General features: G+C 38.1%; 3 protein-coding genes across 3 annotated transcripts; 1 reads left to right on the forward strand and 2 right to left on the reverse strand.

Annotated features, from left to right (window-relative positions):
* Positions 1-3,730: 3,730 nt before the first annotated feature.
* Positions 3,731-4,836, forward strand: LOC145055503 (uncharacterized). Its single transcript, XM_079003853.1, has 2 exons — positions 3,731-3,952; positions 4,051-4,836. Exon 2 carries the CDS (start codon positions 4,061-4,063, stop codon positions 4,550-4,552), a length of 492 nt encoding a protein of 163 aa, XP_078859979.1. The 5' UTR covers positions 3,731-3,952; positions 4,051-4,060; the 3' UTR covers positions 4,553-4,836.
* A 452-nt stretch (positions 4,837-5,288) lies between these two features.
* LOC145055502 (putative transcription factor At5g28040) lies at positions 5,289-6,812 on the reverse strand. The gene has a single exon (XM_079003852.1). The coding sequence runs from the start codon at positions 6,687-6,689 to the stop codon at positions 5,490-5,492; it is 1,200 nt and encodes a 399-aa protein (XP_078859978.1). The 5' UTR covers positions 6,690-6,812; the 3' UTR covers positions 5,289-5,489.
* A 315-nt stretch (positions 6,813-7,127) lies between these two features.
* On the reverse strand, positions 7,128-9,888 carry TMKL1 (transmembrane kinase-like 1). Its single transcript, XM_079003855.1, has 2 exons — positions 8,394-9,888; positions 7,128-8,076 (listed from the first exon to the last, which is right to left on the reverse strand). The coding sequence occupies exons 1-2, from the start codon at positions 9,763-9,765 to the stop codon at positions 7,436-7,438; spliced, it is 2,013 nt and encodes a 670-aa protein (XP_078859981.1). The 5' UTR covers positions 9,766-9,888; the 3' UTR covers positions 7,128-7,435.
* Positions 9,889-72,089: the final 62,201 nt, after the last annotated feature.

The following is a 72,089-nucleotide window of genomic DNA, read 5'->3' on the forward strand; positions in this document are numbered from 1 at the left end:
CCCTTCAAGTTGTTCAATGATGTGGCTTATGGCTCTAAAGTGGGGAACATTTGGAAGATGCGTAGGGTCCATACACAAGTGATTCTGACCATGTTGACTAATGTACCAAGTTCTATGGTATCTTTCTTTTTCCTTTTTAGCTTAGCTCATCCCGAGTTCATTTTAGTCTTGTTCTTACTTGAGGACAAGTAAGGTCTAAGCTTGGGTGATTTGATAGTTTATTTTTTTCCTTTTTTTATAGTTTCTTTTAGTTTTTTAGCCCTTTTTATCATTCTATATTCTATCTCATTCTATATCTTGGATCATATCAGGTACTTTCTATTTTGCGTGAGGTGTTTTGCAGGCTTTTGGAGTCTCAATGCGGTTATATTTTAGCTTGGAGATAGGCTTAGTGGGCTTGAGAAGAGTTATTGGGCTTTATGGATCCATCAAAGAAGAATTAGGCTTAAAATGTTGAAGACCTGGATGAAGTGGGCTTATGAAGACTCTTGTTATTAGGCTTGGGCTATCCATTTGAAGCTTGAAGATGAATGGTTAAATTTGAATCAAGTGAGGTGTGTAGGGGACCAAAGGAATCTTGAGTAGTGGAGAAAAAGAGCCAATAGTGTTTCAACCCCATTTGTGAGGGTGGGGCCTTAATCGCGCAAACTTGCGAGGGTACCCGTGCAACTGCACACTTTGGGGAATTTTGGTCATTTTGCTCATCATTTACCTTGAGGGGGGGGGGGGGGGGGTAGGCTTAGCAGCCACACTTCGATTTTTCCACCATTGGAGCACCTTGTAGGTGTTTTTGGAGTTTTAGAGCTAAATTCTTCCCATCCTTCTAGTAATTGCTAGTTTCTTGATGCAAAAACACTTTGGTGATTGTTTTCTTGTTGCCATGAGTGGCTAATCTCTTTATTTTTGTTGACTTGGACTAAAACCCTTGGATATTTATGGGTTTTGAAGGATTCATGTTTGATTGTCATTTATCTTATGTTATTGATCCTTAGTTCATAATTCTTATGCTTGTTTAATACTTTGATCATGAGCTTGGTATTTGAATGAGCAATTGGTGGTTTATTTCTTTGATTTAACATTGAATCATTGAATTTGCATAGAACAATGGCTTTATGATGGTAGAAATCATGTCTAGCTTATGGATCATGACTCATTTATGGATGTGTAAGCATTGACATCCTCTAGGAACTGAGGATTCCTTCATTCTTAATCCTAATCAATTTTCTTGGGTTCAATTACTTCAAAATTGAACCATTGATTTTGATTAAGAAGGTGTATTGTGGGCTTCCCCAACCTCCATACTACATTTGAGGAATCTTGGCATATCATGCTTCATGATTGTTATAACCAATTTGAGTTGAATGAATGTTATTGAATTCTAATGTTAAACACACAAATGTTCATTGTGTTGAATTGCCTTGGTTGACCAATTCTCTCCAATATTTGAGCATCTCGTCATCTTCCTTAATTGCAAATATTTTACTCCTTCAAGTCTTTTAGTTTTCAAACAATCACAACCCCCCTTAGTTTAATTGTAGTTAGGTAGTTTTATTACACTAGTTCTATTGGATTGCATTGGTGATTGAATACAACCATTTCGCCGATGATCGATACCCCCTTTTTACCATTATATTATGTATTATTTGCAAGCAAACAGTGGAATTTGTTTGGTGGACTTGACATCCCACCAAAATCTCCTTTACTTGTTGACATGTTAACATGGAGGGAACGCAAAATAATCGGTTTATGGAGAAAAAACATGATTTAAGTAGAAATCAATTTATGTATAATCAAAGTTGATTAGAGCCAAACCGATTGGTTGGAATCAAAGTAATTGTTGGAACTAGTTTGGATTTGGTTTGGGTGGAATCGGTTGCAATTTGGTTTGCGTAAATAGTCGTTGGAAGGCCATTTTATGATTTATTCATTTTTTGCTAAACTAACATATAGTTGTTAGTTACCGTTTTATGGTGAAAACAACATTTTAGCCCCTTGTTTGTTAGTATAAATAGGTATTGGAGTTTCCTTGATGGGATCCTTGTCGTTGCAGTGTGGAATTACACATTTGATCCAAGGTTCAAACCTTGACATGTCAAATAGTATTAGTGTTTCTTGATTTACCTGTCGCATGATAGGCCTTGGGACGGGTTTAGCAAGGGTGGTAAAGATAGTGAGGTTTTGCTTACTTTTCTTTGCAAGCAATGACATCCTAATAGCGCTGGAGATTTATCAACCAACTTAATAGTAGTAAAAATTTGTGCTACAAAACGAAACCCAAACCAAGTCAACCATTGTTGACCATATACCTAAACCGTTTTCAAAGCCGGTTTCAGAATTTATTATGTGTACCTCTACTCAACATAGAGTGACCATAGATTGAATTTTCCCGTCATCAAGCGACTAGAATAGTACATTGTAGTGTAATCATCTACTAGTATTTAGCAAAAAGAAAACATAACTGGTAACCTAAAATGACAATCAAATAATACTTTGTTGTACTACCAATCATTTAATCCTTGAAAAGCCTTCAAACGAAATAACTGAGATTCAACTACACAATGGAATCAACCCATAGCAGAAGAAAAAATAAATGTACAACTTGTTTTATAAAATGAAGCTGCTGAAAACATGATATGTTTTTTTTATATTTATTTATTATAAAGATAAAGATAAATGAGGGAGAGAGGGGATAAAAAGTAAGGGAAGCAATTGCATTGCATGAGAACAGGAAATGAAGGGGGCGGCAGAACAGGGCAGGGAGCCAATAGATTGAATAAAAGTTGGGGAACCAGTTGCATGAAACCCCAGTGGGGTAGGTGTCGTTTTGCAGACTCATCTCATCTCATCTCCCATAACTTAAACACATCGTATAAAAATCAGCCATACATAATCTATTAAAAAAAAATCAAACCAATAATTAAATACACAAAAATATTTTTAAAATAACAAAATTAATAGGATCAGAAACAGTGTAATCATAATTGTTATGTTGCAATAAAACTCCATATGGAATGGTCCGCATGTAGTGTCGTGCATACTGCATACAATCACAGGTGGGCCTTGAACAGACTTAAAATAATAAAATATCTCTTTATGTTACAAATAATAAATATTCACTCACACATTATATTTTTTTTTTCCATTTTTTATTTGACGTAAAATGATTGAACCATATTTACAAAATTAATTATCAACAAACATACTTAAAATTTAGTTCTTGTGTTGTTGTATCCATTTTCCCTCTTGAAACCCAATGTAGGAAAGAGAAATATATCCTTGTATGAAAATGAAAATTTGCATTAAAGTTTATGATTTTGGCCATTTCTGATTATTACAAAATATATATATATTCTGATTTTTTACATAATAAAGGGTGATTATAAAGATTAGGACAAGTGAGTAAAGTTTCAAGATTTGGTTCTCAAATTTTGAGAGATTTGTTTAATTATATCTGGACAATTTTACAGAGAGAGATTGCAATTTGCAGTTGCAGGCAACAACACAAGTGAAACAATGAAGTGTAAAAAACGCCTGCAAAAGAAAAGCCCAAGTGCCCATTAAACCCCATAAACTGTCAGAAACTTTTTAGTGAATAAAGAAGGAAGACATTAGATTCCATTTCCCAATCCTCTCTCTCTCTTCTCTCTCTCTTTATATAAATAAATTAATATATATAATTATAAATATAAATATAAATGTTTAGGTTGCAGCATGCAGAAACGTATTGGTGCACACTTACTCACCTATCCCTCTCTTATCTCTTCTGTTCCCAAGCCCATACAATACACCCCCTCTTTCTCTCTGCTACTCCATCTCTTTCTGACTATATACATTAACACTTCACCTTCACATTTTCCAATCACCATAAACAAACTACTTTCTGAACTCTTTCTTCTTCATCTTCTAAACTGTTATCTTTTTGGTTCCATTCACACTTCTTTTTTTCATCAAGGTCAAATCTTTTATTCCTTTTATTATATGGGTTTTGCTTGAAATACTGAATTCTGCATAACCCATGTTTTTCTTTTTTGATTTTTTTGATTTCAACAGGTGAAAGAATATGGAAGGTGGAAATGTTGAATCGAATAATGGAGAACTTAAAAGTACTATCAAGTCATTTCCATGTCAATTTTGTTCAAGAAAGTTTTACAGTTCTCAAGCTTTAGGGGGGCATCAAAATGCTCACAAGAAAGAGAGAACAGCAGCAAGAAAGGCTAAAAGGGCAGCTAATGTCCAATGCAATTACTCTGCTTCTTTGCTTCCACAACCTCCATTACTATTTGCTCCCTCAAATCAGATTGGGATTCTTAATCCATCTCTTTATATTACTGCTCATGCAGCTAATATTTGTCAGTTTCAAAGTCAACAGTTTGGATCTGATAATCTTATGTACTACAGAGCCAACTACATTAATCAGAATCCTTATTATCAGTTTGATCAAGAAGATGAACATCAGCAAAGTTTCTTGAATTCACCAGAAAAGATGTTTGTGATGAATGAGAGTAATAAGGATAAAGATGGTCAAAAGCTTGATCTTTCACTCCATTTATGATATGAATTGAGTGTAAGTTTCCTAGATAGGAAAGAACTAAGAAGATGAAGTGATGGTTGATTTTATGTTGTAGAAAGAGAACAGGGCAAAAAACGAAGAAGCTTTTTTTTAGATCTTTTCCACTTTTGGCAAGTTTTGGGATTTCAGTTTTCTTGGAATAAGGAATGAGAGGAAATGCCATATATGGTGGCTTTTGGGGGGGAAACAAACATGTAGTTAGAGATAGTGTTATGAGGAAACATGTTTGCTTTTTGGAGAATAATTTGAGACATTTCATTTTATCATGTTACATATAGTACAATGTCAATTGGCATACATGTTGGACACTTTGGGAAAGTGACAAAGAACATAAATTCTTTGTTTTTCATGGTTTTTTCTAGCACCTTGACTTCATCATGATATATATTTAAGTTATTGTGTGACTGTATACGCACACAATCACTTATAAAATGTATGAAATTGGTATATGAAAAACATGTGTTTCACTTTTACAGCATGTACATTGGATAATTGCTACTGAAAATTTGGGTAGTGACCATTTCAGGTCTTTTTTCACATAATTAAAACACATGAGTTCTGATCCAAAAACATGACTGTAATTGTAAAAGATCAATGTCAGTGTTCAGTTGACTTAGGTCACATATGCCTCTAAACAGTTTAGAAGGTTTTCTCATGCTAACTCTGTGTTCAATCTCCTTTACTTTGTTGTTTTCTATTGATTACACAACACAAGAACTAAAAGGCTAAACATTTAAACTAACATTATTTAACAACAAAGATTGTAAGGAAAGAAGATAGACACTAAACATATATAAGAATAGCCGACTTGAGTAGGCACCTTCTTTATATGACCATGAAACTAATTAACCTTAAAACAAGAAAATAAATATGAACTCTAAAAAGCACTCACTGGTAGGTATTTAAAAGGTTCAGATTCTCATGAACTCCCCATTGACCTAAGCTCCTCCAACCTTGACTTTATTTGGTCCTGCATCAATTCTAATCTCTTTGAATAAACCTCCAATTCTAATATATGTTGCTTCCTCCATTTGTCATCAGTCATATCCCCAATGGGGAAATTCATTGACCCACCAAAATTATTCATGTTCATCCCTCCTAATCCGATCCCCCTTGAACTTGCACAAGCCCCATTAGGAGAATTGTTAACCAATTCCTTGAACAATGGCAATAAACAACTCTTCACGGTTTCTTCAACCAGATTAGAGACTGCAGGATTCTGAGGATTTGAAGCTCCCACCCCCACAGGTTGGCCATAATGTTGCTGCTGATTGGAATTCTCTTCAATTTTAACTGCAGTCGACTTTGATCGCTTTCTTGGTCTTGGTACCTTCTTCTCAGAGCTATTTGGATCAGCAATGTCGTTAGCATTATTCTCATTCAAATTGAATATGAGGTTAGGATTATGAGGTTCATCATCGTCAATTCCTCCACCATCAGCAGTGGCGGGGATGGAGACGGGAGTAGCTGCGGCACCATTCCAGATCTTGCACGACAGGTCAAAAGTAGCCTGGTCGTGAGGGCTTTTGAATACGTACTCTTTGCCGATACTGATCTTACCGAGGACATTCCGATACTTCTTTTTCAATCTTCTAAGCTTCTCAACCAATTGATTTTTGTTGAAATCCAGCTGCAATTTACCTTTGATCTGATCATAAAATGCCGCCGTATCGTGATGGTGATGAGACGAATTATTAGTCCCTCGTTGCGTAGTGTAATCAAGGAACCCCTGCAAGAGCTCAATTTCATCCTCATCGGTCCATAGACGCTGAAACAACCGTCGGGAATCGTCTAAAGGCATAGGCTTTTTCACTTCCACAATGGCGTCCGATCGAACAATCGAAGTCGTGGTAGTTGTAGCTGTTGTAGGAGTAGCGTCAACAGTTGTGGGGACGCTCGGAATACCAGCGACAGCGATCGTGACTTCTCCGGCAGCTGACGACATAGAATCGTCTTCTTCTTCGTCATCCTCTTCATCGTCGATCATGTCAACATCGTCCTCCTCAACGTGTTGATTCTGTAAAGTATGGTCTTCTTCTTCGCTTTCTTCATCATCTTCTTCGTCGAGATCTTCTTCGCCGTACACGGCTGTGATATGATCTTCCTCGTCGGATCCCATCGCGATCAGTGGTGGTCGTCGTCTTTGAGTACGTGGGTGTGGGTGGGTGGTGCAGGGTAGCCTAACTACGGTTCGGTAACCTAACAAAGAGGCTCAGGTGGTTGGTGACTTGTGTGGGCTGTGGCGAGCCAGTACGGACTACGGAGCACCCAAATTAGTGGGCCACGCTTCCAGTTCGGGCATACAATCGGCCCATATATAAATTGGGATTGGTTTAATCTATTATCAATTTTTGTTTTTGTTTTCTTTAAAACGAAAATTGTCACCATTTCTTCCCAATTCTTTTCTTTTATTTCTTTTTTCTTATTTTGCTCTCTAGAGTGAGAACAAAAAGTTACCGAATTAAATTTTATTACTTAAAGTAAATATCTTTCTCTATGTTCATTAAAATTCTACGATCTTGATAAATATATCCGGTGCAAATTACAATAAAACCCATTTTCGAGAATACAATCGAGCAAAGACTAAAATGACCACCATAACCCTGTTCACCAGGGCGAAGAAAGTCTTCTTACAGTCATTTTAAATTTCTTTAATAATACAAATCATAAAGCTACTCCTTTTAACCAAGTATTGCTACATTCTTGATGCATACAACTATCACAAATATCAAATAAACTAAACTTAAAAGCTATCTAATAAAACAAAAACCCGAGTGCATCAATACGCCAAAAACCATCTTTGTTTAAATAATCTTATCACATTTTGCAATGAGACAGCTTACATCCATCGAACCCATAAACAGATTAAAAAGGTGTACCAATTTCGCTTCTGGTTTCAGCCGGACTATACAAAGCCGAACGGTTTCTCGGTCTATTCTCCTCAAGCTGCTTCACCACTTCATCCATTGATGGCCTAACCGATGCAACCGGTGCACAACACCCCATGGCTAACTTCAACGCCTGAACCACACCATCTTCCATTGGACTCCTGATCCCTTTCAAAACCTCAATATCAAAAACCTCCATTGTTGTCTCCTCCAAAACCGCCACCTTCACCACCGCCGGCAAATCAACAAACCCATCCCGCCCGCCACTCTTCCCGGGCTTCTTCCCCAACAAAATCTCCAACAACAAAATCCCAAAAGCATAAACATCCGTTCTTGAATTGCAATTTTTCATCTTTTGAAGCTCCGGAGCCTTGTAGCCATCACTTTTAGCCGATGCGATGATTTCATCGGCTACAGCCGGGACCATGAGCTTGTGGAGCCCGAAATCGGTGAGCCGAGCCACGAAAAAATCATCCACCAATACGTTTCTTGACCGCACGTTGCCATGTGTAACGGGTGTCTCGATGGTCGAGTGCAGATGTGCGAGCCCTTTGGCTATTGCTAACGCGATCTTGTGTCTCCGAGCCCAGTTCAACACCGGCTTCCCGGGCCGTGATTCTGGAGAAAACAATAACATACTTACATTTCTTTACCCATAATAATAGCAATTTACTTACATTTTGTTACCAATAATAGCAATATGTACTAACATTATACTACATACACATGATTTAAGTAGCTATCACCCGATACACACGTTGTTAGAATATAATGTATAGTCACACTACTTAGCATTTGAAAATTATCGTGCATGATTTACGCAATTATCACCCTATATATGCATCATAAAGGACATTAGTGAACGCAAACTAGTTATATCATGAATGATCTAAATAACAAACATATTAAATTTGTAAGAGTGAGGATATGCTTACCATGTAAGAGCTCATGAAGCGTCCTATTTGAAAGATAATCATAAATCAATAACTTCTCCCCTCTCTTTCCTTGATAAAAAGCTCTCAAGGGAATCAAATTATCATGCCTGATTCTTCCCAACTGCTTAATCGCAGGCAAACATAAACCACCATCTTTACAACTTCCTTCCCTCAATAACCTCAAAGCAATCGTCCCACCATCTGCTAGTTTTGCCTTGTAGATCGTGCCATAACTTGTCTTCTCCATAACTTGACCAGTAGCATTCAATACATCTTCCAGTGTCAAATGCTCACCACCCTGAAATAAAATCAATTTGCCTTCACCACTACCATCGCCATTTTCATCATCTTCACCATCATCGTATTCTTCATCTTCTTCATCGAAAGTCTTCTTTTTTCTCCCCTGTGAATACCCAATCAACAGTGAAGCAAAAACAACCATTCCAGTCATTAAACCAATCACAAGTCCAGCAACTGCACCAGAACTTAAACCTCCAGAGGTCTGTTTACATCTCTTTAATGGCGGACCACATAAGTTAGCATCGTTCCCTTCGAATGAATCCACCCCAAATTTTAATTGACCAAAATTAGGCAAAACCCCAGAGAAATTATTGTAGGAGAGATTCAACTTCTCTAAACTTAAAATAGCTAACTCATCTGGGATTTTACCAGAAAAATTATTACTGCTAAGATCAAGCTCTCGAAGCCCTTTAAACCCAGGTATAAATCCTGGAAAAATTCCTGAAAATTTATTCTGCCCAACATCAAAATACAGTAAAGTGCTGCAAGTGGCATTCGGTAATGCGGGTTCTGGGATTGACCCGGATAATAAATTACCATGAAGCCGAAGAGAAATGAGTCGATCACAGAGGTTCCAGATGGACGCAGGAACCGACCCGGTTAACAAATTATTGCCTAGATCAATGTCTGATAATGAAGAACTGTACCCTATTTCAAGAGGTATGGAACCCGAAATGGAGTTAACGGACAGGTACAGACTCTGAAGAGTCGAAAGTTCTCCAAGCTCCGGCGGAAGTGTGCCGGAGAGGTTGGCCGAAGGTAGTTGAAGGGAACGGAGATGAAGAGATGGGTCTTTCGAGAGCGAAATATTCGACCATTGAGGTGATGAGATATCTGTACATGTTAATGGAGATCCATCAGTGAAAACCCATTTCAGTCCTCGCCATTGACAGAGCGGAACGGAAGTATTCCACGAATTCAACAATAAATTCTCCGTTTCTCCTTGGATTGACGGTTTGATTCTTTTGAGAAGCAGGTCTACATCTGTTGAAATGGCTAAAGTAAAAAAGAAGAAGAAGAAGGAGAAGATTGGAGATATGAAAAGGGATGAAACTGAAACCGAAACCGCCATGGATGGAAGCTTGGTGGAGAGAGAAAGAGGTTTTAGAGAAAGAGAGAGAGTGTGAGTGTGTGTAGAGTGTAGAGTGTTTGTGGGAATATGTGAATTGTTGTAGGGAAAGCTGACGGAGTGTTGACTGGTAGTGATTTTGTTCCCACTTTAACATATTTGAAAACGTTAAGCATGATATTATGTTTCTTTGATGCTCCACCGTTGGATGATGATCCGACAGTGGAAAACAGGAGGATGTAAACCTGAAAAGTAGCTAATTGACTAATTCTTTAAGCGAATCACGACTTCATTTAATCCATCATTTTGGAAGCCGTTATAATCGGGCTGTAAATGGAACATAGCATTACAACATCAATAAAAGTTGTGTTTAATTGTCGCGGAGAAATAAAATGGAGCATTTTTTTGTGAAATAGGAAATAACAATTTTTATTAAATTTTTAGTGGCCAACAAACCAAAAATATTTCATATAAAAATAGCAATATTTGTTTTTTTTTTCGTCCCACAATATCATATAACAATATTTGTTTTATTTTTATTTCCACAAGATCATATTTCAAAGGTGTACTTTTGGATTAAGTTTTAAATTTATTATACACTGATCTATTTTTTCTATAAATTAAACCCTTAATTAGTTTTTTTAGGGTTTTTAACTTTCTTTACAAGTTTTTAAAAACTTTTTGTTTATTTTTTTAAATATTTTTTATAAAATATATTTATAACATTTTAAACTTGTTTTAAGACTTTTTTTTTTAAAAAAATTGTACAGTTTCATACAACTTTTTTACTTATCTTCTTTTACATCTTTTTTTAACGTAAGTAATTCTAATGTTGTAAAAAAAAATATTTAAAATAATTTTATAAACAATTGTAAAAAAAAGATAGAAAATTCTATAAAAAATGTAAAAATTCTAAGAAGTTGTAAAAGTTCAAAAAGAAGTTAAAAATTTTGTAAAACAAGTCTTAAAAGAATATAAGGAAAATTTTTTAAAAAATAATAATTAATTTCCAGATGAATTTATAAAAAAAACAGATCATATTATAACAAAATTGAAAGTGTAAACCAATTTTGTAAAAAAGTTAAAACTTATACTAAAGGTTTGAAATTGAAATATGAGCTCTAACACTTTATATAACATATGTAAATAGAAAATAAAAATAAAGAAAAAATGAAATTAGTTATATTTTTATATAATATTTTACTATGAGATTTGAAGTTAAGTTAAAAAATAAGTAGGAACTGAAATTGTAAAGAAGTTATTCCATTATCTACAGTAAAAACAAATAATTTTGATAATACATATTCCTCATTATTTATACTTACAAAATTATTTATACTTACAAAAGAAGATGAAATGTGTGTTATGTCATGAATATATTTTATAGTGGTGCATAACTATACTTATAAAACTCATAATAATGTTTGTCATAATGCACACTAGCGATGGAGAGATATGAAAGAATATGGGGAATCTAAAACTCATTCACTAAATAATATTGCATTACACTTCCCTTTGAACAACGATTGTATCATATCTCGTTAAAACTTTAATAGCTAAAACATCATAGGAAAAACTTTTATTAAGAAAAAAAAAAATATACATGATTAATAATAGACAGTGGAAATAATTACCTTATAAAAAACATTGCTAAGAAAATCCAATGGAAAAAACTTAACTAAAAAAAAAGTACAATATGTATCAAACTCCTCCTGATGGACACGTCACTTGATTTCCGTGAAGCACCGCATACCACTGTTTTGTACCATATTTTCCAATTTATATGTAGGAAGTGTTTTAGTGAATAAATCCGCCAAGTTATTACTTGATTGAATTTTTTGGATGTTGATCTCACTCTCCTTTTGAAGATCGCTGGTGAAAAAGAAATTGGGTGATATATGTTGGGCTAATGTCATAAAAACCCTCAAGTTTTTAGGGTTTTGTCGGTTTTGCCCAAAGTTGAATTTTATGTCCGTTTTTACCCTAACATTTTCCAAAAAATGTTCGGTTTTACCATTTTACCGGTGATAACAGGTTACCATTATATTAACTTCGCAAAAAAAACCCCTTAAGTTTACAATTTTTTTACGTTTTTACCCTTAAGTTTATAATTTTTTAACACTTTTACCATATGTATATTTTTTTCATATTATACGTATTCAAGCAGAAAAATCATATTTATAAACGAAAAAAATTTAATTAAATACCGTATTTACATTTTTTAATGTTAATTCTTGGATAAACCATTTAAGATGCAAAAAAACAAATTAATATGTTTTTAGAACTACAAATACGTATTTTTATGTATTTAAAAATATGCATATCAATAAAAAAAAACTTGTTCATTTATAAACATGTTTATTCAAGTATGTACATATATTTTTAGAACTGTAAATATGTATTTTGATATATGTTTTTTTTTAAGTATAAATATATTTTTGGAAGTATAGATACATATTAATATATAAAAATGTAAAAATATGTATTTATACTATATCTATAAAACATATATTCATAATTCTAAAAATATTATTTATCTTTTTAAATGGTATAACCATGCAAAAACACAAATACACACAATCAAACAAATATATATATATATATATATATATATATATAACATTAAAAAATATAAATACAATATTTAATTAAATATTTTTTCGTATATAAATACGATTTTTCTGCATTAATATCTATATTATGAAAAAAAATATATACTTAGGGTAAAAGTGTAAAAAAAAAATTATAAACTTAAGGGTAAAAACGCAAAAAAAAAAAAAAAAAAAAAAAAAAAAAAAAAAAATGGTAAACTTAAGGGTTTTTTGTGAATTTAATATAATAGTAACCTGGAAAATCTGTTATCACCGGTAAAATGGTAAAACCGAACATTTTTTCGAAAATGTTTGGGTGAAAACGGACATAAATTTCAACTTTGGGCAAAACCGACAAAATCCTGAAAACTTGAGGGTTTTTATGACATTAACCCATATATGTTTGGTTCTGTCTCTTTTGATAAACCTTCCTTGAAATGGGCGATACAAGCCATATTATTTTCATATAGTATGGTTGGAACATCCCTGTTAGAACTAGCTCAACTAATCCATACCTGCGATCACACATACATCCCTCGTCGGAATAGGAATAAGGTAGATCGGAAATCCTACACCAAAATCTCCATCACACAGTCATGGTAAACATTTGAGGCTGAAAACCGTGCAGTCATCGGCGATGGCGACCTCCAGGGTTCACTCCAACGATCCAAGGGTAATACGAAAATCCGCATTAAACGATGATGACACAAAATATTGACTCGCACCCGAGCCAAACAACACTAACGTATGTACTGGATTCACTAGGAATTAACCTACATAAGCATTAATATAAGCATACACATAATATAAATTGATAGAAATATAAATAAACACATGTCGGTAACGACGTCAGGTGCCGCCCTAGCCTCCTCTGCTGTCAACTGGAAAGCTCGTCCTCGGGGCCTTGGCCTTCCCCTGGCGACCGTCAGTGATGCGTAAGGTCACAAGAGCTGGAGTCTATACTAATCTTGAGGCAAGCTATGGGCAATTAGCCTACATGGCCCGTCTGATTGCAACTAAAGAAAACACGAAACACTTCAAACAATCCTTCGCAAAATGTCCTTCATTGCTACACATATAACAAACCGACCCTTCCCGACAGGGCCCCTCATGACCCTTACCGCACTTGCTACAAGTGTGGCCTTTTTTGACCTCCTAATCTCGAATCAGTGGGTTTAAACCACTTAGTTACTGACTATGACTGCACTGGAACATGCCTCTTCTCCCTCGTATGGTTCTCCACCTCACCCTCTCTCACATGTGTCTCCAACTCAATCTCCCTCCTTTTAGCATTGGACTACAACTCAGTGAATGTATGGTACTAAGAGTTCGTCACGAACTCTCTGATATCCTTCTTGAGCATACTCAAGTACCGGGTCATCTGCACTTGCTCCGAGGAAGCATACTCTAGGCAAAACAAGGTCTCTCATGTAACATCTTAGTGATCTCGGTCACTAACTATGTAGTCTGTCTGAGCGACAGGTACTCCTATGCCAATCTCTCTATCTTCATAAATGGAACATACTCATCATGGAATGTCCAAAAAAACTAATCTCGAGTCACTACACCCTACTCCGTAGGAGAATAATTGTAATATCCCAAAAATAATGAAAATTTTATTTTTATTTATTAAAATAACCGTAGTTATCAAAATCTTCATCCGAAAACATAAAGTCATAGTATAAAATTAGAGTATGACATCAAGACTCATATCAGTATATTAGAGTAAAAACATCCCAGGCTAAAATCATGGTGTGTGCACTGCAATCATCCCGATCTCTTCCCATTGCTATCGGAAGTACCTGAAACCAAAACCGAAAACTGTAAGCATGAAGCTTAGTGAGTCTCCCTAAACTACCATATACCATACACATAATCATATACTGACATAATAACATAACATGGTCCTTGCCCGCTTCATCTGGCCCCACACGGCATCGGACCGAAATCCGGCATCTGGCCTCGCCCGGTATCGGACCGAAATCTTGCATCGGGCCTCGCCCAGCATCGAGCAAAGCTCGGCATACATATAATCATATCAACATATACACATGAATAATCACATAACATAATCATATAAACATTCCTCGGGCCCCGTCCGACATTAGACCGAATTTCGAAAGCAGACAAACATTCATTGGGCATTGCCCGACATTGGACCATAGTCCGGAAACATACTAAACAGACACATTCAAGAATCACGAAGACATCAAGCATACAAACATTCCTCGGGGCCCGCCCGACATCGGATCGGAATCCGAAAACATATAAACCTACATCGGGCACTGCCTGGCATCAAACCTTGTTCTGGAACATACTAGCATACATATACGGGCCGACATTGGTGCCTTCGACCCGCTCATACAGGAGGAAACTCAACTCCATTGTCGAATGATAGTTGAAATGTCTCTGTCCCGAAATTATCTCTATACACTACGTGAATCAAAACAATCCCCTTAGATACTATTTCATGTTCATCACCCCTTAGGTTTAACTATGGTCAAAGTCCTAGTCAAGTTAAAGCCAAGGTCAACACTCTGGGTTAACTCAACTCGTCGAGTTTACCCTCCACCTCGTCGAGTTCTCATGAATCACAAAAACCGCGAAGTCGCAATCTAACTCGTCGATTTTTCCTCCAACTCATCGAGTTCCTCCTTCTCAACAGAAATGAAACATCCTAGTACAACTCGTCGAGTTCCCTTGTGGACTCCCCGAGTTCCATGAACAGAATCGGGAATTTTCGACTAAACTCGTCGAGTTCCTCTATGAACTCGTCGAGTCCCTTGCATTTCTAGTATATTCAGTCCTTTCCTCAGATCTAAGGTTCCAGAATACAGATCCATATTGTTTCCATAACCTATTTCTGTAAAGTCGACAACTTGATGACTTTGAGTGCCTCAAATGGACCCAATCTCAAGATATAGCAACCTACTTCCATGGACATGGTATTTTCTTGGCCAAGAACGGGTTTAAGACCCTTTTTATGATTCTAAGGACCAAATATCACTGGAAATGGGAGGCCTTAGCATATGATTTATGAAGATTATCATGTTTCCCACAATGGGGTCAAAAAGACCCATAAAGCAAAACTAAAAAGGATCTAAGCTATAAATCATCAAGTAAGGACTTTTTACCTCAAAAATCTACCAAAGATGGACGAGATCCCAGATCTAACGCTTCTCCTCAAGCTCAATGACTTCTAGCCCTTCCAACTCCTTCACAAAGCATAAAAACACACAAAAATCCACTCAAAACTTCAAGTTTCTCACCAAAGAGCACACAATGCGATTTAGGGTTTCGGGGGGGGGGGGGGGGGGGGGGGCTAATAAGAGGCTGAGGGAAAAAGATTAAGTCCTTTAAATATGGTGCAAAACCCTAGAATTTTGGGTTTCATTCCAGCCGATCTACTCGTTGAGTAGATTATTTAAATTACGCAGTTCTAACATTCTCTACTCGGCAAGTTTGGGGCTTCCAACTCGTCGAGTTGCTACGTAAAAATGAATAATTTATAATTTAAATGTGTACCAAGAATCAGGCGTTACAATTCTCCCCCACTTGTCTTAGACTTCATCCTCGAAGTTTGTTGCGTCAAATAACTCTGGGTAATGCTCTCTCATTTCCTCCTCGGGCTCCCAAGTCCACTCTGACCCCTTGTGGTGCATCCATTGCACCTTCACTGACTGTATAACCTTGCTCCTCAAGGTTTTTGTTTTGTGATCCAGAATCGCTGCTGGCCTCTTTATGTAGTTCAGGCTATCATCCACCTGGATCCTCTAGAGGCACAACTGCGGAATCATCCACCAAACACTTCCGCAGCTGGGAGACATGAAAAGTGGTGTAGATTTGGCTGAGCTTTGCTGGAAGATCCGAACATTAGGCCACACGGCCCACCCGATCCGTAACTCTAAAAGGACTGATGTACCTGGGGCCCAGCTTACCCCGCTTCCTGAACCGGATGACACCTTTCCAAGGTGACACCTTCAGGAGGACCATATCCCCTACCTGAAACTCTAGGTCTAAACGGCGCTTGTCGGTATAGCTTTTCTGCCAACTCTGAGCAGTCTGGAGCCTGCTCCGGACTTGCTAGATCTTCTATGTGGTCTCGAGTACCACCTCAGTACTCCCCGTGACTCTTTGACCGGCCTCGCCCCAACAGATTGGGCTCCTACACTTCCTCTCGTAGAGAATCTCGAAGGGAGGTCAGTCTATGCTGGCGTGATAACTGTTGTTATACGAAAATTCCGCTAATGGAAGATATGTATCCCAACTACCGCCAAAATCCAATACACATGCGTGCGGCATATCCTCGAGAGTCTGGATCGTCCTCTCACTCTGCCCATTAGCATGAGGGTGAAAAACTATGCTAAAGTGAAGACGAGTACCCATTTCGTCGTGAAACCGCTTCCAAAATCTGGGAGTGAAACGAATGTCTCGGTATGACATCACCGAGACCGACACTTTATGACATGCCACTACCTCGCGTACGTAGATCTCGACTATAGCCGATATACTCTCCTGGATCAGGATGAAATGAGCACTCTTGGTCAATCGGTCCATGATGACCCATATCGAATCCACTCCATGTGCGGTCCAGGTAAGCTTTGTGATGAAATCCATAGTGATGTTCTCCCATTTCCACACATGAATATACAACGACTGCATCTTGTCATGAGGTCGCTAATGCTCGGCCTTGACTTTTCTGCAAGTCAAGCACCGCTCCACGTACCAAGCTATGTGTCGCTTCATGCAGGGCCACCAATAATCAGGACAAAGATCTCGGTACATCTTCATCGCCCCGGGATGGAAGGTGAACCTCGATTTGTGAGCCTCATCCATCAGAACTTGGCGTACCCTGCCCCAGTAAGGAACCCAGACCCTCCTATGAAGGTTCAACAACCAACGGTTGTCATAATCAAATGAGGCCACCTGGACTACGATCCGCTCACACTTCCGGCGCTCCTCCTTCATACCCTCGACCTGTGCCTCCCGGATCTGCTCCAGCAACGAAGTAATCACTGTCATCCTCAGATGTATGTCTCATATCAGTGCTGCAACCGCCTTACTGTTGAGTGCATCGGCCACTGCACTGGCCTTCCCCAAGTGGTAGAGGATCTCACAGTCATAGTCCTTCACCACATCTAACCACCGACGTTGTCTCATGTTCAGATTCGGGCTGGTCCATCAGATACCTCAGGCTCTTGTGGTCCGTGTAAATGGTACAACGAACCCCATAGAGGCAATGTCGCCAAATCTTAAGGGCAAAAATCACAGCCCCCAACTCCAAATCGTGCGTCGGGTAGTTCGCCTCATGAGGCTTCTACTGCCTCGAAGCGTAAGCTATCACGTGACCACACTACATCAGCACTGCACCGATACATGTGATCGATGCGTCACAGTAAACCACGAAGTCATCAATGCCCTTCGGCAAGGTCAAAATCGGTGTCTCGCACAACCGCTGTCTGAGAGTCTCGAAGGCTGCCTACTACTTAGACCCCCAACAGAATGTCACCGACTTGTTGGTCAGTCAGGTCAGAGGAACAACGATCTTGGAGAAATCATGGATGAATCTCCGATAGTAACCCGCTAGACCAAGAAAACTCCGAATCTCAGATGGAGACCTCGAAACCTCCCACAGCATCACAACCTCTATCTTGGCCGGATCGACCATAATACCCTTCTGGTTGACAAGGTGTGAAGAAAAGTATTGAATTTGTGTCTTAAAATATTTATAATTCATTATATCAGTTGGAAAACCACCATGCAATGATCTATCTCTCCCTCTCTCTCAAATATTAGTGAGTATTTTCATGGAAGGGTTGAAAAGTGTGTATTTCTTTGAAAGAAATGAGTGTAAATGGTTGAATAAAAAATAATGTGCCACTTTGTGTGAAAGGTTAAAAGGATGGAAGCTTGATATGCCTTGTAACTTAATAATAATATATTGATATGGTATGGATTGTGTTACGAGAAATCGAGAATGATATACAAATGGATTACGGTAGACAATAATGAAACATACCTTTATAAAGCAAGGTTATAAATATCTAGCAAGGCAGCAACCTCAAATCCCCAATTACGCAAAGCTCTAAGGCTATCGTTGAGCCGTGTGAAAATTAAGCACCGGCCTCAATCTTCTAGTATTCACTGATTTTTTCACAAGTGTTTAGTGGCCGGTCGTATCATGTATTGGATGTACTATGTACTAAATGTTCGAAATTCAAATGAGTTGGGTTTTTTTCACTTTGAAACAAATTAAATTTCATTTACATCATTTAAATCGTCTCCTTAATGAATAGACATTGAATGAAACTCTTTTTTTTGTGTGTGTTTTTATTAAATAATCCACACATGTTTTAAAAAGGGAAATTGGGTCATTCAAGTAAAAAAAATAACATTTATACAAGTTTACTAAGTTATATATATTATATATTTGTGATTAGAATTTGTATCAAAGCTTGAGTTAAGAAGCTGAGAGATCGAGTGGTTTACCTATTAACGCGTTAGGTCAATATGTCAGACGTAGAAGATGGTGTAGGGCCTCCTCTGGTGAGAGTGAAGGAGTTTGGGTCAACCACCGTAGCATGTCCCATGATGAACTTAACAAATTAAACAATCTGGTCACTAAGGATGAAAGTGGTATTGAGAATTCACAAGTTCTGGACCATAATTGATCCAGGAATAGAAAAAACGAAGAAAAGAAGTACCTGGCGATTGGGCTGATTTATCAAGCTATACTGGAGAGCTTGATTATTCAAAACGGTGATGTGAATTTGGCAAAAATTCTCTGGGACGCAATCAAAGCAAGGCATGTGGGTGCTAACCGCGTGAAGGAAGCTAGGCTACAAACCTTGATGGCTGAATTCGACCAATTGAAGATGTCTGACTCGGAATCAATTGGCGATTTTGTGGGAAAATTGTCCGGATTAGCCTCAAAATTGGTATCCCTAGTAAAAGTAATTGATGAGATGAAGCTTGTGAAGAAGTTTCTCAAATCATTACCGCGAGCGAAGTTCATTCACATAGTGGCTTCGTTGGAACAGGTTTTAAACCTAAAAATTGTTGGATTCGAGGATGTAGTTGGGCGATTGAAGGCGTACGAAGAGCGGATTAGGGAGGAGGACATCAATGAAAGGATCAGACAAAGGTTTTATTCGTCGACCATGGTGGGAGTACGCATCAAAAGTATCAGAAAGGATCGCAGGGGAAGAGTCCTAATGTGTCTAATAATGCGAATGGGCTTAATGGGTCTGACGGGTCAAGTGGGCCTAAATCATGTAATCAGGTATCACAAAGGGGTAAGCCCAATCACCACAAGTCCAATTCCGATTTAACTCAATCCAATTCCAACAATTGCAAAAATTGTAATTGTTGTTGTTACAAAAATCGGAAAAATAAAGAAAAGACCGATCTAAGGTGATTTGTTTTTGGTGTGACAAGTCGGGTCATTTTGCCTCTGAATGTCCGGAACGACTCCAAAAATTAAAAGAAGGTGATTTTTCTAAATGTGACAACAATGACGAGCCCGCATTTTAAATACGGACCGGGGTTGAAGAATTATTTAGAAGGACTTAGAGATTTGGGGGTAATTATTGGAATCCTAAGTCGATGAGGACTTGGAGACCAAGCAGTCTAGTTTATGGCAAGCTGGTCATAAGTTTCCTAATCTTATTCTACAAGTTGGTAGTTTAGGAATATATATATATATATATATATATATATATATATATATATATATATATATATATATATATATATATATATATATATATAGGGAATAGTTCAAATAAAAACAGTAAATAGTGTGAGAACTTAAAAACACATTTTTATGTTATTATTCTACAATGAATTTGGTATCGACAGCTTTATGTCATTATTCAGCAATGAATAAATGAATAATCAAAGTTTAAAAACTAAAATTATAATTTACTACAATAATGAACATACATAAGTTTATAATAGAATAATAACATTGTAATTAATATATCACTAATCAAAAGTTAATATATTCATATTAGAATTACTTTAACAATACGCATATACAACATTCATTACAGAATAATAACATAAAAATAGTGTTTTTACGTTCTTACAATATGTAATGTTTTTATTTTAACCTACTTCTCTCTCTCTCTCTCTCTCTCTCTCTATATATATATATATATATATATATACACACACACACACACACACACACCGAGACATGAACTATGTAGAAAACATTATTAAGTTGTTTGAGTTATATTTTCTCAATAAAATTGAAGAGTTATTCCACTTTGTTTTGTGATTAGAGTGTGAAATAGAATACAGTTAACTAAAATATTGTATTCCATTTAAGTTTTATACATTTTTTTAGTCCTAATATTGTAACACCCAAAGTTTTGAAGGCCAAGAAAGGAAAGAAAAACCCTAATTTTAAGGGGAGACTCGGCGAGTCCAAGGAGGAACTCGGCGAGTCTGAGCGGGATCCGGGTCGAGGAGTAAGTGACCGACTCGGCGAGTCGGCCAAGGAGACTCGGCGAGTCTGGTCTATGCGAGGAAAACCCTAATTCCGGGAGTTGTATCCTATATAAAGGGTGTTATGTCCCTCCCTCAGCCTCCATATCATCCTAGAGAACCTGTAAACCCTAGATTTCGTGTGAGCTTCCATCATTTGAGAGAAATAGCTTTGGAGGAAGGAAATTTTGGAAAGGAACTTGAAGATCAAGAAGGTTGCTTCAAAGGAGAGGTGTATATCCGAGATCTACTTCAGTTTGTGTTCATCTTGGAGGTATTAAGCTGCCATTTTCCCTTCTTTGCATCTAGATCTATTTTTGTTATGAGATTTAGGGGTTTTATGGTTGATTGAGACCCAATTCGAGTTTAGGGGCTTAGATATGTTGTTGCCACTTTAGATCTAGTGTTAGGATGGTCCAATATGTCATAAAGCATCAGAAGATGAGTAGTTGGTGAAGCCCTTTTGTCCTTAAACCAAACCCTAGTATGTTTTGAGCCTAGATCTCTTTAGTTATACGTAAAGTTTGCAACTTTACGTGGGGATTGAGCTTTGGAAGTATGGATCTATGGTTTGGAGTCCCTACATGACTCAAAAGTCCTCTGCATGTTTAGAGATCTGAATGGACTCGACGAGTCCTTTGAGTGGACTCGGCGAGTAGCATGAAGATTTGGAGAAACTCGACGAGTGGGATGAACAGCTCGTCGAGTCAGATGAAGTTGGGTAGGAACTCGGCGAGTTGGATGAACAACTCGGCGAGTCTATTGAAGGTTGTCTTGGACTCAGCGAGTTTGTTCTTGGACTCGGCGAGTCAGGTCGCGAAACCCCAAACCCTTCGAGTTGAGACTCGAATCAGTGAGTCGAATGGAGACTCGGTGAGTTGGACAGGTCAGGACTCGGTAATCGGTAGACTCGGCGAGTCATGGACTGACTCGGCGAGTCGAGTCGCGAATAGAAGGACTCTGAACATATGAACTTGGCGAGTCAATAGGGTGACTCGGTGAGTAGGGTTGACCTGGGAGGTTGACTTTGACCAGGACTTTGACTTTGACCAGAGTTGACTTGGTTGTCTTTCGGGGGTCAGTTAGACTCAGTGTTGCATTGATATTGGTAGCTCGGGGAGCGGATGGAGCAGGAGTTCAGAGAGTTGCCGGGCAGCAGCTAGTGGGTTCATCAGCCAGTTCAGCCAGCGCAGGTGAGTTTCTGTGACAACCCTATATTTTTCCAAAAGTAGTGTAACGCTCAAATGTCAAATACAACAAAAACTATTTGGAATCAACTAAATTAACCTCAAAAATAAAGTGTTCAAATATCTAAGTTGGGATGCATCAAATATTAGATATCGTGCCAAGGTTTCCAAAAACATAAAGAACGTTCAAAATTGGGTTATATTGAAGAAATTATAACCACTCGTATATTTACGACACACCGTTAAAACGCTATTTAACGTAAAAAGTGAAATTTCAATAAAATGCATTTTTGCCTTAAGTATCTAAACAAAAGATGTAGAGTTCATTAAACTGTAACCATACATAAAAAGATCGCCCAAATTCGACCTCGTATGAAGAAGTTACGAATTTCCAAAGTATCGTAACAGTAGTAGAGGGCTAAAAACTCGAATTGAAGATCGAGTGTTATTTATCTAATGCAACCTAAATGAGAGTTTAAGATCTCCACAATAGGAGTAAAATGATAAAAAGACAAACAAAAACCGACGTCGAATAAAGAAACTATGAATTTTTAACGGACTTTAGGAGTCCCGGCCTATTAAAAATATATCATTAAAAATAAATTCAAAACTAGCCGACGGAGTCTAAATGAAAGTTGTAGAGCATAATCTCACCTACGCGTGGATATAAAGAACGCGAAAAACGGAGCCCGTACGCGAAAGTTACGGAATTCAGAAGATGGGAGACTAGAGTACGCCCAAAATAATCCCAGATTACGCCCAGCGTACTAGACCCAGAGTCGAGTCCCATCGGCTGCAACTCTACGCTTAGCTAGACCGGATTCGTAAGCCGTGACACATTTTTACGCCCCGTGTAACCTAAGTACGCCCCGCGTACTCCGGTGGTACGCCCCGCGTACGTGACTTTCCAGCACTATAAATAGAGGGCATGAGCTACGGGTTTTGGCACACCATCTCATACTCCCACATACTCTTTCATACTTTCAAGCCCCAGAAGTTGTCCCGACGCCCTCGGTTTCCGCACCCGAGCCCTCGACGAAAGATCTACGCTACCAAGACCCCCGAAGAGTCCGAAGGCGCAACTTTCCGCAGTCGAAGTTCTGCTCAACTCTAGCCTCTCTCTCTTCAAACCAAACGAGTGAGTTCATACCCCTACCTTTCAATTCTTTTCATGTTTTAGGGGGGAAATACAAGTACATTACAAGTCAAAGTATCATTTTATAAACGTAAACGTAATATCTATCTTATAGAGTATCGATACAAACATCTTTATGTTTAAAGGGCTATTATATCACCAAAAATTTTTACTAAATGGAAACATACTTTCTGAGAAACTATAATGAGTATAGTTAACAAGTTATTCATACATTTTTACATATACATCTTTACAAGCGAAATACTTTCAAATAAAGTAAAGTCTTTCTTATCGTAAATCTATTTATACCAAGCAATGTGAGACATTCAAACTTCAACGTACTCTTATGTATGCATTTCAAGTCCTGTATTATATACCATAATCTCTTGGAGGGAGAGCGTGATACTTGTGTATAGATCTATACGGGATTGACAACCCCGCACCTAAACTATTAGCTATAGTTAGACCGGCAGGTCTGGGTGACAAATGTCATAACACTACAACACCTGAAGAATGTTGTTACAGGCAGTCAGTGTCAATAGTATGGTTATAAAACTCACATAAAAGTATAAAAACAAGTTTGATTTACGAGATTCATATATGCATTCAGTTTTCCACATTTTTTTTAGCACAAAGTTTATCATTATTATTCAAGTATGAAACATACTAACGCACTCCAACTCTGGGAACTTTTCAAACCATTTATAGAAAATATTGGATTTTCTAAAAACCTCGTTCATCGATTTACTACCAAAAGGACATACTTTTCAATACAAAACACTTATGAACTCACCAACTTAATTGTTGACACTTTTTCGAAAGCACTAGTATTTCTCAGGGAATCAGTAATACAGGTAACCACCAGCTTTTGAAGAAGGAACGCTAAGGACGTTTATCATTAAACATTTATATCATCATATTGTAATATTCTTTTGCAAATATGTATAACGCAACAAGATACGTTTTTATTATATATATGATGGTTATGTTACTTTCTTTACAATATTCAATTGTTGTGATACTACGTGAAGTCATCCACCCCCGAATGTTTCCGCCATTCTGGTTTGGGGGTGTGACAGTTTCCCTTTGTATGAATGGGTCTACGGCCACAATGCCGACCCATGTAGTTATGAGTAGAAGACCTGGGGGTTAGCCCTAGGCACAGTATGCTAGTATGATATTCGGGATGAGTTCCAATGATAGAGGGCGGGTGCCCAAGGAATGGTTTATGTGATAGTTTATACTTGTTGTCTGTGTGATACTTGTATGTGCCTGGTAGGGAGGTGAGTGTGGGCGAGGTCCCGTATCTCACCGATAGCAGAGTGTGGATGGTGTTCCACATCTCAGTAGCAGCAGATCAGGGGCGAGGCCCAAGTTAGGGAAGGAGTGACAGATTGGTATCAGAGCATTGTTTATAGTGAACTAAGTATATCGAACCACATAAGATATACAAACTATAAATGCAAAGGGGACCAAAAACCCTTTGACAAAACATTTTAATGAACAATATATTTCCTTTTAAAAATAAAATACATTTTTACTCGCATGTATTAGTCTCGTATCATGACAAGTTTTCTAAAAAGTATTAAGGCAAGTTGCGACACTACGATTGGGCCTCGGGGTATGTAATCAGGTCTAGAATAAATATAGCCTGATCAACTATATTTATCCTAGATTTGACCAATGTACGTTGAGGAATGGTCGTAGTGGACAACAAGCCAAAAAAAAAAAAAACCTTACCAAATACAAATTATTTTAGATTCGCCAATTTGAAATACTATAGGAGTATTGTTAAAAAATAATTATACAATGAAACACTTGCGCTCCGTAAGGATATAGTTAAACGTAGGGAGTCGTTAAATAGAAAATTCTTTTCTTATAAAATTCTCATACCTCTATCCTAGTACAGACAAATGGCCGGATTCCATTTACCGGGAGATCCCTACTACCCAAACCAAGGCAACGGCGACTGGATAGAAGAAGACCCGGAGGAAATCGAAGAGGAGGTCGAGGAAGAACTCGAAGAGGGAGTCAAAGAAGAATTCGAAGTCGAAGTCGGAGAGGAATTCGAAGTCGACGGGGAGGTCGAGGAAATTACTAGTGGAACAGACTCCGAGCCAGAAGTAATCGACCCTCCCATCCCTCATCCTCCTGAAATCAGACCATATCAATCGGGACCCATTCCCATGTGGGGAAGCCACCTCTACTACTGGAGCCGCCAACAAGGTGTACGCCCTCCCTTCGGCATGTGTCGAGATTTTTACAATGTCAGTGGGGGAGGCTCAGCTGATCGAGCACTTCCTGTTATTGTGGGCGCTATAGCTACCCAAAACTACCAAACGGACAAGTAAGCAGCCAGAGTTCGCGAGGTCAATGCTGCTACTCAAAGTAACGCCGCAGACATCCGTCATCTGGAAGGACTACATGAGAACACCCAAATCTACACAAGGACGCTTCAGAATCAAATGATAACGGCACTAGCAGAAATAAGAGAAATGAAGGAACAACAAGCAGATCTCGAGAGGCGCCTAATGGGAGTCAAACAGTCGGATGCCGAATCTAGCTCCAAACGTGCAACACGCCGCAAGTAGAGCTTGCTCAAACCCCAACAATTTTGTTATAAAATAGGACTCGGATAAAAGTTTTTCCCTTATTTCCTTTTGTATCTGTAATCGGAGACCTCTAGGTAGGTCAAATTTTCCAAACAAGAAGCGTAATGTAACACACCTCAGGTGTGACCTATATATAAAAATGAAGTACTTCTTTGTATACCTCTCAAAACTTATGGGAGTAACTAAAAATTTCTATACCTACCTTGAAACCATAAACTAAAGTCAAAACAAATTACAAGATACAACTAACACACGACTGTCAAAACATTAGAAACTTAAAGTATTCATTCTTATTTTCTCTACCAGAACATGCCTCCTCGTAGATCAACACGCGGAAACTCAACTTCAACACCACTTCCACCACCTTCTCCAATTATGGATGTCGTTATGTTCCAAACTGCTGTAACCGCCGCTGTAACCGCAACGATGGCTCAAATGAGCAACAACGGATCGGGAGGAGGAACAAACAACTTTACAAATGGCCAAGGTCAAGGCCGTTCAGGGGTATGCACTTACAAAGACTTCACCAACGGAAAACCTATTCCCTTTTATGGGACTGGGGGAGTATTGGCTCTATCTCAATGGATAGAGAAAACGGAAGCTATATTCGAAATTTGCGCATGCCCTGAAGAAAGCAAAGTAAAGTTTGCTGCTTTTACTTTCTCTGAACGCGCCCTGACATGGTGGAACGGCCACGTCAAGACACTAACCCTAGTGGTGGCGAACTCCATGGGTTGGGAAAACTTGAAACGAATGCTCCTTCGAGAATACTGCCCAAGAGGCGAGATTCAGAAGCTTGAACATGAACTGTGGGGCCTTTCGATGGTAGGCTCGGACATCGCAGGTTACACCAACAGGTTCAGTGATTTAATAACACTTTGCCCAGGAATGTTGATCCTGGAAAGCCAAAAGGTCGAGAGATACATCTGGGGACTATCACCCCAACTTCGAGGAAGTGTGTTAGCTTCCAAACCCATGACCTTCGACAGCGCCAAGGAACTGGCACAATCTCTCGTTGATCATGGTGTCTGTCAAGAAGTCACGACTGTTATGGCTGAACCAACCAAAGGGAACAACAACAACGAGATCAATGCCAACAACAACAGAAAGAAGAAATTCTGGAACAAGAGAAAGGGGCAAACTTCGCAAGAACCTTCAAAGAAACAAATGGTTGCGGTTCATGCTGCTACTGCTCCCACCACAACTCCTGCTACCCCTGCGCCAACAAAACCATATGCGGGGAACCTGCCCAAGTGCAGCAAATGCAACTACCATCACCACGGTAATTGCCGCGAGATGCACTGTAAGAACTGCGATAAGAAAGGGCACACAGCCCGTTTCTGTAAGGCACCAGCGCGACCAGTCACTCAAGTTCCTGGTTTTGGGATAATCCAGGCATGTTATGGGTGTGGAGAAACATGGCACTTCAAAAGGGACTGCCCCAAGACAAGGAACGTTGGCGGTGTTGGGAGAGTGCTGGCAATAGGCCAAAATGAAGCAATAGTCGACCCAACGGTGGTTACGGGTACGTTTCTCCTCAACAACATTTATGCATGCATACTCTTTGACTGCGGTGCGGAGAGAAGTTTTGTGAGTCATAAATTCAAACACTTACTTAATCAAAGACCCCAACCACTCAATAAAATATTCACTATATAAATGGCTAACGGTAAAACGGAAAGCACAACCGATATGTACGTAGGGTGCACATTAAATTTAAACGAACACTTATTTCAAATCGACCTAATGCCCATTTCGATAAGAAGTTTCGATGTCATCATCGGTATGGACTGGTTGAGCCTTCACCATGCCGATATACTTTGTCACGAAAGGGTCGTTCGCCTCAATCTGCCAAACGGCGAAACTCTTGTCATTTATGGTGACAAACCTAGTTCAAGTTTACAAATCATCTCCTGTGTTAAGGCACAAAAATATCTTCGCAAGGAATACCATGCCTTTCTAGCCCACATAGTAGACCAGAAACAAGAACCAAAGAACATTAAAGACATCCCAGAAGTCTGCAATTTCCCATATATTTTCCTAGAAGATCTTCCAGGAATTCCACCAGAGTGCCAAGTTGAGTTCAAAATCGACTTAATCCCCGGAGCTACCCCAGTAGCAAAGTCGCCTTACCGTTTAGCCCCAACCGAGATGCAGGAACTGTCCAGTCAATTAAACAAGCTGCTGAGCAAGGGATTCATCAGACCGAGCTTCTCACCATGGGGAGCACCAGTCCTATTCGTGAAAAAGAAGGACGAATCCTTTCGCATGTGCATCGATTATCGGGAGCTAAACAAACTCACGATCAAGAACCGATATCCCCTACCGCGCATAGACGATCCGTTCGACCAACTGCAGGGAGCAAGCTACTTCTCAAAGATTGATCTAAGATCTGGTTATCACCAACTGTGAGTGCTGGAAGGAGACATCCCCAAAACGGCTTTCCGAACACGTTATGGTCACTACGAGTTTGTAGTAATGCCCTTCGGATTGACAAATGCTCCAGCGGTGTTCATGGACTTGATGAACCGAGTATGTCGTCCCTTCCTGGATAAATTCGTGATCGTGTTCATAGATGATATACTCATCTATTCTAGATGCCAGGAAGAACACAACCAACACCTCCGCCAAGTTTTGGAAATGTTGAGGGCAGAAAAGCTTTACGCAAAATTTTCCAAGTGCGAATTTTGGATTCGGAAAGTGGATTTCCTAGGACATGTAGTAAGCAAGGAGGGGATACACGTGGATCCTTCTAAGATCAAGGCAATAGAAAGTTGGACGACACCAAGGACCCCTACAGAAATCCAACAATTTTTGGGACTCGCCGGGTATTACCGAAGGTTCATACAGAACTTTTCGAAGATTGCCAAACCACTTACCACCCTAACTCAGAAGAGTGTGACCTTCGACTGGGGAGAAAAACAAGACGCCACGTTTCAAACGCTAAAGCGAGCCTTATGTAGTGCGCCCATCCTAACCTTGCCGGAAGGAACGGAGGACTTCGTGGTCTATTGCGATGCATCAAACCAAGGACTTGGGTGTGTCCTGATGCAACGAGGGAAGGTCATCGCCTACGCCTCAAGGCAACTAAAGACGCACGAAGTGAACTACACAACGTACGATCTTGAGCTAGGAGCAGTCATCTTCGCTCTAAAGATATGGAGACACTATCTCTACGACACGAAATGTATGATCTTCACCGACCATAAAAGCCTCCAACATATCCTCAACCAGAAAGAACTCAACATGAGACAAAGACGGTGGGTAGAACTACTAAATGATTATGAATGCGAGATTCGATATCATCCCGGAAAGGCTAACGTGGTGGCCGATGTACTCAGCCGGAAGGAATACTTGGGCCGCAGAGTGAAGACTTTAACCATGACAATCCATTCACACCTGTCCACACAAATCAAGGAAGCCCAGATAGAAGCCTTAACATCTAGAAATGTGGCAGGGGAAGCCTTAAGGGGAATGGATCAGAAGTTTGAGGTCAAGAATGATGGAGTTCATTACTTCATGGATCAGATCTGGACACCGAAGTTTGGCGGATTCAGAGAAGTCGTCATGAACGAAGCCCATAAAACACGATACTCCATACACCCCGGCTCCGATAAGATGTATCTCGACCTCAAGAAATTGTACTGGTGGCCGAACATGAAGGCCGAAATTGCTACCTACGTGAGTAAATGTCTGACGTGCGCCAAGGTCAAAGTAGAATACCAAAAGCCCTCAGGATTGTTGCAATAACCAGAAATACCAGAATGGAAGTGAGAACGTATAACCATGGATTTCATAACCAAACTACCCAGAACGGCAAGCGGACTCGACACTATCTGGGTGATTGTCGACAGGTTAACTAAATCAGCGCACTTCCTACCGATCAAAGAGACGGATAAATTAGAGAAGCTAACTAGGACATACCTTAGAGAAATTGTACGACTACATGGTGTGCCCATATCCATTATCTCGGACCGAGATAGTAGGTTCACCTCAAGGTTCTGGCAGTCGCTAAAAAAAGCTTTGGGGACAAGACTAGACATGAGTACCGCTTATCACCCATAAACCGACTGCCAGAGCGAGAGAACCATACAAACCCTAGAAGATATGCTGAGAGCTTGCGTAATCGATTTTGGCAAGGCATGGGACACACATCTACCTTTGGTCGAGTTCTCGTACAACAATAGCTACCACACCAGTATTAAAGTTGCCCCGTTCGAAGCCCTCTATGGCCGCAAATGCAGGTCGCCTCTGTGTTGGGCTGAAGTGGGGGACACACAACTAGCAAAAGGACAAGCAACAGACAACACGCTCACTGGACAAGAAATCATAAGGGAAACTACGGAGAAGATTGTTCAGATTCGGGAACGTCTAAAAGCATCAAGGGACAGACAAAAGAGTTACGCGGATAAAAGACGGAAACCCTTGGAATTCCAGGTCGGAGATTGAGTTCTACTAAAGGTCTCGCCCTGGAAGGGATTAATACGCTTCGGGAAGCGCGGAAAACTGAACCCAAGATACATCGAACCATTCGAGATCCTTGCCAGGATCGGCCCAGTGGCTTACAAACTTAGATTACCTCAGGAGCTCCACAACGTACACCCTACCTTTCACGTATCAAACCTAAAGAAGTGCTTGTCCGATGAGACCCTTGTCATCCCTCTAGATGAAATTGCAATAAATGAGAATCTCCAATTTGTAGAGGAACCAGTAGAGATCATGGATCGGGAAATAAAAAGGACTAAACAAAGCCGCATACCTATTGTAAAGGTCCGCTGGAACGCCAAGCGAGGACCTGAATACACCTGGGAACGCGAGGATCAGATGAAACAAAAGTACCCGCATCTTTTTCCTAACCTGTAAACTCTATCTTAGATTAAATTTCGGGACGAAATTCCCTTAACAGGGGGATGATGTGACAACCCTATATTTTTCCAAAAGTAGTGTAACGCTCAAATGTCAAATACAACGAAAACTATTTGGAATCAACTAAATTAACCTCAAAAATAAAGTGTTCAAATATCTAAGTTGGGATGCATCAAATATTAGCTATCGTGCCAAGGTTTCCAAAAACATAAAGAACGTTCAAAACCGGGTTATATTGAAGAAATTATAACCACTCGTATATTTACGACACACCGTTAAAACGTTATTTAACGTAAAAAGTGAAATTTCAATAAAATGCATTTTTGCCTTAAGTATCTAAACAAAAGATGTAGAGTTCATTAAACTGTAACCGTACATAAAAAGATCGCCCAAATTGGACCTCGTATGAAGAAGTTACGAATTTCCAAAGTTTCGTAACAGTAGTAGAGGGCTAAAAACTCGAATTGAAGATCGAGTATTATTTAGCTAACGCAACCTAAATGAGATTTTAAGATCTCCACAATAGGAGTAAAATGATAAAAAGACAAACAAAAACCGACGTCGAATAAAGAAACTATGAATTTTTAACGGACTTTAGGAGTCCCGGCCTATTAAAAACATATCATTAAAAATAAAGTCAAAACTAGCCGACGGAGTCTAAATGAAAGTTGTAGAGCATAATCTCACCTACGCGTGGATATAAAGAACGCGAAAAACGGAGCCCGTACACGAAAGTTACGGAATTCAGAAGATGGGAGACTAGAGTACGCCCAGAATAATCCCAGATTACGCCCAGCGTACTAGACCCAGAGTCGAGTTCCATCGGCTGCAACTCTACGCTTAGCTAGATCGGATTCGTAAGCCGTGACACATTTTTACGCCCCGTGTAACCTAAGTACGCCCCGCGTACTCCGGTGGTACGCCCCGCGTACGTGACTTTCCAGCACTATAAATAGAGGGCATGAGCTACGGGTTTTGGCACACCATCTCATACTCCCACATACTCTTTCATACTTTCAAGCCCCAGAAGTTGTCCCGACGCCCTCGGTTTCCGCACCCGAGCCCTCGACGAAAGATCTACGCTACCGAGACCCCCGAAGAGTCCGAAGGCGCAACTTTCCGCAGTCGAAGTTCTGCTCAACTCTAGCCTCTCTCTCTTCAAACCAAACGAGTGAGTTCATACCCCTACCTTTCAATTCTTTTCATGTTTTAGGGGGGAAATACAAGTACATTACAAGTCAAAGTATCATTTTATAAACGTAAACGTAATATCTATCTTATAGAGTATCGATACAAACATCTTTATGTTTAAAGGGCTATTATATCACCAAAAATTTTTACTAAATGGAAACATACTTTCTGAGAAACTATAATGAGTATAGTTAACAAGTTATTCATACATTTTTACATATACATCTTTACAAGCGAAATACTTTCAAATAAAGTAAAGTCTTTCTTATCGTAAATCTATTTATACCAAGCAATGTGAGACATTCAAACTTCAACGTACTCTTATGTATGCATTTCAAGTCCTGTATTATATACCATAATCTCTTGGAGGGAGAGCGTGATACTTGTGTATAGATCTATACGGGATTGACAACCCCGCACCTAAACTATTAGCTATAGTTAGACCGGCAGGTCTGGGTGACAAATGTCATAACACTACAACACCTGAAGAATGTTGTTACAGGCAGTCAGTGTCAATAGTATGGTTATAAAACTCACATAAAAGTATAAAAACAAGTTTGATTTACGAGATTCATATATGCATTCAGTTTTCCACATTTTTTTAGCACAAAGTTTATCATTATTATTCAAGTATGAAACATACTAACGCACTCCAACTCTGGGAACTTTTCAAACCACTTATAGAAAATATTGGATTTTCTAAAAACCTCGTTCATCGATTTACTACCAAAAGGACATACTTTTCAATACAAAACACTTATGAACTCACCAACTTAATTGTTGACACTTTTTCGAAAGCACTAGTATTTCTCAGGGAATCAGTAATACAGGTAACCACCAGCTTTTGAAGAAGGAACGCTAAGGACGTTTATCATTAAACATTTATATCATCATATTGTAATATTCTTTTGCAAATATGTATAACGCAACAAGATATGTTTTTATTATATATATATGATGGTTATGTTACTTTCTTTACAATATTCAATTGTTGTGATACTACGTGAAGTCATCCATCCCCGAATGTTTCCGCCATTCTGGTTTGGGGGTGTGACAGTTTCCCTTTGTATGAATGGGTCTACGGCCACAATGCCGACCCATGTAGTTATGAGTAGAAGACCTGGGGGTTAGCCCTAGGCACAGTATGCTAGTATGATATTCGGGACGAGTTCCAATGATAGAGGGCGGGTGCCCAAGGAATGGTTTATGTGATAGTTTATACTTGTTGTCTATGTGATACTTGTATGTGCCTGGTAGGGAGGTGAGTGTGGGCGAGGTCCCGTATCTCACCGATAGCAGAGTGTGGATGGTGTTCCACATCTCAGTAGCAGCAGATCAGGGGCGAGGCCCAAGTTAGGGAAGGAGTGAGGGTGGGCTGGGCCCGTACCTCACTATCAGCAGGAGTATGGGCGGGGTTGCATGACTCATCAGTAGCAGGACAAGGGCGGTGCCCAGAGATAGGCGAGGCCTTAGGACAGGATCCGTTAGTATGTGTTTAGCTTATGTGATGAGATGTGAAATGTTTATGCGCTATTATATGTTAGTGGGCGAGGCCCTGTGACAGGCGAGGCCTAAGTGAAACAGATCTGTATACGAGCGGGGCTCGAAGCCAGGTGGGGCCTGGAGCGGCGGGGCCGTTGTAGCGGGCGAGGCCCGAGGTAGGGGTGGGCGAGGCCCAGGATAGCGGGTGTGGCCCAGTATGTGCAGTATGTGGTTATGCATGGTATGTGGTAGGGTAGGGAACTCACTAAGCTTCGTGCTTACGGTTTTCAGTTTTGGTTTCAGGTACTTCCGGTAGCAGAGGGAAGAGCTCGGGGTGATCGCATGGCACACACCATAGTTTAGACAGCCTGGGAATGTTTACTCTGATAACGAACATGTATTTCGGAAACTAATACTCTGTTTATGTTTTGAAATGATGAATTTGCTTAAAGTAATGTTTTATTAAAAGAAATTTTTAGTCTTGAATTTTGGGACGTTACAAATATATTGTATGCTCAATACATTACTTGAACCCTAATCAATACAGAGACATAATATCCTTCTTTTTTCTTGATCAAGTCGACGTACTTGCTTAATTGAGGTATGTTTTTTCTTTAATAATCATACATACTTATAAAGCTAGCATTTTATCTTGAATCTCATGCATTTGAAACCCCTTCTTTTTAACTTCCTTTCACCACATTCATTTGAAACTCCCATGACTTTTCAATTTCTTTACAATAATATTATAAATAAGTTAAATAATGTTCTATAAACAAGAAATGGTGTTTTATTACAATGTATTCATCCCACATCGATGGTGAGTGTAAACAATAAAATGTTTCCTCTTCTATAAATAGGAAAAGTTGTGAAATGTTTCAAATGGACCAAACCATGAGAAATTCCTCATGCCTACCTTTGTAGGATTTTGAAGGTATTATTTGGTGAGATTGTCTATATTGGCAAGTGTCCAGTTAACTTTTAGAATTCCAAAATGGTTTTGACCCGAATTTTTTCAGGTTTAAACCGTGTTTCAGTTAGAAAAAAATTTATCTAGTTGGGTATATTGAGTTGAACCGAAGCTGGATCAATTTGGACCGATAAAGGAATCATTTTCCTTTCACAACAAACATTTGAAACTCCCATGATTTTTCAAATTATTTCTAATAATATTATAAATAAGTTACATAATTTTATATAAATATAAAAAAGCATCTACCTAAACTAAAATTATAACTGTTTGAAAAATCAATTTGATTCAAAAGCACGAAATATATACAAACCGGGCTTCACTAGAAAAAAAATATGTAGTTTGGTATATTTAGTTAAATCGGTCCGAGTTTGATCTATTTGGACCATAAAAGAAGCATTTTCCTTTCACTACATACATTTGAAACTTCCATGATTTTTCAAATTGTTTCCAATCATATTTTAAAAAAGTTACATAATGTTATATAAATATAAAAAAACATCCACCTAAACATAAAATTATAATTGTTTGAAAATTCGATTTGATCAAAAGCACGAAATATATACACAAATTATATTTTATAAATGAATTCCTTTTATAATGAACTTTTGAATCTTGAAAATACATATAAACAAACTTTCTATATTAAGTACCTAACTGAATTTATGATTTTAGAATTGAATAAAAAGTTATTCAATAAAAACTTACTTTTTTGGATAGCAACTTACGAGATTATAGAAAAATAGAACTATTGAACAATAAAGAAAAAGTAAATAAGAGAAAGGTGTTTTACTAAATTAGTTGAATATTGTTTTATTAACAAGAAAGTGTGTTTTATTACAATGTCTTCATCCCACATCGATGATGAGAGTAAACAAGAGAATGTTTCCTCTTCTATAAATAGGAAAGGTTGTGAAATGTTTCAAAGGGAGAAAACTATGAGAACTTCCTTATGCCTACCTTTTTAGGATGTTGAGGGTATTCTTTGGTGAGATTTTATTTATTGGCAACTGTCCATTTAAGTTTTAGAATCCCGAAAATGGTTTTGAACAAGATTTTTTTAGGTTCAAACAAAGTTTCAGTTGAAAAAACGTTATGCGGTTTGGTATATTGAGTTGAATCGATATGAGTTTGATCAATTTGGACTGATAAAGGAAGCATTTTCCTTTCAGCACATACATTTGAAGCTCACGTGATTTTTAAAATTGTTTCTAATAATATTATAAATAAGTTACCTAAACATAAAATTATAATTGTTTGAAAAATAAATTTGATTCAAAAATACAAAATATATACAAATCGGGTTTCAATAGAAAAAACGTTATGTAGTCTGGTATATTAAGCTGAATCGGTCCGAGTTTGATCAATTTTGACCGATAAATGAAACATTTTCCTTTCACCACATACATTTGAAACTCCCATGATTTCAAATTGTTTATAATAATATTATAAGTTACATAATGTTATATAAATATAAAAAAATCTAATTAAACATAAAATTATAATTGTTTGGAAAATCACTTGGATTCAAAAGCACGAAATATATACTCGATTATATTTTACATATAAACAAACTTTCTATATTAAGTACCTAACTGAATTTATGATTTTATGATTTAACAAAAAGTTATTCAATAAAAACTTAATTTTTTATAGCAACTTACGAGATAACTGAAAAATAGAACTATTGAACAATAAATTTTCTGGATAACGTTTTATTTTTATTATTTAATATTTTATTTAACAAAATGAAATTATTGGCAAATAAAGAAATGAGTTTAATTAAAGTATCTTCATCCCACATTGATCGTGAGAGTAAACAAGAGAATGTATTCTCCTCTATAAATAGGAAATGTTGTGAAATATTTTAAAGGGACTAAGCCATGAGATCTTCCTTGCATCTAACTTTGTAAGACGTATGGATTCAACCCCTAACTTGATTTACTTTGAAGATTTTCGAAATTTCAATATTATTTTCCTCCATATCATATCTTTTTGCCGAACACCAACTATGCTATATATATTATGGTTGAAAATGAAAAGTATGTAAGAGGAAGATAAATGTGAAATTTATAAAAATCTTAGAAGTAATCAAGTTATAAGTTGAATTATAAGAACAATTAAACAATTACAATTTAAATATATAATACAAAATGATGTAATATAGTGAGTTCGGGTACCTAAGCTTATATACCCTTAAGGGTATATTCACTTTTCCCTTTATATATATATATATATATATATATATATATATATATATATATATATAGTGTGTGTGTGTGTGTGTTGTTTCATTCATTTAGTATAGGTTACACTCATATCGCTTAGGCATATGCGTCCAAAATTCATCTAATACAGATTAATTTTGGATAGTCCCCGTTTTGGGATTGTTTTTTGAATAATTTGTTTCATTTAGGATGTGATTTCATATTAACATCTAAACATGTTGATTATTTAAGAAAAATTTGTAGATATTTCCCTTTATTCCTACAAGTTTGTGTTTCATAGGCATATTTAGGGGGTAAGGTGAAATGTTTTCGATTTTCTTAAATAATCAGTATGTTAATATGTATTTATATATGGGACAAATTATCTAAAAATTGGGTTAGGAGTGTTTACCTGTAGCCGTTATATCCATGTCATGCATATGTATTTATTAAATGTGGATTTTATAATTTATAAATGGACCGTGAAACTTAGATGTATCAACTGTGTCGTGATCACCGGGTGAATGGAGAGACTCACGTTTAGTGTCATTGTAAAAAAATGTCATAATTGTAAAATGTTTAGTGAATTAAACATAATACAAGAACATTTGATATGTTATTGGGTTATGGGTGGCTATACAATGACATTAACCCATTTTTTATTAGAAAATAACTAATAATAAAATTTAATAATTATTTCCCCGTAAGAAACTATCCGACCAAAATGTTATTTATCGCCGCCGCTTTGCGCTGGCAGATATCTAGTGTGTGTGTGTGTGTGTGTGTGTGTGTATATATATATATATATATTGTTGGATGAAAGAATGATACATAAAATATATATCTTTGGTTTATAAACATTATAGACATGTTAGCATACGCTTGTAAATATGTAATATGATCCACTTGCTTCAACTAATAGCGTATGACAATAACGTACATTATACACTCCAATAGCATACAGTTGTTTCAACTGTATTCTATTCATTTGTAATGGGATACACCCCAAAGGAAGATGGATGATTATCCGTATTATATTTGCAAAAATGGTCATGTTTTGTAGTAGTGATGTACAAGCTTTTATGTATATTTTCCAAAAGGGGAAAAAGAAAGAAGCAAACAGGGAGATGAGAGAGATATCATGGTTCTAGCCACGATGGGGTCCGACATTGGCGAGCTCCGCCCTCCCACCCAGGACGCCACTGGCAACAGTACTACCATAACATATAATCTAGACAAAACTTCAAAAATGGTCCCTATGGTTTTCGAAAATATCAAGTTTAGTCCCTAAGTTCAAAAAACCTCACAGATCGTCCCTGTGGTTTCAAAACATTTAACATTTAGTCCTTCCGGCTCACTTCATTACCATTTAGCCATTAAGTCAGGGGCATTTTTGTCATTTCATTACCCAGGGACCATTTATGAGGTTTTCTATTACTTTTTTAATTAAATAAATAAATTTAATATGCAAGGGTCCCACCTCTCTCTTTCTCTCTCTCTCTCTCTCTCTCTCTCTCGTTTTAATACCCAAATTCAATACCCAAACCATCAGTAGCCATAAGACAGGTCTCACCACGTCTCTCCTCTCACCACGAAACCATGATTCAACCACCATAACTTATTTGAAGCATATATTCCCACCAACAAGTAGTTCTCTTAATTCTACCCAACCACTAGCGAAAATTAGCCCTACTGCAACCTGAAGGAAGATTTCAGAGGCAAAATCAAAACAAGATTTGCAAAATGATCTCAAAGTTTCCCCCACTGTGAGTCTATGATGGTGGTTTGAACACTCCAATTCCTCATGATAATTGGAGGTTAATAATCGATCAACTTGATTTAGAAAGCCGATTCCGTGAAACATAATCAAAATTGAAGTAAAATCCTCTAATTTCGATCAAAACGAACTCCAAACTCGACTCTAACGTCTGCTGCCTACAGTATTCTTTTAGAACTCTGATTTCGTGATTCCACAAATACTCTAACGTCTTTTGATTTCCACAAAGAAATCAAGCAAGAACAAACCCAAATCAGTTGTTTTTCGATTTTGATTTTCAGTTTTAGATTTTAATAATCAAGCAAGAACAAACCTAAACGTCGTCGCCGTCAGAGAGGTGGAACAACATCGTCGGAGGAGAGAGACGAGCAGCTCAACCATCGTCTTCATCGAGTTGTAGATCGGAGAACGGTTGTTTCGGAAATCAATTTTCGATCGAATTCCAAAATGGTTCCAGAAATCAATTCTAGATCGAAATTAGAGGAAGTGATGGAGTGGTCATACGATGGTCCATGGCTAGAAATTACATATAGCTTGGTGATGGAGTGGCAGTGGTTTTCCATGGGAATACCAATCAAGGTACAAGCCATCTAAGCACCTCCAAATCTTGGGTTGTTAGTTTCCAAGTTTTGATTTTGGTTACCAGATATAAAATGAAGATGAAGTTGATGTTTTTGGTTATTTGGCATAAACGAGAGAGAGAGAGAGAAAAAGGTGGGACCCTTGCATATTAAATTTATTTATTTATTAAAAAACATGTAATAGAAAACCTCATAAATGGTCTTTGGGTAATGAAATGACAATAATGCCCCTGACTTAACGACTAAATGGTAACAGAGTGAGCCGGAATGACCAAATGTTAAAAGTTTTGAAACCACATGGACGATCTATGAGGTTTTTTGAATTTAGGGACTAAACTTGATATTTTCGAAAACCACAGGGACCATTTTTGATGTTTTGTCTATAATCTAACATAGTGAAATTTCAAACCCACCGACGTCTATATTTAATAAATAATTATTTAAAATAATATAAAATATAAAATAATTTATATAATGTAGTGAAGCTTAAAGGTAATAAAAAAGAATCCAACTAACTTTAGCAAAAGTGAACTACAAATGATTATATGGATAAAGAAAAGCATGCAAAAGATGTAAGGTTGGTGGGCATTTGGATGGAGATTATGAAATAATGGTGGTGTCGTATTATGATTAGTTTCACAAAGCATGCTAATCTTTAAACGTCACCGGCTCATGTTTTTCTTCATAAATTGCCCTCCAAATGAGCGATCGATGATGTATTGCAAAAGTGGAATGATGGTACTCACAGATGAGCATGCAATATTTGAATTCTAATCGCTCATATACCAAAAATTAGCTTAAATAAAGTTTTTATAATTATAATGGTATAGTAGTAACTAGGTTATAAACCCGTACTACACAAATGAAATATAAAATAATAATAATAATAATAATAATAATAATACATATTGAATTGTTTCATTTTGAATATTACTTCTAAAATATTTTCAACTTTCAAAGTTTTTAGTTGTCATCGTACAATGAGTGAGATGGCAAACGGGCAACAAGCTGTGCCGCTAAGCCTTTTTGAATGGTAAAACTAATTCTTTTAAAAACTACACATCCGAAGATCTAGGGGATATAACATTACTATGCATGATTCGTTGTACTTTTTTAAGAAGCTCTACCGCATCCGGTGCGAGGAAACCAAACGTATCAAATGCAAATGGTATGAACACGTGTTGATTTTCTAGGCACGATCTCTCATGTTTGGTGACTTTGTCTGCGCTGCTTTTAAAGCAGCATGTCTCGCTGTGAAACCCCCAACCCTTAGGCACACGAGAGGGGATACCCCTGTAAGATCTACACATGCATGTTTCCTTCCGACCCATCCAAAAATCAAAATGTCAGCCGGTCTGAAAGTTGGCCTTCCTTCTGTCGGGTCAGTCAAGAAATTAGCAGGTGCCTCTTTCTTAGCGGAAACCCCGGCACGCTTAAATATGTCAAACAAGACATCCCTAACCATATCGTGCCTGTATTTGAACCCCGGGAGTTCTTTACAGTGAACTGCATGCTCCCCAAAAGAGTCCAAACATGCCTTGCGACACACAGGACATATCCCGTCAGTTGGGAAAATGGGAATCATGAGTCGATATTTGAGAATAGAACGATACTCCACGGGAGACATGTGTTGGCCAAGCCCATCTATAGGGATAACCAGAATAAAATCTTGAGCATGTGGTGCACGTAAGCACTGGAAAACCGCTTTCTGCCGAGCCGTCATGTCGAAATGCACTTCCATATCTTGAACAATTTTATGAAAAAAGGCACTCGCCAGTGTATTCTGGATTTAGGGGGCGGTGTCCTTAGTAGTAAAATTGTTAAGGTCAAAATTTGGAAGCTTGTTGCGAAGGGGTGCCAAGGCACAATCATAATCAGAATCAATACCATGTATATCACTATCCCGTAAGATGTGGTCTTGCAATACCCAAGATTGGGCCCTTGAGGCAACAAAAGCATAGGAGGTAGCCTTTTATGGATTTTATCGGTTTAATATATTCTACGAATTTCGTTTAGGTCGCTAAGGCTAAATCTCGCTCTATCGTAAATTCACTATTTACGCTTCCCGGTGCCGTGCCGATTTCGTCTCGAAACTTCAACGGGTCATAGCTTCTTCGTTATAACTCGGATTTCGGCGTTCTTTATATGTACGAAAACCTTGAGACATGTTCTACAACTTGGTTAAGACTATTTATTATAAATAATCTTTTTCCGAAAAGTCATTTTCGACACTTATTGCCTCTAAATTGACTAGCCCAGGTCTGCGGGCATTACAATTATCTTCCCCTTAGGATGATTACGTCCCAGAATCATCAACGAAACAGGGCAGTATAATGACTCCATACGTTATCTCTTCATCCTAGGTAATAACTGTAACTTCTATGTTGCTTCGAACGAGTATCTAACTCTTGGACTCCTTGACTGCAGGCGGTGCTCGGTCTTGCACCTGCTCGTTAGATTTTCAATCATGACCTTTGTGTAACAACCTCATTCTTTATCAGAGACTCCTTCTTCTTACCAAACTTAGGATAAGTTAATTTGATTACTACAATTGACCGATGTGTCATATTCTAATGACCTATCATCGTATGTTGCAACGCTTAGACTCAGGTCTCTTAGAGTCAAATTCCGGAATGGAATATGCCTTCCTTCATAGTCTAATGTGATATAATCACATTTTAACATGTAGCATTTCTAGCCACCAACTTCTTCAACAACGAGCGCGATACTTCTATTGATCGCTTTGATTTCAATCGTTTGGTTTAAGTCGGACGCTACATCAAACTTGGTTCTCTGAACCACGTAACCTACTCATCGTAGTCGGACTCAATGTGATATGACCACTATGGTCGGGATAACAACAATCTTCTTAGTCATTACTGAAACAATGGTAACGACATACTTGAATAAAACGAAATCAATTACTGGCTTCTTGGTAACCTTGTGACTTTCCCTGATCCAAGTGTGAGTCCTGTGCTTTCGGTAATATAGGCCTCTATTACCATTCGCACCTACTCATACTCGTCCCAAGTATTGTCTCACAGTTTTCCAAGTCATCATCACAAAAACAATTTTTAACACATATAAATGTGTCCAAACAATCATAAAAATTTCCCTAGACTCTACTAGGACTTCTTCCATGCGTATGTTCAATCATTAATTCTACTTCAACTCGGTTGGCGGTGGAAACTCCATACGATGGGACAACTTCAGGAATTACACCAATCGTTCCGTTATCCCGCCGATCGAAGGTGTACTTTGGACGTACCGTACTCTTCTAAAAACACTGTTATTTTACCATACATATTCTAAAGGAAAGATACCACTCTTACGATATCTTCCGATAGATGTCATTCACTATCATAAGCCTTTTCATTTCCACCATTTACACAATTTGCTACCAGCCTTCACCATGACGTTACGTTCACGGAAGCATGCGTTCAGTGCATCAAGACGAGAATATAGATAGAGAATATTTAGACGTGTAATCCTCCTTATTACTCCGAAAAGTTACATGCCAGTTCTAATATCGTAATTAAACGTTTAGAAACCTGAGCACATAAAATTTCCAGATCCGGTCGGCAACAGACCATAGATTTGAATATACATTTAGCATCATAAAGCATCATAAATCATTTAGCACATAAAAGGATGTTAGGCATTTTCCCTAAATAAGCTAGTGCTTGAGTCTATTCAGGTGTATTACCTAAGACACACTCCTCACCATCATTGCTTAGCATTCTAAGTTTAAGTCTAGAAATAAATCCATATTCCTAGTTCGCTTAAACTAATGCTTTGATACCAACTGTGACATCCTCATTTTCACGGCCAGAAAATACCGATGTTGTTTATGATTTATAAAAATCAGAGCACTTCTTTTCATAAAAATGTTGCGGAATTTGTTCCCATAAAAATACGATAAATACGTTATCAAAACATTTTCGAAGAAACGTATTTTATTCATTTTAAAACGTTTGGGATGTCATTGTCAATACAGGAACATAAGCATAAACGGAACTTACATTTATTTACACAAGTGATCTACATCTATTTAATCTCTTAGTGCAATGTCACTTCATATCGACACCTGTGATATAAATAAGCTGGAGTGGGTCAGGTTGGGAAACCTGGTGAGTACATAGGGTTTTCAACCCACAATAATATAATTATTATGTTCAATCATCAAACAATTAACATAATTACCCATCCCCATTATCTTCTTTATTCCTAAGTACCTTCCCTAAGGATTTATCCTAAGGGTCGTCTCCTACATCATATTTTACCTCTCATCTCCTTACAGCGCATTTCCTTATATGTTTGTTCCTAAGGACTCTTCCTAAGGATCATCGCCTACATCGCCTAGACAGTATTGATTCAGGGATTACTCCCTCGATACGTGCCCACCAAGGGTTAGGGTATCATCGCATGAATACGTAGTTACAACATCGCCTGAACTCGTAATTCATAGTAAGGGGTTAGAGTATCATCGCATGAATACGTAGTTACAACATCGCCTGAAATCGTAATTCATCACCTACAGGTTATGAGCCTGATGGTGTTTCCACGGGGTTGTGTATATTAGTCTGTGGTCGCCATCTATACTCTGATAGATGACTACATCTCCAAATTGTCGAACAAGGTTATAGTATCTTTCATCCTACATCACCGGTTCATCCTCACCTAATTATCATCACCTATCTCTTATCATTTTATTTCGCATCAACTATTTCATCTACCCATGTTTTACCCAACACATTTTGTAAATATAAAATACGTATACAGTTTAAAACATGTATAAAAATCTTTCACCGAGCACAGACAACAAGTATTCAGATAGTATACACACATAGCACATAATTTATATAAAATAATTCATATCTATGTGTAAGCTGAAAGTAACTATGCACTCACTTGATAAGGTGGTGAGTCGGCACTCAGACAACACTTCGTTACTCTTAAAACAATTATCCCTTGACGAAACCTAGTATCATTACCACTAGAGTTTAGTCTAACGCATGACGAAACTAATTTAATAGTCTAGCTATTATTACTATTATATAAGCATTAAACAATACTTATATAACTCATAATAATAGCTCAAATACTCCTTATAAGGTCCTAATAACAATATTATATTGAAACATAAGCTATACTAAAGATAGGATAGGTACAACTCACTTACAGCGGGTTTTCTCGAAAACCGGGCTTTGCTGGAGCAACGTTCCCAAGCCGAAAGGCTCTTTTCTCGGGGCTTAGAGAGCCCCGGGGCTTCCTTCGGGTGCTAGGGGGTTTACCTTGGCTTTAGGGGGCTTAAACATGCTAGAGAGAGAGAGTGTAGAGAGAGAAAGAAGTGGGGAAATGTGTGAGAAATGAGAGAAACCCGACACTTTTATTTATAGGGTGAAATCCTGACCAAATCGCCGAGTAGGAGGACCTACTCGCCGAGTTGGTGCCATGTGTCATCATCTGATGGCTTTCCTTGGAGAGAAAGCAATGGCTGTGATCGCGCCACGTCACCCAATATCGCGTATCAGCCTTCAAACTTAGAAAAATCATAACTCTTGCATACGAGCTCCGTTTTCGACGTTCTTTTTTTCAACGCGTAGGTAAAATCAAGATCTACAACTTTCATTTAGACTTCGTCAGCTAATTCTCGACTGATCTCAAATTTAACAATAATAGGCATTTAGACTGTTAAATGACCGCGAAGAATTCGTAACTTCTTCATACGGACTCCGTTTTCGTCTATCTTTTTACCGTTGAGTTCCTATTAATGAGATCTTCAACTCTCATTTAGGTCGCGTATGCCAAAAACCGATCGAACTAAAATTCGAGTTTCGGGGCGTGCACTGCTAAGCCGAATCTTAGAAAAATCATAACTTCTTCATACGAAGTCAGATTTGGGCGTTCTTTTTATGGATTTTCTCTGTTTAACATATTCTAAGAATTTCATTAGGTCGCTAAGGCTAAATCTCACTCTATCGTAAATTCACTATTTACGCTTCCCGGTGCCGTGCCGGTTTCGTCTCGAAACTTCGACGGGTCATAACTTCTTCATTATAACTCGGATTTCGGCGTTCTTTATATGTACGGAAACCTTGAGACATGTTCTAAAACTTGGTTAATACTATTTATTATAAATAATCTTTTGCCGAAAAGTCATTTTCGACACTTATTGCCTTTAAATTTGACTAGCCCGGGTCTGCAGGCGTTACATGAACGAGTTGGCACGTCCTCAACCCAAAGAAAAGCTTAGAAATACCCATACAAGACCGAAGAAGAAGGATTTCACTCTGGGGGTCAGACAATTGTGGAAGAAGGCGCATCAAATTCACAACGTTTTCGGCTCTCTTTATGGCTAGGTTGCGAATGAAACTAGCATCTCTACTAACAGCTCTCCCAAGAAGTTTCACCCCCAAAGGCGGCCTCCCGATGTCCACCGGAAATAGCCCCTCCCGTAACTTCCTACCATCACACGAGGGCTAAAAGAGCTCGGTTTTCTTGATATTCAGTTGAAGGCCCAATTTTGGACCAGTTACCGTAATGATGTCCAATGCTTTGGCCACCTCCTCCGAATCTCCGATAAGTGTGCCATCATCCAAGTACCATGCATGGAGCAGAAACTTGCAATTGTCTCTAATCTTATGCAAGAGCGGGTGCAACACAATGGCAAAGAGAAGTGGTCCTAAGGGGTCTCCTTGTTGAACCCTAATAAAGACCTGATATGTGTGTTGCCTAGATATAACCTTGCTGCTTGACCATATAGGAATTATACCCACAAGGAAATAGAGGGACACCTCAGTCTGACCTCATGAAGTAATGCGGATCTGTCAACAAGGTTAAAGGCATTAGAGAAGTCCACGGTAAGCATGGAGAGAGATTTGTCATCGTGGTGCCCACTCAACAACCTATTGGCGTTATGCAAAATGGCCTCAGCACCACCCGACACCCTGAATCCGAACTGAAAATCATTGAGATATTTGGCCATTTCTTTACCAACCCCTTTCATGGTCAACTTGGAAACCAAACGTCTCCATATAGTACCTACTGCAATAGGTCGTATTCCCTTTTCAGGTTTTAAGAGCGACATAAGAGGAGCAGAGGCAACAAATTCTGCCAAGCTCGAAGGGCATCTTCCCCCTAGCCATAGATTAACCGCATAAGTAATAGCACACAGGAGGTCTTTGGCTATAGCCGAACCTTCTCCACAAAGGGCATCTAAAATGTGTTGAGCTCTCAACCCGTTCCTTCCACACAAGGTACCTTTAGGGAAGGATTTAATTCCCCCAAGGACATTGTCAACATCCACAACCAGGGGAGGTTTTGAAAATATGGTGTTGGGCATGGAAGGCGATGGCTTGTATGGATGCTTATCCTCCAATGCCTTCGTGGTATCACCCCCAAATGGAGCAACCCCCGAAGAACATAAAACTTTCACCGCTGCTGTAAAATGTCCATCGGCAACCTTACTTTGAATATGTTTAAATCGTTATATGAATAATATCGGTAATAAATTGTTACATAAATTTTAAACTCTTAAATTTATGGATTTATATCACGTGAATTAAAAAACGGCAAAAATAATAAGAAAATAAAAAAGTTTTATGAAGAATACATGTAAAAAAATTGCAACTCAATTTTAAACTCTTTAAAATTTTGGATTTATATAAAATGAAATAAAAAAATACTAAAAAAATAAGCATTAGTGTGCATAAAAATATACTATGTGTCAATCAAAATGTTTGTTTTAATATAATACAGATTTTTTTTCTGGTTAAATAAGAATTGATCAAATATCTCATACAATAATAAAATAATATGATTTAATCTAATAATAATAACATTTTTAAACTGGAATTTCGATCAATTCAACTTGAGAAAAAAACTGCATGCTTTATTTTTCAGCAAAATCAATAAAATCGAATTATCCTATGAGTTTATTGTTTCATTAATAGATATCTGTTTGATTTTTTAAGATTTTTTTTTTCCTAATATGTGTACCAAATGAAAGTAGTATACATAACGAATTATCATATGAGTTTATTGTTTCATTAATAAATGTCTATTTGATTTTTTTAAGATTTTTTTCTACCAAATGAAGGTAGCATACATAATTCATACGGCTATATTCATACATTAATTCGTACAGTTTCTATTTATACATAAATAAAACTATATTCATATAATTTAATTAATAAAAATTCAATTAAGAAACTCATATTCATAAATAATATAACTAAATTCATCAATATGTGACTAATCCACTTAATAGAGACTTTGACTATTAGACTGAAAGTTTTGGGTTTTAATCTGGATGTTGACGGTTTCTTCTAACTTTTAAACAATAGTTAGAAATAAATACAACTTCATTCGAAAAAAGTTTCGTTGGAAACAATTTAAACAAGTTTAACTTGAAAAAACAAGTCAACGTCATAATCACAAAATCCAATCCGTAAAAATGATCCACAAGCCATTGATGTATAAAAAGATGTCAAGAAAGGCAAATAAATAAATAAAAATAATAATAATTCATTCTTGTCGACGTTCCAGTGACTACAATTTTTTGTTTGATGTTCATTTTTATCCTGTTTGATCTCTGCATCAATTTAGTTTCAAACAAAATCGATGAATAGTAGCATGAAATATGATATTCCTAAATTGAGGTCCAATTTAAAATTCCTTTTATTCTTTGAAAAAACTCATTTTTATTAAAAACCTGGCAACGGAAAAATCATTGTATGACCGCGACACATGGTAAAATATACTTTGTTACCTTTATTGTCTTATTGATGATGCCGGTAGATATGATTGTGTTTAAATGATTAAAAATAAATTCTAAACCTTTAATGTGTTAAAAACGTTTCGAGATGAAGTAGAAAATCAAATTCATAGATGCAATATAGGTTTGTAGCTAATGGTTATACTCAAAAAGAGGGCATCGATTTTGATGAAACGTTATCTATGGTTGTAAACCTTGTCACCGCTCGTTGTGTTATTCATCTTGCTATAAATAGTGCTTGTAAGTTGTAAGTTGTCTCAACTTGATATTAATAACGTTTTTTCTAATAGAAATATTGATGTTGTTGATGATGATGAAGTTTACATCGCTGATGATGATGAAGAAGAAGTTTATATGGCCTTCCATCCCGACTATTTTTCTAAGGATGAGAAAAAAAAGGTTTGTAAATTGTCTAAGTCTCTTTATAATTTAAAACAACCACCACATAAGTAGAATGAAAAGTTTACATCTTTTTTAATTGAATTTAGTTTCATGCAAAGTAAAAACGATTATCTTTTATATATTTTTTGGTAAAAATGGTTGTTTTGTTGTATTGTTTGTATATGTTGATAATATCATCTTAAGTGGAAATTTTGAATCTAAAATTGAGAAAGTAAAAAGTTTTTTGAAGTCAAAGTATTAAATCAAAGATTCAGATGAAATAAAATTCATTTTATGAATTGAAATTATCAAAAGTGATTTTTGGAGTTTGCATGTGTCAATGTAGGTAAATTCTTGAATTACTTCACGAGTATGGCATGATAGAGTGTAAACATGATAACACTCATCTTGATTCATTTACTGTTGTGAGTAATGAAGGTGTTGATGAGAAGGATAGTTTGATGAGTAATTTTATTGGATACCAGAAATTGATATAAAAACTTATTTATATTACTATTACTTGTCCACATATTTCCTTTGTTATACAAACTTTGAGACAATTCATGCATACATCTCATAAAATGTTATGTTATGTTATGCTTGATATAAGAGTGTTAAGATATCTAAAGTTTAGCCTTGGTAAGGGTATTTATGTAATTAAGTCTTTTGACCAAAAATTATCAACCTTTGTAGATGATGATTGGTAGAAATATGTTATTACAAAAAAAAAATTAACGAGATTTTGTTTGTTCTTGGAAAATATTATTATCTCTTGGAAAAGTAAGAACCACGCTACAATTCTAGCTGATCAACTAAATCTGAATACATATATATGGTTTTTGTCACAAGTGTAAGGCATTACGGATTATCAAGTTGTTAAGGGATTTGCTCGTCAAAATGTAATCTTCCTTTTGATTTTTTTGTGACGATAATTTTGCTATTTAGTTGTCTTTGAATCCAAATTTTCATGAGAGAACAAATCACATAGAGATTTAGGTGCATTGTGTACATGATAAAGTCATGGATCATGTTGATAAGATTACAAAGACTTTTTCTCAGAGCAAACAACTAATGTTTTCACTAAGTCTCTAAATTAAGTTCAACATGAGTATCTACTTTGTTCAAAATTAAGATTGTTTAATCCATTAAAAATATGATTGGGGAGGGATATTAAATAGAATAAATCAATTTTATTTGTGAATAAGTCATTTTTTTCATTTAGATTAGTTTCTCTACTACTTTTTTTTTAGGTCATATGACTTTATTGTATGATATTTTCTTCATGGGCTACATGAGCTTATTGGGCTTGGATCGGTGATGCGTTGTTTTGCTATAAGATAGAAATAGAAGGACAAAATATGTCAAAATTATATATGAAAAGGTTGCGACTCACTTCAAACATTATAGGAGAAACACGCAGATCCTTGGCCAACCCGTAGATCCTTGGCCAACCCGTATCCCACCCACTATTATTTAAAGTTCAAAGTGGATTGATGCTTCGCTACAATACACACACACACAATCTAAAAAAACACTATCGCTTCTCTCTCATTATTTGTCTTAATTGTTAAGGTTAAGGTTTGTATTCTGCAAACTTGGTTACGAGTAATCTCTATAACATATTCTTTTTATGACTAGTGTAGTAGTGTAGTTTTGTATTGAACCTATTTGATTATTTGAAGTTGTAAATCTGTTTATGGTTATAAAATTTTGAGAATGTTATTTTACAAGTTAAAACCCTACTTGTCTATAGTACAAGTTAGGAGTCGACTCCAATAGCAAGTGCTTTGGAGCCGATGATTTTGCAGTGACCCCAGATAACGTGTCTTCCACCTGCTTCACCGCCTCTACACACCTAATGACTTTACTCCAACTTTCCCTTCTTCAATAAAACCACAACTACCAAAAAATCCCTAAAATCATCGATAGTGGAAGGAATGAGGATGTCTCACCATTTCTCCAGGCAATCAGGCCGATCTATTTTACTCCTTCTATCTACTATGTTCCTGCGACGCAACCCTGTTTTCCATTTGTTGCACCGTTGTTTCCCTTACCACTCTCCTTCTTCCATCACATGTGATGTGTCATCTTCTAAATCATATGCTTCTCTAAAAATCTCTCTAACAACATCAATTCAGCATGCCAAAATCGGAGACGGGATGCTTCTTCAAAAAGCAGACAACATTTTCTCCACCGCTTCCTCCACCGATGCAACTACATCTATGTTTCGAGTGATGATGTAGCAAGTTTCGATCTGATGTAGCAAGATGCTTATCAATTTGTCGACCTGAGTCCTAATTTATTTTCTATTTTGGTTTTTGGAAAGGATAATCTTTGCTATGGACTAATGGTTGTTGATATAGTAATCTATGGTATTCCTTTTCTTTTTTTCAAGATTGTCTGAAACTCCCATATTTATGTTCTACTTGTTCCAATATGTTTTAGGGTTCATCGAGCGTTAACCGTAGTGACAGTATCAAGTAAGCTCTTCTGGCGATAAAGAAGATGTATAATTTTCCCCTTTTTGACATTTGATTTTGGACATGGTGTTGAACGACGTAAGTTTGAGATTCAAAATTGACATCCATTCTTCAAGTTTTGAAAAAATTTGCATAACTACATGAAATTGGTATATGTTTTTGCTAATTAATTCCAATAGAATGTAATGTTGAATTTGTGCATTTTGGTTTGGTGTTTTCTAGGTTATGGAGTTGTTGAGGGAGTTTCTGACTTGTTGTAACAATTGGTGATAGGGTCGGCTAAACTGCATCAACTACTACTCCTTTCTCATTCTCCAAGTTTTTATCTTAAGTAGAGACAATCATTTCATAATACCATATACTTCTTGCAAGAAATAGTGACAGGAATATATGTGAAAAACATTCATAGATACTTAAATTTATGAAAATAATGTAGTTTTTGTTTGTTATTGAATTCAATTATTCTACTAGATCAACTAAATCAAGTGGTGGTGATAGCAATTAGCTTCTGTCACACCCCCAAACCAGAACGACAGAAACGTTCGGGGGCGGATGACGTCATGTACAGTATCATAACAATTGTATAATAGTAATCAAAACAACAACCACCATCATATTGATAATGTATACATTCTTACATTTGTGTTCAGAATCATTGTATATTTGACATCAAAAGTATATAGCAAAAACTAAAAGACGTGACACTATGATGCTCCGTCTTCTCAAAACCTGTGTGGATACTTGTCTACTGATTCCCTGAGAATACAAGTGGTTTTGAAAAGAGTGTCAACAATTAAGTTGGTGAGTTCATAAGCATTTTTATTGTAACACCGTGAATTTCAAAATAATTTTTCGCATAATATAAAAACATTTTCATTTAAATTTTCATAAACATCAAGTTTAAAACTCCAATCCATATCATACAAAATCCCAAGATCACATATCATAAAAATCCCATGCGTGTGTACAGATCAAGCCGGCGCCTTCCCACGGTCATCACTAGTACCTGAAACAAACAACACTAACACTGTAAGCACAAAGCTTAGTGAGTTCCCCAATATACCACACATAACACATATTAGCCACTCGAGGCTATAACTCTGTGAGTCTGTAGACCCTACTCTGTGAACCCACTGGTTCTAACTCTGGGAACCTTCCGGTTCCAACTCTATAAACATGCACAGCATAAATCACATAGAAATAATGCAGTACAACACATAACATACATATAGCATACAAATAATCTGTCACATAACTCTGATTACCTACTCAAGGTAAAGTATAGTGAGAAGACTCACCTCGTATATCTCGATAACTCGCGAATCCTGGAAATCACTCGTGCTCGATCTTCCGAGCTATAATCCTCCTATAACATCATATATCTCTAATTAACACTTTTACCACTAAGGTTGACTACCCCTATCAAGTCAACACTGGTCAACTCTAGTCAACAGTCAACGGTCAACTTTGACCGGACTCGGCGAGTGCACTAGGGCGACTCGGCGAGTCTATACGTGTTCACTGACTCCCTAGGATCCTCTCCTGACACGTCGAGTACACCCCCAAATCGACGAGTCTTGTTGGATAAGGTGTCTAAGTCCATAACTTATTTGGTACATACTTGACCCGGCCCGACATGATCCATTTGGGTTGCACTTCACCCAAACGATTTATGGATAATTTTATGAGAATTGTATACTTACGATTTATTAATATATTATAAGTTATAATATATTAATATGAAGTCATGTTATTTAATTAGTTTTAGTCTTAAATTAATTATGAATTAATTTAGAGATTAAAAAGAAGACTGATTAAATTATGGGCTATTATATTTTATATAGTGTGGGCTAATACTCATTTGTTAATGGGCTAAGCTAATATGAAAGTCCATGGATGATCCATGGAGTTTTTAACCCATGGATCCTTGGAAAGGAAAAGACATGGGTTATTAGGGTTTCACCCTAACCATGCACACTATATAAAGAAGCATATGATGCAAGAAATGACACTAGGAGTGTGAGACTTAGTGGTGGCCGATTCCACAAGAAAGTATACTACTCTCTCAAAGTTTTCCAAGTGTTTGTGGTGATTTGTGATTCCATTTGAGGCATTCACACTATTGGTGCTTGGCTCTCAAACTCCAAACAATCAACCATCATCAAAAGGTATGTATTTCTACTAGTACTTTTATGATTCATAATCCTTATGCTATGCTAGCTAGCAAGAAACCTTGGAAGTTATTATTTGCATGTATTTTAGAAGAAAACATAGATCCAAGGTTTATTAGGGTTGCATGCACGCTTAGGAAGTGTTAGATTGCTCAAAACCCAACAGTGGTTTCAGAGCCTAGGCTTGTTTTCTTGAATACTTGATGCAGATTGCTGAAAATCGAAGTTTATGTGCTGTCTGCACAACAGACTTGCCGAGTCCATGAAGAGACTCGACGAGTCCAAGACAAAATTCATCCAACTCGGCGAGTTGGTTCATGCACTCGACGAGTTGGAACCCCAGACAACATATCTTCGAGTTTTGGTGCTGGAATTGGTCTAGAATCATTACCTTAAACTATTTTGGACTCATAAAACCTGTTTTTGATGTGGTAATGATGATGGTGGACCAATTTCAAAGTTATAATCAAAATTTCAAGTTTATATGTGTTCATATGATTCTTGAAATTGTTGATGTGGATGTTCATGTTCATATGAGTTTTGTTAGATCATAGGAATTATTTGCAAATTGTTTGTTAGTTAATTCTTGATCTTAATGTGTTTTAATGGAATTCATAATTTGTCCTCAAGTTATGGAATTCCAAAAGGTTTTTTTCTTTTAAATGTTTTTTTTAAGAAGTCATAAGTTACACTTTAGAAGAGTTTTTCTAATAAATGCTTTTATGGACTTCATAACTTGTCCTCAAGTTATGGATTTCCAAGAGACTCTTCATTAAAATTTTTAAACACTTAATTAAAACTCATAAGTTATGAATATCCAAAAGTTTATGAATTGTTCAAAACTTGCCCTCAAGTTTTGGAATTTGTAAAGTCTCACACAAACGTTAATTCCATACCCTAGAAGTTTTAAAAGTTAAAATTCTACACTTATACTATTTATAACATTAATGGTTAATTATATATATATGTATAAGAACAAGTCGTTTTACCGTTAGTAGGCCTCATTCACGAAGTCGGTCTATAAGGTGGGTATAAGGTTGTTGCCTATAAAATGGCGACTTAATGTGTGTCCACTCTCACCCACTGCTTGCTTGACTGGTGGAGGGTCGTTAGCCGAACGGGTAAGACAAGGACTTATAAATTATCATTAAGTATGATGAATATTATAAAGTAACTAAATGTTTTATTTAATTCCCAATCTTAGTTACTTTAGGAAAAATGTGAATTTGGTGCTAGCCCATGGAATTCACACTTTGACCTTACCAAGTCGTTGGTGGAGCGTGTGTGGTTAACCGGCACACTAACTTGGACTAGTAAGGATCACGAAGGGTGACTTAATGTTTGTCATAGATCAATGGAGCGTGTGTGGTTAACCGGCACATTGATTGGGTGATAATATTAAGGGTACCAAGTGAATTGGTATGGTTATTCACACCTTGTTTTGTGATCCTCGGCATCCCAGTCACAAAATTTGAGAGGGCACAATCGAGATTGAAACATGCCATTGAAAAGTTCAATGAATCTCAAAAGATCTAGGAATTTCAAATCCAATTAAAACCTAATAAATTATTTCGTTTTTCATGGTGGAAATTGGTGAATCGTCATTTGCCTACCTTCAAATATTTTATAGCTTGGATTACGGCATCCCTCTTCCAAATTATAAAATATTGTGTTGGGTCCTAGCCTTAATATTTTATATTGGGTGTTATATTAAGGACTTTGAATCAACTAACTTGATTTTCTCCCATTATAGATGTCTGGTTCAGACAACTATGATCTTCCCAAATCTCTTGAAGATGGTGTCCCTCAACATCATGCTTCACTTCCTCCAATTATTCTCCCTCACCCACAAGTTCTTGAAAAGTTTAAAGTCACTCAATCCCTATTGGCAAGCATAGTCTATGTGTGCTCACATCTTGGAGATAAAGTCACATATTGACAAGCCGGGAGAGTTGGGTGTCAAAGTCTCGTGAAAGTTGGATGTTCAATCACTTTCTTAGTAACATAGTGAGTCTCTTTGGGACTACTATGAGGCAGACTATGACATGGCCCTTAATGATGTTATCTTTTTGCTTGGTGTTGTGGAATCAGCAATGATTCAGAACACCAGTAAAGCAAATTTGATTAAAAGAACAACTTCCAAGTCTACATGGACATTGACAATGGTAGCATTGTATATCTAGAAAAGGATTTCTCTTCCCAATGGAAAGGGATCGGCTATAGTCAACTCGGTTGACCAAATGGTAAAGAGAAAGGCTAAGTCTGAGATAGTCTCATGTGCCATTACCAAAGGGTCCATGTGTTTTGTTGCCAAAAGAAGGGGCATTGGTTGCGAAGCTGCCCTATTCACCTGAAAGGTCATAAGGTTGATCAAGTCAAGAGGTTTGACTCTACTTCGGGTAAAGTCCACTGTCTAACTCTATTAAGTTCCTATTTGGAGATTCTTATTATATAATGTGAATGGGTCACATGTTGATGTTTTTAAGAATCAAAGAAAAGATAGGAAGCTTAAAGTAAGTATATGTTGATTCTGATTGCAAAGGTGGATTTCGATCGCATGGTTCGACAATCAGGATTTTGAGCTGTTGCTTAAGAGTTATAATATATATTGCTTATGAATAGATAACAAGGTTTTCATGTGGATTGTAAGGATAAGTTTTTCCACAAAGTTTTAAAATAAAAGGAAAAAAGGGTTTTAATTTTGTTTATTTTAAAAATATCCTTAGAATGGCATCTGCGAAAATTGTTGCTTATATGTTTCCAGTAATAGCAATATTGGAAAGTGGATTTGATTCTTTCATTTGTGGTAGTGTCTGAATTTACCAAATGAAGAAAGTTTTTCATCATCCAAGTTTCAATTGGACAGAAACTTGGAATCATACAAGTTGTATTGTATGATGAATGAGAATTTTCATCTTTGAAAATTAAGACTAATTCTTTGATCACATGTATATGTGATTCAATTGAAGGACTAAGGAATTAGGTACACTGGGTGTGCGCTGGTCAAGGTCCACCACAAAGATTGATTTGTCATGATTTACTGAAGATTAGTAAATATGATTATACTTATAAGGTTAGGTATAATTCTGTAACATTGGAAAGGTTACAATGTATGACAAAACAAATGAGAAGAATCAAATTAGGCAGAAAGATAAAAGGTTCTCAAATCTGAAAGGATGGGAGAGTACTTTAGTATCGTATTTCATAATCATCTTAATGATTATGAAACCATATCACAAATTGATACTCTAAGGACGTCTTAGTGCATTGTTATGGCTAAGAAGAGAGGTCATGAATTGTTGGATTGGTTAAGATCGAGAAGATGAGTCATACTTCGTTCCAAAACAATTCTTAGAGTCATACTCCAAGATTGTAACCTGGAGTGACATAAAGGAAGATTTATTAACACTAGTCAAATGTAAGAGTAAAATGTTTTCTACTCTTGTACATTTGAGATTGGTAAGTTGTGATGTCTTGGATGAGACAAAGACCAACTAAGACCAATTGTGTGAAGTGTTAGTCTTGATAAGAATCCGCACTATCCCTTGAATATTTGTTTTGTCAAGGAATGGTTCTTGACTGGGGAAACTTATATATCAAGGGGACAGTGGGAGCCTTAAAGATCCCGAAAGAGTTTCAAGATTTAATCAAGAGTAAAACCTGTAATTTATCACTAGCACACGACTTAAGGTTTGCAACCTATCGTGTTGACATAATTCTTATTTCTGTACCTACTTCAAATAAGTTGAATTTGCATGTGAGTTATCAGAGTTCAACTTGGAAGCATTGGTGGGCCTTGTGCTACCAAGGTGACAAGAAACTAAGATTGAACAAGTTTAATCCATGTAAGGTTGAATTTGTCACTAACCTTATCTTGTGATTATGGTTTTGACAAATTCACATGGATAGGAACTCATACACTATAAAATCTAAGTGTCATAAGGTTTCTCTCCGATTCATGAAAATGATGGTGAGGAAACGCTTTCACTAAGTAGATTTTAGGTAGATATCAATTGTGTTATTTGCATTTTCAAAAGTCGTTAGTGGAGCGTGTGTGGTTAACCGGCACACTAACATGGACTTGTGAGAAATGGAAAAGGTCTAAGAAATTGAGACTATGATTATGGCATCCCTTTTCATAGTTCTTGAAATTGCTTAGACACACATGTGAGCTATCTAAGAAAGGGTGTATGAATCTAAATTTCAGAAGTCCAGCAGATTTCTGAAAATATGTCAGAGCTAGTGGGAGCATAAGTGTTTTGCTAATAATCATCATGTTAGTGGGAGCATGATTATTATGATTAGTATTGCAAGCTAGCAATGTTAATTATAGAAAAACAAAAGTTTCAATTCATGAAGTTGCAGGGGTTGAAAAAGTCGCTTTGCTATAATTAAGGGAGAGGAAATTATACTTCATTTCAATTCTAAAGCTTAGATTGAGATTTTAATCATCTTTAGTCAAGAATATATATATATATATATATATATATATATATATATATATATATGAATTTTATGTTGGAATGGTTCAACTTGAAGAAATTCTATATATATTGCGTTTTCAAAATTCGATTATGATTACGGTATCCCTCTTCATAGTTAAATTTTGAAAACATGGCAAATAAAAAATATTGTAGCAAAAGACTGGTCTAGTATCATGTCTTTATGTCAAACATCATGAATCGTGTCCCATATGCTTCAGATATAGGATCGATTGCATGTGCTATAATATTCATCTTTTCTAAATTTTCCAAATGCTTAAGGCATTGAGAAAGGAAAAGTCTAGAACTGGATATGACTAAAGTGATTAAGCAATTGTCGAGGACAATCTGAGGTTTGCCAAAGATTGGTTGCTCAGGGAAAGTTGGAAGTATGATGTAAGTTGTCGGAAAGGACCATATTGACATATTCTGAAAAGAAGTAACTCTTGTTCGGAAGTGATAGTCAAAATGGGACTATGGAAATGTCTCCATAGGTGGAAGTTATTCAATCTATGTAAGATTAGAAAACCTTAATGCAAGAAGGATGTTCAAAGCAATGTACTTTGAATATGAGACTTCCGTTCCATAGAGGTTGACCTTCTTTGGAATATTTTGTAATGACTGGTGACAAGGTTTTGGTGACTTTGTGCATAATCATTACAAGAGGAACATTGCATAAAAGTTTAAAATCTAACAGTTTTTTTGGGAAATGATAGGAATCGGGGATTCTCACATTTACAATAAGGATTTGGGATTGTGAAATGAGTATCATTGGAATCATGTTCAATTGATCTACATCACAATGTAAGGATCATAGACAAACATAGTGTGCATACTTGGAGTATGGCATAACTATTGTTTAGAAAAACAAAGTGTACATGCTAGGAGCATGGGACGACTGTTGTTTTATTCAAGTCTTAAGTTGATTGTTTGAAACATTATACAATGAATAATGTGTAATCAATATGGTGATAAATAAAAGGTGGTTGTATTTATATTCAAAAGGGTTCTGAGACCATATTGGATTCGATTATTATTGTGTTTCACTTTGCATGTTTTGACTTCCAAAATAGCTAGGTTATTCTTTCCGAATGACTAAGTTATTTAAACACTCCACAGTCGTTCATATGTTGGAAGTAGGTATGAATCAAGACTGTCATGAATCAGTTTGTAGATGGCTAAATGGGTTTAGTCATAGCAATGGTTGCTACAACATTCATGAGTGCTCATAAGTTATGAGTATTGGAATAAACCCACGCTCACTTGTATCACTTCATGGAATTTATCTCGAGTGATCGTGAGACGGTAATATCATATAAATCTTCAAACCTAGAGATATGAGTTGTTACCTATGAGTTGGTTATGCATTGATTGCACGTAAACGCATTAGTAACTTGATGTTATAAAACGTGCCTTTGTGTACAATTCAACAAGTAGTAGAACAAGCATATGAGTCGAAGTTTATCTGTTCCTTCTAGAAATAGAAGCGATATCTGGGCCCCTCGATGATTTCGTTGTGACCTATGTACCGGCCGGTTAGAACTAAATTGATGTGTTCAATTAAGTTCTTTGTCAAACAAATCGGAAATCGGGAAACAAACTGCTAGACAATAAGTATGAAGTTGTTCCATGTATTTGTCCGGCTGATATCATGAGAACAGAGGATAATATGATCACTTATCTAAAATGGCGCTTCATAGTTCAACAAAGTTTTCGAGAGCTACGATTGCTGGTTGGTTCCTGAAGTAACATACGAAAATATCGTTATTAGACTTATCCAAGCGGGAGTCTGTTGGATAAGGTGTCTAAGTCCATAACTTATTTGGTACATACTTGACCCGGCCCAACATGGTCCATTTGGGTTGCACTTCACCCAAACGATTTATGGATAATTTTATGAGAATTGTATACTTACGATTTATTAATATATTATAAGTTATAATATATTAATATGAAGTCATGTTATTTAATTAGTTTTAGTCTTAAATTAATTATGAATTAATTTAGAGATTAAAAAGAAGACTGATTAAATTATGGGCTATTATATTTTATATAGTGTGGGCTAATACTCATTTGTTAATGGGCTAAGCTAATATGAAAGTCCATGGATGATCCATGGAGTTTTTAACCCATGGATCCTTGGAAAGGAACAAACATGGGTTATTAGGGTTTCACCCTAACCATGCACACTATATAAAGAAGCATATGATGCAAGAAATGACACTAGGAGTGTGAGACTTAGTGGTGGCCGATTCCACAAGAAAGTATACTACTCTCTCAAAGTTTTCCAAGTGTTTGTGGTGATTTGTGATTCCATTTGAGGCATTCACACTATTGGTGCTTGGATCTCAAACTCCAAACAATCAACCATCATCAAAAGGTATGTATTTCTACTAGTACTTTTATGATTCATAATCCTTATGCTATGCTAGTTAGCAAGAAACCTTGGAAGTTATTATTTGCATGTATTTTAGAAGAAAACATAGATCCAAGGTTTATTAGGGTTGCATGCACACTTAGGAAGTGTTAGATTGCTCAAAACCCAACAAGTCCCACCTGGCATGAATCGCGGGGCCACCACGACTCAACTCGCCGAGTTCCAACTCGATTCAGTCCACTTGTCAACCCTCTCTAACTCTCCCTGACTCACTGAGTCAACCCTTAACTCGGCAAGACCACTCGCTGAGTGGTTAAGGACAATATTCATGCTAGTCGCCGAGTCTGTTCTTCGGACTCGGCGAGTCCATGCCATGCATCAACTCAATCTCGCTTCTGAGGTCAGATCCGCCCCATCAACTCATAGATCTGGCCCTCCCAAGCTCATTCATCACGTAAAGTCACAGTCTTGGCTACCATGCAACACCTACAAGGCTCCTTTTGAAGAAATGACCTCTAAGATGGAAACCTAAGCCTCCAACCCAAAAGGAAGGACATAAAGCATGGCATTTGGGACTCTCTGGACCTACTAAGGTCCAGATCTAGGTACCATATCCCCATGGGACCTCTCACACTCCAAATACAAGGCAAACAAGGCAAGAAGAAACCCTAGATTTGACCATAACAACAAAAATACGAGAATAAGCTCTGAATGATACCTCAAGAAGCTTCCTCTGATAAAATGGAAGTAGATCCAAGCTCCCCAACTCTCCTAGCTTGATTTCCCCTTCCTTTCTTGCAAATACACACAAAATTGGTGAATAATGGCCTCTTATCTCACTCACAACAATCCCTCAGCTGTTTAGGTGCTCACAAGGTCAAGGTTGCCGCAATGAAGGGCCATAAGGTCCTTTAAATAGGGCTTAGGACCGGGAAATTAGGGTTTCATTAAACAACGCGGACTCGCCGAGTCCAGGCACGAACTCGCGTCCAGAACCGCGATCCTACTCGGCGAGTTTGAGCTCCTACTCGCCGAGTCCCCTCACAAAACACCAAAAATATATGAATAAAAGATACCTGGAAATTCGGGCTGTTACAATTCTCCCCTACTAGAACTAGACTTCGCCCTCGAAGTCTCGCTCTGCAAATAGCTCCGGATGCTGCTCACGCATCTCACGCTCCGGCTCCCAGGTCATCTCTGACCCCTTCTGATGCTGCCACTGAACCAACACCAGGGGTACCTCCTTGTTCCTCAGAACCTTGATTTTCCGATCTCTGATGGCCACTGGTCTCTCGGCATAATTTAGGCTTGCATCCACCTGAATATCCTCTAATGGAACCACTGCCGACTCGTCGGCTATACACTTCCTCAGCTGCGACACATGAAAAGTGTCGTGAATCTGCCCCAACTCTGCTGGAAAATCCAAACGATAGGCTACCCGGCCTACCCTCGCGATCACACGGAAAGGACCAATATATCGGGGCCCCAACTTGCCCCTCTTCCTGAATCGAATCACTCCTTTCCAAGGAGAGACCTTCAGGAGAACAAGGTCGCCGACCTGGAACTCAAGTTCGGACCGGCGCCTGTCTGCGTAACTCTTTTGCCGACTCTGAGCGGTCAACAACCTCTGTCTGACCTGCTGGATCTGCTCTGACGTCTGAAGCACGATCTCTGTACTGCCCATTACCCGCTGTCTAACCTCTCCCCAACAAATGGGGATCCGACACCTTCTCCCATACAACAGCTCAAAGAGTGGCATACCAATGCTCGAATGATGGTTGTTGTTGTAGGAAAACTCTGCCAAGGGCAAATATGCATCCCAGCTACCCCCGAAATCCAACACACATCCCCGGAGCATGTCCTCGAGCGTCTGAATCGTCCGCTCACTTTGACCGTCTGTCTGGGGATGATATGCGGTACTAAAATGCAGTCTAGTACCCAACTCCTCATGAAACTTCTTCCAGAATCTAGAAGTGAAGCGCACATCATGGTCTGAAACAATCGAGATCGGCACCCCATGCCGAGATACCACTTCCCTCACATACACCTCCGCCAATTTCTCTGCTGAAGAACTCTCGGTGATAGCAAGGAAGTGAGCGCTCTTCGTCAATCTGTCCACAATCACCCAAATTGCATCAACTCCTCTGGTAGTCCTTGGCAATTTGGTGATGAAATCCATAGCGATCTGTTCCCATTTCCATTCGGGAACCTCCAATGGCTGCAACTTACCATGCGGCCTCTGGTGCTCGGCCTTAACCCTACAGAAGGTCAAGCACCTATCAACAAACCACGCGACATCCCTCTTCATACAGGGCCACCAATACTCCTTTCTCAGATCCAAATACATCTTAGTGGCCCCCGGATGGATCGGAAATTTCAACCGATGCACCTCCTCCATCAAAATGGTACGCGTTCCTCCCACAAACGGTACCCAGATATGCCCCTGGAATGTCATAAGCCCCCGACCATCGGTAACGAACTCTGAAACCAAACCAACAACCCGTTCCTTCTTCTGCATCTCAGGTCACACAGCCTCGGCCTGTGCCACACGAATGGCGTCCAACACTGGAGCTATCACGGTCAATCTTAAACATACATCCCGCAGCGGGGTGCTCTCCGCCCTGCGGCTCAATGCATCGGCTACCACATTAGCCTTGCCTGGGTGGTACAGGATCTCACAATCATAATCCTTAACCACATCCAACCACCTTCTCTGACGCATATTCAGGTTGGGCTGATCCATCAAATACTTCAAACTCTTATGGTCCGTGTATATCGTACACCGAACCCCATACAAGTAGTGACGCCAAATCTTGAGGGCGAACACCACTGCCCCTAACTCTAGATCATGGGTGGGATATCTCGTCTCATGAGGCTTCAGCTGCCTCGATGCATATGCTATCACATGCCCTCTCTGCATCAGCACCGCTCTCAACCCCAAAATTGATGCATCACAGTACACCACAAAGTCCTCCATCCCTTCCGGGAGGGCTAACACTGAGGCTTCGCACAACCTTTAGCGAAGTGTCTCAAAGGAGGCCTGCTGCTCGGGGCCCCATGAAAAAGCAACACCCTTCCGGGTCAATCTGGTGAGTGGCACTGCGATCTTAGAGAAATCCTTGATAAACCTCCGATAATACCCAGCCAACCCTAGGAAACTCCTGATCTCGGAGGGTAACTTCGGCACTTCCCAACTCATCACTGCCTCAACCTTGGCCGGATCGACCAATATCCCTTCCTGGTTAACGAGATGTCCTAAAAACTGGACCTCCCGCAACCAGAAATCACACTTGGAGAATTTGGCATAAAGCCTCTCCGATCTCAGAACTCCGAGAACCTCTCTCAAATGCTCCTCATGCTGCTCTCCAGATCTCGAATATACCAGAATGTCGTCGATAAACACAATCACCGACTGATCCAACATCGGTCTACACACTCGGTTCATGAGATCCATGAACACTGTCGTGGCATTGGTGAGCACGAAAGGCATCACCACAAACTCATAATGCCCATAACGCGTCCTGAATGCTGTCTTCTGGACGCTCATCTCGCACTCTCACCTGATGATATCCATACCTCAAGTCGATCTTGGAGAACCAAGATGCTCCCTGCAACTGATCAAACAAATCGTCGATCCTTGGCAACGGGTAACGGTTCTTGACCGTCAGCTTGTTCAACTCCCGGTAATCAATGCACATCCGGTGTGAACCATCCTTCTTTTTGACAAACAGGATAGGTGCTCCCCACGGCGAGCTGCTCGGCCGAATAAACCCCTTTCCCAGCAGCTCCTGAAGCTGCGAGGATAGCTCTTGCATCTCTGGAGGTGCAAGACGATAAGGCACCTTAGCGATAGGCGCGGCCCCCGGAACCAAATCGATATTGAACTCCACTTGCCTCATAGGAGGCAAACCCGGTAACTCCTCGGGAAATACATCCGGGAACTCACGCACCACCGGAACCTCCTAAACTGAACTCGGCCTCTCGGAATCCACCCATGTATCCATCACATACGCCACAAAACCCTTACAGCCCTGCTGTAGACACTGCCTCGCCCTAGCGGCCGAACAAAACGCTGATCCTGAACTTGTACCCTCGCCGTACACTGAAAGAACTCCCCCACTAGGGTCTCGTATGGTCACCAGTTGTCGCTCGCAGTCGATAACCGCACCGAATCAACTTAACCAGTCCATGCTCACAATGACACAGACATCACCCATCGCAATAGGAACTAGATCAATCGGGAACTCAACACCGAAAATCTCGACTACGCACCCTCGGAGAACCTCCATGGCATATATCACCCTCTCATCAGCTATGGACACTCTCAGAGGCCGACTCAACGCCTCACGACTAACACTGATATGCTGACTAAAGGCCAAAGATACAAAAGACCGACTCGCACCCGAGTCAAATAACACCAAGGCAGGTACGGAATTCACAAGAAAAGTACCTACGCACAACATAATATAAGCATAATATCTCAACATCAAAATAAATATACGAAAGAATACATACCAGCCATGACGTCGGGCGTTGCGCGGACCTCCTCCGCGGTCAGCTGAAAAGCTCTCCCTCGTGCCCTCGGCGCCTCGGCCTTCACTGGCCGACTCTCTGTAGCTCTGATGGCAGCAGGGGCAGATCCCTGAGGTGCTCCCTGAGATGATCCTCGCAACTGCGGACACTCTGCCTTCCGGTGTCCGGTCTGATTGCAGTGAAAACACACCGCAAACCCCTTGGGGAAGTCCTTGGCCATGTGCCCCTCCTTGCCACAATTGTAGCAAGATCCCTCTCTACAGAATCCATCATGAACCTTGCCACACTTTCCACAAGTGCGGCCCTTCTGGCTCCCTGATTTGGGATCAGCGGGCTTGGCCTGCTTGGCTGCCGGCTGAGACTATGCCGGTCGTCGATCCCTCCCCTGAGACTCCGCCTCCTCCCTGGCCTGAGTCTCTAGCTCAATCTCCCTCTTCCGGGCATTTTCCTGAAGCTCAGCAAATGTCCGGTACAAGGAGTTCGCCGCGAACTCCCGAATGTCTCGCCTCAATATACTCAGATATCGGCTCATACGTGCCTGCTCGGTGGACACGTGCTCAGGGCAGAACATCGCCCTCTCATGGAACATCCTGGTAATCGCTGTAACCGACTCAGTACCCTGCTTGAGGGTCAGAAACTCCTGGGCCAAACGCTCCCTCTCCACCTGGGGAACGTACTCATCTCGGAACATGGCAGTGAACCTCTCCCAGGTCACTGCCGCAAGCTCAGCAGGCGTAAAGTGCGCTGTCACAAACTTCCACCAGTCCTTCGCTCCCAAGCGAAGCTGGTTCAGCGCGAACTGAACCTTCAAATGCTCAGGAGATGAGCAAGTGAAGAAACACCCCTCTATTTCAGAAATCCACCTCATAGCTGCCACCGGGTCCTGGGTCCCATCAAACTCTGGTGGTTTTGTGTTGCTGAACTCCCGGAACAGCAACGCATCACCACCTTGCGGCCTCGCGGCAGCAATAGCTGCGGTGGCCGCTGCAACAGCAGCCTCAGAAAGAGCGGCATAACGCTCGTCAAAGGTCTCAATTAGCGTGGTCTTAATAGACCCGAACATCTCTGGTATCTCTGCCCTGATGGCCGTAGCCACCTCCTCGTGGATGATCCGGCGGATCTCCTCATCACTGGTATCACTGCTCTCAGGCATCAAACGTGTCCTCACCATGATCTACCTCTAAAATACAACATACGATAAATTAGATTCCATTCGAGCATACTCACACTCGATAACTGATCCCTCCTTGATCCTTGGTATTCCAAAGATTCTTACTTGGGCTGTACACCGCTCCGGTGCTTTCAGTAGTACGGGCCCAATACTACTGTCTGCACCGTATCAGAATACACCCCAAGTCCTCCTCTTCGGGTCCCAAATTCCAAGTACTCTATCATGCATAGGCCACTCTCTAAAAGATCTCTCATAAACCCCTCGCTGCTACCTACTCACTCTCAAGCATCTCATAGCAGCTCACCTCTTCCTAGGCTAAGGCATCACAAATCAGGCCACTCTAGTCCTAATAGGAATACCTAGCCTACTCTAGCATGCGAATACATTATATCAATATTAATATCACATAACATGAGGGTATTTTAGGAAATCACCGTTCGGGCGTGGACCGATCGTACACACACTCTGCTCTGCGTTTTTCCAAAATCTTTTACTCTTTTTGAAAATACTTCTCAAATCCTCGGTTTGAGTTCAAATACGCCCGAAGGTGTACTTGAATCCCTCAAACCAAGGCTCTGATACCAAATTGTAACACCGTGAATTTCAAAATAATTTTTCGCGTAATATAAAAACATTTTCATTTAAATTTTCATAAACATCAAGTTTAAAACTCCAATCCATATCATACAAAATCCCAAGATCACATATCATAAAAATCCCATGCGTGTGTACAGATCAAGCCGGCGCCTTCCCATGGTCATCACTAGTACCTGAAACAAACAACACTAACACTGTAAGCACAAAGCTTAGTGAGTTCCCCAATATACCACACATAACACATATTAGCCACTCGAGGCTATAACTCTGTGGGTCTGTAGACCCTACTCTGTGAACCCACTGGTTCTAACTCTGGGAACCTTCCGGTTCCAACTCTATAAACATGCACAGCATAAATCACATAGAAATAATGCAGTACAACACATAACATACATATAGCATACAAATACTCTGTCACATAACTCTGATTACCTACTCAAGGTAAAGTATAGTGAGAAGACTCACCTCGTATATCTCGATAACTCGCGAATCCTGGAAATCACTCGTGCTCGATCCTTTGAGCTATAATCCTCCTATAACATCATATATCTCTAATTAACACTTTTACCACTAAGGTTGACTACCCCTATCAAGTCAACACTGGTCAACTCTGGTCAACAGTCAACGGTCAACTTTGACCGGACTCGGCGAGTGCACTAGGGCGACTCGACGAGTCTATACGTGTTCACTGACTCCCTAGGATCCTCTCCTGACACGTCGAGTACACCCCCAACTCGACGAGTCCCACCTGTCATGAAACGCGGGGCCACCACGACTCAACTCGCCGAGTCTCAAGAACAACTCGGCGAGTTCCATCTCGACTCAGTCCACCTGTCAACCCTCTCTAACTCTCCCTGACTCACTGAGTCAACCCTTAACTCGGCAAGACCACTCGCTGAGTGGTTAAGGACAATATTCATGCTACTCGCCGAGTCTGTTCTTCGGACTCGGCGAGTCCATGCCATGCATCAACTCAATCTCGCTTCTGAGGTCAGATCCGCCCCATCAACTCATAGATCTGGCCCTCCTAAGCTCATTCATCACGTAAAGTCATAGTCTTGGCTACCATGCAACACCTACAAGGCTCATTTTGAAGAAATGACCTCTAAGATGGCAACCTAAGTCTCCAACCCAAAAGGAAGGACATAAAGCATGGCATTTGGGACTCTCTGGACCTACTAAGGTCCAGATCTAGGTACCATATCCCCATGAGACCTCTCATACTCCAAATACAAGGCAAACAAGGCAAGAAGAAACCCTAGATTTGACCATAACAACAAAAATACGAGAATAAGCTCTGAATGATACCTCAAGAAGCTTCCTCTAACGAAATGGAAGCAGATCCAAGCTCCCCAACTCTCCTAGCTTGATTTTCCCCTTCCTTTCTTGCAAATACACACAAAATTGGTGAATAATGGCCTCTTATCTCACTCACAAGAATCCCTCAACTGTTTAGGTGCTCTCAAGGTCAAGGTAGCCGCAATGAAGGGCCATAAGGTTCTTTAAATAGGGCTTAGGACCGGGAAATTAGGGTTTCATTAAACAACGCGGACTCGCCGAGTCCATTCCTTGGACTCGCCGAGTCCAGGCGCGAACCCGCATCCAGAACCGCGATCCTACTCGGCGAGTTTGAGCTCCAACTCGCCGAGTCCCCTCACAAAACACCAAAAATATATGAATAAAAGATACCTGGAAATCCGGGCTGTTACATTTATATTAGAAATTTGTCATTTGTTCTTTGAAAATGTTAGTGTGTTCCTCTAGAAAATCCAATATTTTCTGTTAAATGTAATGTAGTCTTAAATACCTTAAGACCGAAAACATATAAATGTTGTTGTACTCTGAAATAGTATAATCTAGTTTTAGAAATTGAATAAAACCATATGAAAATGAACGTTTCCTGAAATGTAAGTTTCGTTGTACTGGAAAATAGTGTTCTGTAATCATACTTGTATGAAACCCTTTGAATGTATGTGCCTGGAACTACCAGTTGTACAACAAAGTATTGTATTGTAGTTTTATTATTAAATAAAACTATTTGAAGTTATGTATGTATTCGTACACTAACCATATTGTTAATACCAAATTGTGAGTTATTATAACCATGCTTGATGACCTAAGATGGCCTGATACGACATTCTTCAGATGTTGAAATGGTACGACATTTGTCACCCCAAACCTGTCGGTCTAACTGTGGCTAACAGTTTAGGTGCGGAATTGTCAGTCCCGTATAGATTTATATACAAATGTCACGCTCTCCCTCCAAGAGACTCTGGTTATAAATTCAGGACTTTTGTTGGCACTTAGATAAGTACTTGAAGATGTGAATTACAAAGCTATATTGATGGTTATGTGTAGAAAAATGAAAAGCCATTTTGTAATGGATAAATCGTATGTATTATTCTTTTCATAGTGTAATTGTAGCGTGAAATAATTATACTTTTATATAATTATTTTCGTATTGTATCCTTGTCTAGTAGAATATCATGTATGTTCCGTAAACTATACCTATTATAGTTTAAAGTGTATGTTCTATTGAAATAAAAACCGTTGTATTTTTAACAACTTTGTGTGAATATATTCGTGAATCTGAGATAAAGATAGTTCGTGTATTTTAACATTTTTGTATAAATGGTAATAAAAATATGCATGAAAAGATCATTTTGCTCAACATGTTACAAATGGGTTAAAGTTTTAATGAAATAAATTTTTATACTTATATATATATATATATATATATATATATATATATATATATATATATATATATATATATATATATATATAGGGAAGAGTTATATGGAAAATGAATGATTAGGACAACACATATTTGAACCAATGAAAACATGACAACACATCACTTCTACAATAACTTCCACAATACATTACTTGTGAAGAAAGAAATGGACACGTGTCATTTGATTATTGGTTCCGGTAGATGTTGTCCTAGTTATTTGTTTTCCATAGAACTCATTCATATATATATATATATATATATATATATATATATATATATATATATATATATATATATATATATATATATATAATTAAAATTGAAAAGACGGTCGAATAAATGATTCTACCCTAAGCCCACAACCAAACAAGGAACAGGAGTTAAGGCAAAATCACCAATTTTAAGCCCGTAGAATCCTAATTTTCTATATATATATATATATATATATATATATATATATATATATATATATATATATATATATATATATATGGTAAAACGACAATTGAAACAATTTAAAATAGTTTGAATATTTTCTTCGTGTTAGAACACGTGAAAATAACGGTATCCTAATTTATTTTAACACATGTTATCGTGTATAAATTAGATAAACTATTAATAAAGTGTTATTTATAATAAAATGATTGAAGTAGACTTACCAAATTAAATCCTAAGAATTAATTAAAGTGTTTGTTCTTCCTGAGAAATTTGTTAAATGTGTTCTTGGGATGTTTGAGGATGTACTGGGAATGGTCTTTAAAGATATGAAGATTTGAAGGATTTCTTATGATCCTTGAGAGCAAATGTGAGGAATTTTGGAAGTGAAATGGGAATTGTGAGGTTTGATTTTGGTTATACTGTATATATTATGGATAAAATTGATTTGATAAGTGTACAGGTAAGTGTATTTTATCTAATTAGGATGTGTGTCACCGCCTAAAGTTGATGTTCTAGGCTTATCCTCCAAACCGAGAACACCTTGTTTTCGGTCAAGGTTCCCACCGAAGTCACTTTGATTTCGGTCTAGATTCAACCAAGAAGTGTGGTTTTCGGTCTAAAGAGAGATTTCGGTCTAAGGAGTTTTCGGTCCATATGGTTTTCGATGGAGGTTGATTTCGGTCGAAAGGTGGGTCCTCCGATGGAGTTCTCGGTCTAGAAAGGGATTTCGGTCCTAGTGGGATTTGATTCCCAAAACCGAAATCATCCAAACAAAGGAACTTTTCTAGATAAATTTTAATTATTTGGCTTTTGTTTGAACATTTGACTTTTGGTTTGACTTACATTGACTTTTGTTTTGAATTGAAATAATCGGTTGTTACAACTTCAACTGATCAAGGTATTACATTCCACCGAGTACCATGAAGTTTCTTTTTATTCATTTGCTAATGTGAGTTGTGCATATATTGTTATTTCTTTTTACAGATTCATTAATGTAATGATACAACATATAATGATGTTCTTACAAAGGTATTATTTTGTATAAATTTAGAATAATTCTCTCTTAAGTCTTCTTGTATGAGAATATTTTCCTATCTCTTTCTCATGGGATAACAATGATTAGGATGATCAATTTCTATATGCACCAGGTCAACAACAGCTTCAAAGGCACCATATCATGTGCAGATTCGTTGGGTATAACCAAAACATCTGTCACATGTGATGTGTTTTATATATCCACTTAAAAAAACTTTAAATTTATATCATAAGTATTTAACTCAGCTAAAACACAATAGATAGTGTACCTGGTCGCATAGTAGTAAAGTACAGTAAGTAAGAGCCGAACATAGGGAATGAAATTTTATCTAAGAAACGGATACTAATAATTTACCTAAAGAAACAAACTTTAAAGGGGCTTTTTTCTGATTTTACATGTTAAAAAAAACATAAATTGAAACACTTAAATAATTACTCGAAACAAAAGTAAACAACTATTAAAACGATATTTAACCAAGAATAAAAGATACTTTCGTTTAGCTTCAAATCATTCCTTTTTCCCATGGTTGATTTCAAGACAATGGACTAATTTTATTAGTTACCAAATCTAAAGTTACTAGTCATCATGGTCAGACTAACTAATATAAGTCAATTCATGAACTTTAACCCCAATGGTTATACAAGTTAAACACACTAAATTGATTTTATATATAGTGTGAAATCTGAGATAAAATCTATAGACTATTATTCTATGGTCAAGTCAAGTAATCAAGCAAATATTGTGGTCAAATACTGCTCTCTAGCACAGTTAAGCAACTAACTTTACCACCTATACTAGGATATGGTCAATATCTAGCTCTATCGATTTAAGCAACTAACCTTACCACATATACTAGGATATGCTTAATATCTAGCTCTATCAATTTAATGGTCATAGACAACTAGGAAAATCAACTTCATGCAATTAACTACAATTTAACTACACAATCTTGAGGCAAGGCAATAAAAACAGGAACTTTAACAAGTTAGTGTAACGTCCCAAAAATAAGACCAAACTTTTTATTTTTTATTTTTAAATAACTAAAACAATTATCCAAAACATCATAGTCAAACCATAGTGGAATAAAATATGTATAATACCTCAAGAAACGTCAAAGTAGTCATAAAATGTGGAACGAGGTGGTGCGTGCACTACAATCATCCCAACCTCTTTCCTTTCAAACCAGAAGTACCTCAAAATAAATTAAAAAAGTAAGCACCGAACTTAGTGAGTTTCCCAGAACACCACATACCATACATGTCAACATATACTAGCTCCCGCCCGACATCGAGCCCCACTTTATATACATCTCTGTCAGTCATCGGCCCCGCTCGATATACATATAACATATAAACATATAATCAGACAACACATGCGATAATCACAAAGATAATAACATACTAAATAGTCATCAAGCCCCGCCTGACATCGGACCTTGCGGTAAGCATACAAACGCATAACACATGTTAGAGCCACACAGACATCTGACATCCTAACATAATAAACCATTGGTCGGCATTGGTGCCTTCAACCCACTAAACACACTGAGGAAACTCACTTCAGCTGTAGAATCATACAGATAAAAATCTCAGACTACCGGTCCAAAAAATTCCCGCACTAACATCATCAAATAAATATCCAATTAATAATTGGATCTCAACCCATAATAAAAAAATCTAAGTTACTGACCCAATGCTTAGGGTAAAGACCCTTTTACCCTCCTCCTCACTTGGTCCAAAACTAAGGCCTAGTCATTACACAAAAATCCCACTAGCGACCCATCTTCCTAAATGGGCCTGAAACCCATCATAGGCCTAACCCCAAAAAGCCCAACTTCTTGAATGACACACAAGGCTCCAAATGGACCCAAAAACAGTAAGAACCACAAACAAAAACTAGTGGCCTAATAAGGCCCAAAAGCCCAAAACAACGCCTCACGTCGTGACCAATCGTTGGTCACGTTGTGAAACATGTCTGATCCCAAATCCGTGCCTCACTCCTAACTCAGACGACTCAGCTAGGATAGTGACCCATCCTCACGTCGTGAGACCTTA

Source organism: Lactuca serriola, chromosome 5 (genome assembly GCF_051521515.1).
Source record: "Lactuca serriola cultivar US96UC23 chromosome 5, Lser_US96UC23_V15, whole genome shotgun sequence".
Taxonomy (NCBI): Eukaryota; Viridiplantae; Streptophyta; class Magnoliopsida; order Asterales; family Asteraceae; genus Lactuca; species Lactuca serriola.

What these genes read in the sequence shown, in the direction of transcription:
- LOC145055503 (XM_079003853.1), top strand. Translation starts at nt 4,061, where the DNA reads ATGGAAGGTGGAAATGTTGAATCGAATAATGGAGAACTTAAAAGTACT.
- LOC145055502 (XM_079003852.1), bottom strand. Translation starts at nt 6,689, where the DNA reads ATGGGATCCGACGAGGAAGATCATATCACAGCCGTGTACGGCGAAGAA.
- TMKL1 (XM_079003855.1), bottom strand. Translation starts at nt 9,765, where the DNA reads ATGGCGGTTTCGGTTTCAGTTTCATCCCTTTTCATATCTCCAATCTTC. An exon ending in GCTTCATGAGCTCTTACATG is followed by an intron (nt 8,077 to 8,393) that starts GTAAGCATATCC and finishes TGTTTTCTCCAG; the next exon opens with AATCACGGCCCGGGAAGCCG.